At 43.0% G+C, this 72,089-nt stretch overlaps 3 protein-coding genes and 1 long non-coding RNA gene across 4 annotated transcripts in view; 1 reads left to right on the forward strand and 3 right to left on the reverse strand.

Annotated features, from left to right (window-relative positions):
• Nucleotides 1–2,739: 2,739 nt before the first annotated feature.
• Nucleotides 2,740–8,284, reverse strand: LOC129826600 (ubiquitin-conjugating enzyme E2 L3-like). Its single transcript, XM_055887504.1, has 4 exons — nt 8,176–8,284; nt 6,527–6,622; nt 6,139–6,325; nt 2,740–4,720 (listed from the first exon to the last, which is right to left on the reverse strand). The coding sequence occupies exons 1-4, from the start codon at nt 8,200–8,202 to the stop codon at nt 4,566–4,568; spliced, it is 465 nt and encodes a 154-aa protein (XP_055743479.1). The 5' UTR covers nt 8,203–8,284; the 3' UTR covers nt 2,740–4,565.
• A 7,545-nt stretch (nt 8,285–15,829) lies between these two features.
• Nucleotides 15,830–39,785, reverse strand: LOC129826599 (uncharacterized). Its single transcript, XM_055887503.1, has 3 exons — nt 39,726–39,785; nt 26,785–27,070; nt 15,830–16,932 (listed from the first exon to the last, which is right to left on the reverse strand). The coding sequence occupies exons 2-3, from the start codon at nt 27,056–27,058 to the stop codon at nt 15,965–15,967; spliced, it is 1,242 nt and encodes a 413-aa protein (XP_055743478.1). The 5' UTR covers nt 27,059–27,070; nt 39,726–39,785; the 3' UTR covers nt 15,830–15,964.
• Nucleotides 39,786–40,871: 1,086 nt separating this feature from the next.
• Nucleotides 40,872–44,280, forward strand: LOC129825832 (uncharacterized). The gene is made up of 3 exons (XR_008754951.1): nt 40,872–42,330; nt 42,605–42,696; nt 43,266–44,280. It is a non-coding gene; the product is annotated as an uncharacterized LOC129825832 (long non-coding RNA).
• A 10,692-nt stretch (nt 44,281–54,972) lies between these two features.
• The window catches only part of LOC129826601 (DNA topoisomerase 1-like), a 21,222-nt gene continuing 4,105 nt past the window's right edge, over nt 54,973–72,089 (reverse strand). The window contains exons 2-3 of the mRNA XM_055887505.1: nt 66,210–66,495; nt 54,973–56,405 (exon numbers count right to left, since the gene is read on the reverse strand). Coding sequence (XP_055743480.1) covers nt 55,897–56,405; nt 66,210–66,483 — 783 coding nt within the window. The 5' untranslated portion in view covers nt 66,484–66,495 and the 3' untranslated portion in view covers nt 54,973–55,896. The remainder of the gene's footprint in view (nt 56,406–66,209; nt 66,496–72,089) is intronic.

Here is a 72,089-nt window from a genome sequence, read left to right on the forward strand (position 1 = left end):
CTGTATCAATATGTTTTGAGAGGTCTTCAGTGATAGTGAGATGTTATCAGTGAGATTTATTCAGTGAGAGTGAGATGTTATCAGTGAGATGTCTTCAGTGAGATGTTATCAGTGAGATGTTATCAATGAGAGGTTTTCGGTCCCTGTGTCCAAGACCACCAAGGTAACCTGTCTAAATGACTACCGCCCTGTAGCACTCACATCTGTAGCCATGAAGTGCTATGAAAGGCTGGTCATGCCTCACATCAACAACATCATCCCAGACCCTGGACCCACTCCAATTTGCATACCGCCCCAACATATCCACAGATGATGCAATCTCTACTGCACTCCACACTGCTCTTTCCCACCTGGACAAAATTAACACCTATGTGAGAATGCTGTTCATTGACTACAGCTCAGCATTCAACACCATAGTGCCCTCCACACTCATCACTAAACTAAGGACCTTGGGATTGAACACCTCCCTCTGCAACTGGATCCTGGACTTCCTGACAGGCTGCCCCCAGTTGGTAACGGTAGGTAACAATACAGAGAGACCTGGCAGTGTGGTGCCAGGACAACAACCTCTCCCTCAACATCAGTAAGAAAAAGGAGCTGATTGTGGACTACAGGAAACGGAGGGCCGAGCACGCCCCCATCCACATCGACGAGGCTGTAGTGGAGCAGGTCGAGAGCTTTAAGTTCCTCGGTGTCCACATCACTAAGGAATTATCATGGTCCACACACACCAACACAGTCGTAGAGGGCACGACAACACCTCTTCCCCCTCAGGAGACTGAAAAGATTCGGCATGGGCTCCAGATCCTCAAAAAGTTATACAGCCCTAACCATTGAGAGCATCTTGACTGGCTGCATCACCTGTGTAGTATGGCAAACTGCTTGTCATCCGACCGCAAGGCGCCACAGAGGGTTGTGGGTACGGCACAGTACATCACTGGGGCCGAGCTCACTGCCATCTATGACCTCTATACCAGGCCGTGTCAGAGGAAGGCCCTAAAAATGGGCAAATATTCCAGCCACCCAATTCATAGACTTGTTCTCTCTGCTACCGCACTGCAAGAGGTACCGATGCACCAAGTCTGGAACCAACAGGAACCTGAACAGCTTCTGCCCTCAAGCCATAAGACTGCTAAATATACTGAACAGCAATACAAACGCAACATGCAACAATTTCAATGATTTGACTGAGTTACTGTTATATAAAGAACTCAAGTCAATTGAAATAAATTAAGCCCTAATCTACGGCTTTCACATGATTGGTCAGGGGCGCAGCCATGTGTGGACTTGGGAGGGCACGGGCCCACCGAGTTTTTCCCCACAAAAGGTCTTTATTACAGACATATATACTCCTCAGTTCCATCAGCTGGTCTTCGGGTGGCTGGTCTCAGACGATACCGCAGGTGAAGAGGTCTCTGGGCTGGGGTGGGTAGATGTGGTCTGTGGTTGTGAGGCCGTTTGGACGTACTACTAAACTCTCTAAAACAACGTTGGGATGTGGCTTATGGTACAGAAATGAACATGAAATTCTCTGGCAACAGCTCTGGTGGATATTTCTGCAGTCAGCATGCCAATTGCACACTCCCTCAAAACTTGAGACATCTGTGGCATTGTGTGTGTGACAAAACTGCACATTTTAGTGTGGCCTTTTGTCCCCAGCACAAGGTTGACCTGTGTAAGGGTCATGCTGTTCAATAAACTTCTTGATATTCCACACTTGTCAGGTGGATGGATTATCTTGGCAAATGAGAAATGCTCACTAACAGAGATGTTAAGAAATTTGTGCACAAAAGTTGAGAGAAATAATCTATTTGTGCATATGGAAAATGTCTGGTATCTTTTATTTCAGCTCATGAAGCATAGGACCAACACGGTACATGCTGCATTTATATTTTGGTTCAGTATAGATAGTTAAATAGTTAACCAATAGCTACCCTGACTATCTGTATTGACCCTTTTGCATTAATTTATGACTCCTCACATACGTTGCTATTACAGTTTATCTATATTATTGCCTAGGCACTTTATCTGTACATATATGCACATATCTACCTCAATTACCTCGTACCCCTGCACATCAACACAGTAATTGTACCGTGTATATAGCCAAGTTATCGTTAATCATTGTGCATTTATTCCTTTTGCATTTTACACACAATTAAATAAAATGTGACTCGAGTATGGTGCCCTCTAGTGGCAGGTTGTCGCTAGAAGCCAAATTAAAAAGTCTGAACACTAGCCCATCCAGTTTGCCTTGTCAGGCAAGCCACTGATTTTCATGTAGGCTACAACTTTCAGCTGTGTCCATTGTTTCCGGATTTGAAATACAGACCAGCCTATTATGGAAATTTCCGTTAATGTATAGTGGAATCCCTTTCTATGGTGTCACTCTGACCACAGACTTTGTCCCGCCTTCACAACTGCTGAATCCCTACACATTAACTTACCTATTGTTGAATCTTGCCTTTCCCCTTCACGTCTACAGTATATATATATATATATATATCTTACCCAGGGACTGCAGTTGAAAATTATTTAAAACACACACTTTATTAAACAAGAAATGTTGCACCGTCCCTCTAAAACTAACATTTTAAAAAGTGTTCCCATTCCCAACATATTTATTCACCCAGCCTCAGGGACAAGCTCACAGCAGTCATTCACCCAGCCACAGGGACAAGCTCACAGCAGTCCTTCACCCAGCCACAGGGACAAGCTCACAGCAGCCAGACAATGGGACCAAATGGTTAGCCATCTTTATTATGAAACATTGGACTGAATCACACAGCTGTTACAACCTACTGGCAGACAGACCTCTCCCAGCTCAGTGTAAGGTACCTGTTACATAGGACCACTGTCACTGTGAGGTAAAATAAGTCTGTGTTAAACAATGGCACCCTATTCCCTATATAGTGCACTACTATAGACCAGAGCCCTATTCCCTATATAGTGCACTACTATAGACCAGAGCCCTATTCCCTATATAGTGTACTACTGTAGACCAGAACCCTATATAGAGCACTACTTTAGACCAGAGCCCTATATAGTGCACTACTTTAGACCAGAGCCCTATTCCCTATATAGCGCACTGTGTATGAACACAGCACATAAGTGCCCTACAATTTGGCCAGAACCCTATAAAGGGAATAGAGTGTCATTTTGGACTCAACTTCAGTCCCCTGGCGTTGCCCCAATCAGGTCTGACCCTTCACTAAGACCTTGGGGGGGGGCTGTTCTGTTCCAGTGGCTATATCGGCCACTCAGATATACATATATACGTGTGTTAGTCTCTCGTGATGACAAATAAGATTTGGTTCACGGTGACAAGATTATATTTATGTCGAGAGAAAGGCGGTGGGGTTCCGATTTTGAAATGTGTATGTTCTGTTTGACAATACGGGTGGGAGTGACGACGATGAGCTGACTGGAGAGTAGACTTACAGCCAACAGACTGGATAGTAGACATACAGCTAAATGTGAGGAGTCAGAACTACTGTTTTCACTTCCCACTTTGTCTTGAGCAGACTGCAGTGGGTGGGGTATACAGCCGCCTTATAAAACACAGAGGGAGATAAATGCTTTTGGTTCAGGAGGTCTCAGAATACAAATGGAGAAAATATGTCCAATGCAAAGAAGAGCATCCTCATAAAACAGAAAATAATGGAAACTGAAGTATTTTATGAGTACTCTTCCGTTTTCCAATCCTAAAAAGTCATTTTGGACCAACGGGGAGAATAAAACAGAGACAATTATCAACCAGTCAATTACACTTGTAACTGATAACAATATTGGCTTATTAAATCGGTTGCCATTTTGTTTCAGTCTGCTCAGTGGACTGGCTCCAAACTGAGTGGATGGACAACGATGAGGGCTTGTTCCACAGAATACAGTGCAACTACAGAAGCAGAGAAGTCAAAAGGAAAACATTTCAGCACATACTTCCAGGGCCTAGCTAACATTTCATTTTGGGGTGTGACAGACCAGGGTGAGACTAGAGAACAGGAAACAGAAAATAAGAAAAGCAGAACCACAACTTTTCATTCTCTGTCAGAAAAAAACTCCTTCCACAAATTAGTGCTACCACAAGATGCATACGGTACTCAAGCTGTAATTTCTTGTTCTTCCTCTTTTTAAACAAACAGCAAAACTAAAAACACAGGATTTTTTTTTTAATCATTTCCTTCTACTCCCCCCCTCCTTAGTTCACCATCTTTAACATGGAAGTACTCTAACCATTTATGTTTTCCTGTCTTTTTCATGTTAATTTAAGAAAATAGTAGAAAGTTAGTAACGGCCTCCAACTCTCACCAGGAGGAGAAACCTGTCTGATCCAGGGTCCTGCGTAAAGGGTAGGCTGGGGCGAGGCTGCAGCCAGGCGCCGGAGCGAGGCTGCTCCTGGGCTGCTAGGATGACATGTATGTGTGAGGAAAGAATGGACGAGAGGATGTGTGGGGAGATGGGGAAGAGAGAGTGGGGGAAGGTACAGAGAGAAGGGAAAAGAAGACATACATTTGGTTGTGGGGGTGAGGAAGGGAGAGAGAAAGGGCTACACACTGGTCAGGTGATCAGTCCATTGGTCTCTTTTCTCCATGTTTCTTTGTAAACTCTTCTGCGTTCTTAAAGAATTTTTTCCGGTCCTTTGAGTATTCTTCTGCTAAGTCTGCCCTCAGGGGGTGCTCTGGCTGGGGGTCGTTCACCAACGCAATCAGGGACTGAATTACTGCAGAATAGACAGGGAAAACAAACGCATTACTACAAAATCAATTACTACACTGAGAACCTAAAATGACTAGTGCAAGTTTTCTTTTCCTGTCATCTGCTCCAGTGTCAGGGTATTACGGAGGAGGCAGGTTGCTCCAGTGTCAGGGTATTACGGAGGAGGCAGGTTGCTCCAGTGTCAGGGTATTACGGAGGAGGCAGGTTGCTCCAGTGTCAGGGTATTACGGAGGAGGCAGGTTGCTCCAGTGTCAGGGTATTACGGAGGAGGCAGGTTGCTCCAGTGTCAGGGTATTACGGAGGAGGCAGGTTGCTCCAGTGTCAGGGTATTACGGGGGAGGCAGGTTGCTCCAGTGTCAGGGTATTACGGGGGAGGCAGGTTGCTCCAGTGTCAGGGTATTACGGGGGAGGCAGGTTGCTCCAGTGTCAGGGTATTACGGGGGAGGCAGGTTGCTCCAGTGTCAGGGTATTACGGAGGAGGCAGGTTGCTCCAGTGTCAGGGTATTACGGAGGAGGCAGGTTGCTCCAGTGTCAGGGTATTACGGAGGAGGCAGGTTGCTCCAGTGTCAAGGTATTACGGGGGAGGCAGGTTGCTCCAGTGTCAGGGTATTACGGGGGAGGCAGGTTGCTCCAGTGTCAGGGTATTACGGAGGAGGCAGGTTGCTCCAGTGTCAGGGTATTACGGAGGAGGCAGGTTGCTCCAGTGTCAGGGTATTACGGAGGAGGCAGGTTGCTCCAGTGTCAGGGTATTACGGATGAGGCAGGTAGCCTAGTGGTTAGAGGAGGGTGGCCTAGTGGTTAGAGGGGGTAGCCTAGTGGTTAGAGGGGGGCGGCATGTAGCCTAGTGGTTAGAGGGGGGCGGCATGTAGCCTAGTGGTTAGAGGGGGGCGGCATGTAGCCTAGTGGTTAGAGGGGGGCGGCATGTAGCCTAGTGGTTAGAGGGGGGAGGCATGTAGCCTAGTGGTTAGAGGCAGGTAGCCTAGTGGTTAGAGGGGGGAGGCAGGTAGCCTAGTGGTTAGAGGGGGGAGGCAGGTAGCCTAGTGGTTAGAGGGGGGAGGCAGGTAGCCTAGTGGTTAGAGGGGGGCGGCAGGTAGCCTATTGGTTAGAGGGGGGAGGCAGGTAGCCTAGTGGTTAGAGGGGGGCGGCATGTAGCCTAGTGGATAGAGGGGGGCGGCATGTAGCCTAGTGGTTAGAGGGGGAGGCATGTAGCCTAGTGGTTAGAGGCATGTAGCCTAGTGGTTAGAGGCAGGTAGCCTAGTGGTTAGAGGGGTCCCGACTTGACACGTATGCGAAACTCAACTTTCAGGAAAATCCAGCACTGTCATGTGTGTAAAAGTCCAAGCTAATGTTTCAGCGCTCCCACCAGAGGGCTGACCGCACTCCCACCAGAGGGTGAGTATGGGGAGACTGAGGCTCACCCACCTTGGTCCGTTTTGGTGGCTGGCTTCCAGTTCTCTGCGCTGATGACAGGCAGACACACCTGTCCCTTCTCGTCGATGTTGGGGTGGTAGATCTTCGTCTTGAACGTGATCTTGGGGGGCTTGAAGGGGTACTCAGCGGGGAAGATTAATTCAATCCTGAAAGCTCCCTTGTCATAAGGAGCGTTGTCCTATTAGAGAAGTAATGTGTAGAAAATAAACCACAGTTAGTGCGACAATGACCATACCCAAGGAGCAACCCGTGTAACTCTGTAACGACATTCCATACATGTAATAGTTCTATAACTACAACAGGGCTTCTGTGACCTTAATAGCCTTCATGAGAGAATTGTGAAACCATGACGATGATAAGGAATAAAAAAAACACTTACAGGGACAATGAGACCTTGCCAGGTCAGTATGTTGGATTCATCCACTTGAATGTTTCGGAAGTTTTTCATTCCAGACTTGCGAATCTCTTCAAGTTCCTGAAAAGAGAGCGACATACTACATTATGACATGTTAAGCGACCCCTCCAATGAGGAAAAGGAACATGAGTGTAATGTACAATCCTACTCTTAGGAAGGGGTTAGGACAACTTCCAATGACTGTGGCTCCGCATTCACTACAATAAGTCAGATGTCATTCAAGTCATTATGCATAAACAGAGAGCCATCTGCCTGTGAGGCATCAATGTCCGTGAATGAAGCAAATATGGCATCGACATGTCTTGTTGATGTAAACAAACCTAAAAGCCAGAAAGCTTACTAATTCATGTTTTGTCAACACAATTCAGTTTGCGGAGTGTTTATTATTGGTTAGGTCTAGAAAACGTTTCGGTTTCGTTTACTGCTGCAAACCTTCATGATGACCTCATGAGATAACTGCACCATGAGTAAATGTTCTACAATGCCGTCGTGTTGATAAGAGCCATATCTGGCTGACTATCTAACGTTAGTAGTATAGGCCTATAGGCCTACATAAATGGCTAGCTATCCAACGTTACTGTTTGTGACAAACTATAACTATCAAATATAACACTTGACTAAATGTACTTCCACAACCATATGTGCAGTGATAGTTAATGCTATTAGTTAATGCTATTACTAGTTAACCACTTGCGGTTTCGTTTCTAAAACGAAAGCACATAGTTTATAAAGTCGTTAACTACTACATTAGCTGACTAGCGAGATAGCTAGCTAACGTTACAGCAGTTAACGTGACTATAGCTAAATCGCATTGATAAACAGGGCTAACTTGAAACGTTAAGTAAAACCTTTGTGCGACTTGCTAATCCTCTAAACATTGGGACAATGAGATTGGGCACCTGACTCACATTGTAAGTGAAACGCCCTTTCTTGGTTTAGCTAGGTAGCTAACGCTATTTGGGCGATATGGGGAGCTAGCTAGCTAAAGTAGCTAGCCATCAAACAAACCGCTCAGACAGTTGGCGTAGCTAGCTACAGTAGCCTAGTTCAATAATGAAAATTGTTCAGCAATCGCAAGGTTGTGACAATAAGAATTCGATGTGTCAATTTTTCCTTCCGTGCCGGAGATTGGTGTCAGTTCTAAGTATTTGCGAGCAACATTGCATACTGGTTTCCCTGTTGTGATCCTCAATTTGGCTTAAATTTGCCGGTGTTTCCAAACCAGGAGTGTATTAATTACGCTGATTCTGTGACAAACCGTTCCGTCTGACGGTATGTTACAAAACGTTTTGCAACGAAAACGAGTTTATATTGGATAGACTGAGGTAGGTCCCTCTCCGTTTCGTTCTCAAACGGTAAACTGTTTCCGATGTAAGAGGTAATGAATACACCCCATAGTTTGAGCTAGCTAACCTAACTAGCTAACGAAAGCTATCTAGTCAACGAAACAGTGACTTCTCGCTTTTAGCGGGACATTATTTCAACACACAACGTTACGGGACAAATACCCATCATGACCGCAGCTTTGGGCTGAATAATGACTAAGCCCTTAGATAGACCATTCGGCTTAAATGTTGATATATATATGAAAATAGTGCGATCATGAGATTTACCTTGTGCAGTCTCCTGCTCGCCGCCATCTTGAATCTACTGTGGGTACCCAGAATACACTGCGGTGACAGGGCGGCTTGCTTTCGCAGTTCCAAAAAGCGACGCACTGGATGCATTATGCGGATACAAATTGTCCGACTTGCGTTTACATGAACTTTACAACAGCCATGTGATCAGAGGACATGGAGTTTCGACTGCAGTCGACATGCTCCTCACTCGTTGCAATTTGCAGTAATCCTCTACATTGTGGGAAGCATTTGTCAATCATTAGTGTTATTGTTTGACAAACGCGACCAAATACATGACTGAGACAGGAAGAAAATTTGCCGATATTCATGATTCAATTGGATATGTACAAATGAATGTGATATTTCAGGCTCTTGCTGCCCAATTGATAGCAATGTACACACCTATATTTAAGTGTTTGATTTGGGAACTGGAGACATGTTTATTTCGGCAATACAAAAAACAACGTTTCTAAACAATGGCAACACTGCCATGTTGCACCGAGCATTACTGCTGGAAAACCACATCAGTATCCGACTTTTTGCTGTAGCAGATGCACCTCCAGTTTGCAGTCGGTTTCTTCAGCCTTACCAAACAAGCCCACTCTTTTCACTCCGCTTTGATACAACGTGATTTTCAAAGCAGGTTAGGAGAGCATTTTCGCTAATCCTACCCCCTTTCCTAACTTTAGCCTCAGTCGCCTAACCTGCTACGTTAATTATTCTAAACTGCTGCGTAAATTCTCCTATTCTGCTACAAAATGCACTTCGGTAACGAAGTGGCGTAAAAATAGTGTTACCAGTTCCAAAAAGGCAATGGGCCGCCTTCCAAAGTGTGTTTCGTTATGGGGATAAAAATTGTCAGACTTGCGCCTACATGACGACTACCTGAACTTTACAAAAAACGTGATCATATGTCACTAAGTTTTGACTGCACTCAAAGAGAAGAGGTGAAGCGAGAGGAATTGCCTAAAATGCCCAGAATCTGTCTTTTCCAGAAGGTAGCGTATTTTGTTTTGCTCACAAAGCGAGGAATTTTTTGAAATGGAGGTCCATGAGTGTCGAATTTGGTATGGCTTGTTTTAATCGAATAGAAATTTCGTTATGCTTGTTACGAGTGTAACCTAACGTAGCAGGCGTAAAATAAACGCCTGAAACTAGATTCCCTACATCTTTTAAATATATATATTTTTTTATTTCACATGTATTTAACCAGGTAGGCCAGTTGAGAACAAGTTCTCCTTTACAACTGCGACCTGGCCAAGATAAAGCAAAGCAGTGTGACACAAACAACAACACAGAGTTACACATGGATTAAACACACGTACAGTCAATAACACAATAGAAAAAAATCTATATACAGTGTGTGTGCAAATGAGGTAAGATTAGGGAGGTAAGGCAATAAATAGGCCGTAGTGGCGAAGTAACTACAATATAGCAATTAAACACTGGAGTGATAGATGTGCCTAAAATGACTCTACTGGTCTCGAAGAGAAGAAAAATAACAGGCCTCTTCTGCACTGTTCAACCAATCCAGTAAATGTAGAGGAGTTTAAGATTAGGGTTGAATGCGGGAACCCCGGTTACAGAGATTTACGCCCAAAACCCCTCCCTTTTCCCATGATAAATGTCTGTGAGAAACCAGTAAATTATAATAAATCATTTATATGAACAGCATTGCGTGAAATGGAACTGTTTAATTATATTTGATGTTTAAATCTGGCTTCTCTACGGCCTCTGCATGATGAATCATCAACGCTCAGGGTGGGGAGAGACAGCCCATCTCAGTATGGAGCGCAGTCAACAATTAATTCATTTACCCAATAGAGCATATAGCTCAAATCAAAATGTATTGGTCACATACACATGGTCAGCAGATGTTATTGCGAGTGTCGCTAAATGCTTCTGCTTCTAGATCCGACAGTGCAGCAGTATATAACAGATACTATCTAACAATTCCACATCTAAACCTAATATCTAACAAATTCCACAACAAATCCTAATACACACAATCTAGTAAAGGAATGGGATGAGAATATATAAGTATAAAATATATGGATGAGCAGTGACAGCGCGGCTAAGATGCAATAGATAGTAAAGAATAGATAGTAAAGGATACAGTATACATTATACACATATGAGATGAGTAATGCGAGATATGTAAACATTCTTAAAGTGGCATTATTAAAGTGACTAGTGTTCCATTTATTAAGTGGCCAATGATATCAAGTGGAGAAAGTGGAACGTTTTAAGTTCCTCGGTGTACATATCACCGACAAAACTGAAATGGTCCACTCACACAGACAGTGTGGTGAAGAAGGCGCAACAGCGCCTCTTCAATCTCAGGAGGCTGAACAAATGTGGCTTGTCACCGAAAACCCTCACCTAACTTTTACAGGTGCACAATTGAGAGCATCCTGTCGGGCTGTGGGCTGTATCACCGTCTGGTACTGCAACTACACCGCCCACAACCGCAGGGCTCTCCAGAGGGTGGTGCGGTCTGCACAACGCATCACCGGTGGCAAACTACCTGCCCTCCAGGACACCTACAACACCCGGTGTCACAGAAAGGCAAAAAAAGATCATCAAGGACAATAACCACCCGAGCCACTACTTGTTCACCCCGCTATTATCCAGAAGGCGAGGTCAGTATAGGTGCATCAAAGCTGGGACAGAGAGATTGAAAAACAGCTTCCATCTCAAGGACATCAGATTGTTGAACAGCCACCACTAGCAGTGGAGAGGCGGCTGCCTACCTCTCCACTGCTATCCGGTCGATGTGCTCCCTTTGCTGTTTCCTGAAGTCCACGATCATTCCTGAAGTCTAGCAACATCTATGGGATTTTATGTTTTTCTGTCGTGCGTAATGTGAAGTAGCCTATATTTTATGTATTGGATAACAGCACAATCATTTGGTCTTTTCGGGGTTTGGGCTCATAAAATGTAATTAATATATGTCCAATCAGGGTCAGGTAGCACCAGGCTTGCATTTTCGAGCAAAGCTCTAATCAAATCCAGACATAAGCCTATTTATATACTGTAATGAAACAGGCAGGGAGCAGGTCTCGAACCCTCGACCTTCTAGCCTGAGGTCCGGCGCGCTATCGACTGTGCCATAAAAGCATACTCGCGGTAGAGTCGATATCGAGTTTATAAACCCAGGGTCATTACAATACTTTATAACGCTTTTGAATGACACTTCCGGTTTTGTCGGGAAATACCGGATTACTGGTATTTGACAGTTGTGGCTACTTTGCGTGATGTATTGTTGTCTCTACCTTCTTGCCCTTTGTGCTGTTGTCTGTGCCCAATAATGTTTGTACCATGTTGTGTTGCAACCATGCTGTTGTCATGTTGTGTTGCTACCATGCTGTTGTCATGTTGTGTTGCTACCATGCTGTGTTGTTATGTGTTGCTGTTTTGCTATGTTGTTGTCTCTCTTTGTGTAGTGTTGTCCCTCTTGTCGTGATGTGTGTTTTGTCCTATATTTATATATTTTTTAATATTTTTACTTTTAATCCCAGCCCCTGTACCGCAGGAAGCCTTTGGCTTTTAATGCCAGCCCCTGTACGCAGGAAGCCTTCCATCCCTAGAATGAAAAAGTGATTCATTCTAGGGATGGAACATTTGGAAAATACCGGGAAAATATTAAACCTTAGTTAAAATGGGAGTGTCGCCTTGTTAACGCAGAGAGGAAGAGGCAAAGTGAGGTTTTACTCTCGCCAAAATAAACCCAATGCGTTTCTATGGGTTTATTTTGGACCTAAACTTGTTGCCTGCCTTCCCACCTTTGGGACAATGACTCCCATTGTTAGGTTGGAAACATGAGCATCTCGTCATTATATACAGATCTCTGTATGTAATCCAGAAGCAGAAATTGCTCGCTTTCCATTTCCCCTGACAACCAGAACATCCGATTTGGTAGAGACCGTTATGAGTGTACTGATAGGACACGTGACATCCCGGAAACTTTGAGAAAAAATACATTATGTGCTGTATAGGAGTTGTGCCTGCTGTTCACACGCGTATCGACCCTCTCATTGGCTAGAATGGTCCCAGCTGATCTCACCTCCTCCCGCTTGCCTTCCATCTTTGAGTATTTCGATTGTTAGAGAGGTCACATGTCTATCTTGTCAATGGGCTTGTTTGAGTGGTAAGGCCAAAGCAACAGACTGCAGACAAACGTCGAGGAGTGAAGTCGGGAGGAGGTGCATCTGCTACAGACAAAAAGCGGACACTGATGTGGATTTCCAACAGCAAGGTCAGTGCAACATGGCAGTGACTGACATTGTTTATGAAAGGATTTTATTTATTTATTTAATATCGAAATAAACATGTCTCCAACCCCATATCAGGCATTTACAAACTGAAATCATGTGTGTGTATATATCATGTGTGAGCCTCAAATATCACATTAACTTGTACATATCCACTGTACGCATATGAATCGTGGCAAAGTTGCTTTCTGTTTTTAGTCAAGTTTTTTGTCACTTTAGCGTGGATCAAACAATAACACCCTTATGATGGTTGACAATTGAGCCTCCCACTATGCAGGTGATGGCTTCAGGATGAAGCTTTTTTTTGTGTGCTTTAACCATTTGTACATTGTTACAACACTGTATATATTTAATATGACACTTGTAATGTCTTTATTGTTTTGAAACTTCTGTATGTGTAATGTTTACTGTTAATTCGTTTTGTTTGTTTCACTTTTGTGTATTGTCTACCTCACTTGCTTTGACAATGTTAACACATGTTTCCCATGCCAATAAAGCCCCTTGAATTGAATTGAATTGAAGCTGGTGAAGAGCAACTGAAAAAACTTAATTGAAACTTCATGACCTTTAATCAAAGGATTTTTGTAAAGTTCACGCAGTCGACATATAGATGCAAGTGAGATCATTTTAATGCCCCACAATGCAACACACTTTGAAAGGCTGTGACCAACGACTTGACAAATGTATCTACTTGAACGTACCCAATCTTTGCTGTAGTCATCTGCAGTTGCTTTTCACCAACCTCATTCATCATGCAGCCATCGATCTGCGTTGTGGGAGGCTCGATTGTCAACCAATCATTATGGTGTTTTTGTCTGAGTCATGCGAATGTGACCAAAGACCTAATTGAAACAAGAACTAACTTTACAGGATTCGTGTATAAGTGAGGGCATTTGATTAATCTGGCCCAGATGAAAGTTGATTGTATTTGTTTTGGAACCGGGTTTTCTCCCATGCGTGAGCCAGATTCCCTGTTCAAAGCCCATGGCGAAGTCGGCTCAAAACAAAAGCAACGTAATTAAGCACGTAGACTAATTAGTACGATTCTGGGTTTTCACATGCAAAAGTGATTGCTTTTTATAAAAACGCGTTGTCTGCCTTCCCAAAGAAAAATAGTTTGAAAATTCTAAAAATGCATTTTTTATGGAAAATAGATGTTTTCAGAACGATGCATCATGCTGCCTTGTTGACAACATGACCGAGCGGCGCAGATTACTGTTTGATTTGAGAAGGGCGTTCCTCCCTAACGGTTTTTGCCCCTTCGCGTCACGTGTCATAGACTGGTGCCTCGCAGCTCAGTATAATCTACTCCGCCCATTTACAGTGGACAAATGCATGAGGCTCTCTCTAACCAATTGATATTACAATAGTATAACCAACATAACCCCTCAAAAAAAGTGTATAAACGATGCCAACACTGCTGTGTTGCACTGAGCTTTGCTGTTGGAAAACCACATCCATGTACAGCTTTCAGATGTACCTAATACTTTCAGATGCACCTGTCTGCCAGGGGCACACTCCAACACTCAGACATAATTTAAAAACAAAGCATTTGTGTTTAGTGAATCTGCCAGATCAGTTGGTAGGGATGACCAGGGATGTTCTTTTGATAAGTGTGTGAATTGGACCATTTCCTGTCCTGCTAAGCATTCAAAATGTGACGAGTACTTTTGGGTGTCATGGAAAATGTATGGAGTAAAAAGTACATTCTTTTATTTAGGAATGTAATGAAGTAAAAGTCGTCAAAAATTTAAATAGTAAAGTAAAGATACCAAAAAAAACTACTCAAGTAGTACTTGAAAGTATTTTTACTTAAGTACTTTACACCACTGCATGTAGGTAGGGGTAAAAGTAACTAGGCAGTCAGGGTAGATAATAAACAGAGTAGCAGCAGTGTATGTGGAGAGTGTGAAAGTGTGAGTTGGAGTATCAGTGTAGTGAGTGTGTGGGTAGAGTCCAGTCAGTGTATGGGTAGAGTCCATTCAGTGTGTGGGTAGAGTCCAGTGAGTGTGTGGGTAGAGTCCAGTGAGTGTGTGGGTAGAGTCCAGTGAGTGTGTGGGTAGAGTCCAGTCAGTGTGTGGGTAGAGTCCAGTCAGTGTGTGGGTAGAGTCCAGTCAGTGTGTGGGTAGAGTCCAGTCAGTGTGTGGGTAGAGTCCAGTGAGTGTGTGGGTAGAGTCCAGTGAGTGTGTGGGTAGAGTCCAGTCAGCGTGTGGGTAGAGTCCAGTCAGCGTATGGGTAGAGTCTAGTCAGTGTGTGGGTAGAGTCCAGTCAGTGTGTGGGTAGAGTCCAGTCAGTGTGTGGGTAGAGTCCAGTGAGTGTGTGGGTAGAGTCCAGTGAGTGTGTGGGTAGAGTCCAGTGAGTGTGTGGGTAGAGTCCAGTCAGCGTGTGGGTAGAGTCCAGTCAGCGTATGGGTAGAGTCTAGTCAGCGTGTGGGTAGAGTCCAGTCAGCGTGTGGGTAGAGTCCAGTCAGTGTGTGGGTAGAGTCCAGTCAGTGTGTGGGTAGAGTCCAGTCAGTGTGTGGGTAGAGTCCAGTGAGTGTGTGGGTAGAGTCCAGTGAGTGTGTGGGTAGAGTCCAGTCAGTGTGTGGGTAGAGTCCAGTCAGTGTGTGGGTAGAGTCCAGTCAGTGTGTGGGTAGAGTCCAGTCAGTGTGTGGGTAGAGTCCAGTCAGTGTGTGGGTAGAGTCCAGTCAGTGTGTGGGTAGAGTCAAGTCAGTGTGTGGGTAGAGTCCAGTCAGTGTGTGGGTAGAGTCCAGTCAGTGTGTGGGTAGAGTCCAGTCAGTGTGTGGGTAGAGTCCAGTGAGTGTGTATACAGCACCGCAAGAATGTTAGTACAAAAATAAGGTGGCCAATGCAAATAGTCCGGGTAGCCATTTTATTAACTGTTCAGCAGTCTTATGGCTTGGGGCTGTTAAGGAGCCTTTTGGTCCAAGACTTGGCGCTCCGGTACTGCTTGCCATGCGGTAGCAGAGAAAACAGTCTATGGTGGCTGGAGTCTTACACAATTGAGAAGTTTGAGAGCTGTGTGCTTTCTCTGCCCGACATATTATATGCTATATGTGTGCAGCGCGCATGTGATAAATAATCTAAGTAACGAATGAACAGCTTTGGGAATCCATCTGTTTAAAACATTTTTTTTTTTTTTTTTACATAACCTAGATTAAAAATAGCATTATTACAATATATTTTTCACTGGCCCAAGCGGGCGACTGACAGGGTTGATCGACTGGCCTGGAGGGTTTCCAGCGGGCAGCCCTGTTTGTCGAGCTCTGCTGATACCACAGTATTTTCTGGAGTATTTTATGTTTCTGAAGAGCATGAGAAAAAATTTAAACATTACAATTCTTGAAAATATATTTTTCATTTAATTGTCAGGTTGTAAAATTCCAAATATTCTGAGAAAAGCTTAAGAAAATAGTTTACAATCCTCCTTAAATGTAAACTGGTATTTGACAAGTAAATGGACTAAAAGAAAGTATACCATATGGGCCCATCCTCTTGATCTAGAACGGCTCAGTTTTTGGAGGTGCCTTTGGCAGTGCTCTTCTTTGCAGTGCTCTTCACCACTGGTGTCACCTTTGCAGTGGCAGTGCTCTCCTTTGCAGTGCTCTTTGCCACAGTACTCTTCACTGCAGTGCTCTCCTTTGCAGTGCTCTTCGCCACAGTACTCTTCACTGCAGTGCTCTCCTTTGCAGTGCTCTTCACCACTGGTGTCACCTTTGCAGTGGTAGTGTTCTCCTTTGCAGTGTTCTTTGCCACGGTGCTCTCCTTTGCAGTGCTCTTCACCACTGGTGTCTCCTTTGCAGTGCTCTTCGCAGCAGTACTCTTCACTGCAGTGCTCTCCTTTGCAGTGGTAGTGTTCTCCTTTGCAGTGCTCTCCTTTGCAGTGCTCTTCGCTGCAGTACTCTTCACTGCAGTGCTCTCCTTTGCAGTGCTCTTTGCCACAGTGCTCTCCTTTGTAGTGCCCTTCGCCCCAATGCTCTCCTTTGTAGTGCTCTTCACCACTGGTGTCTCCGTTGCAGTACTCTTTGCCACAGTGCTCTTTGCCGCAGTGCTCTCCTTTGCAGTGCTCTCCTTTGCAGTGCTCTCCTTTGCAGTGCTCTCCTTTGCAGTGCTCTTTGCCGCAGTGCTCTCCTTTGCCGCAGTGCTCTCCTTTGCCGCAGTGCTCTCCTTTGCCGCAGTGCTCTCCTTTGCCGCAGTGCTCTCCTTTGCAGTGCTCTCCTTTGCCGCAGTGCTCTCCTTTGCAGTGCTCTCCTTTGCAGTGCTCTCCTTTGCAGTGCTCTCCTTTGCAGTGCTCTTTGCCGCAGTGCTCTCCTTTGCCGCAGTGCTCTCCTTTGCCGCAGTGCTCTCCTTTGCCGCAGTGCTCTCCTTTGCCGCAGTGCTCTCCTTTGCAGTGCTCTCCTTTGCAGTGCTCACCTTTGCAGTGCTCACCTTTGCAGTGCTCTTCGCCGCACTGCTCACCTTTGTTGTGCCGTTTTCCGCTGGCAAGAGAGTTGTACATGAGCAGATTTATGAATATGTCAACAAACAAAATCTGATGTATGATTTTCTGTCAGTTTACTAAAACTTACACCACTGATTCATGTCTACTTTACTTGACTGACTTCATCAGGAAAGAAACTGATGAGAGAAATCCCTGTGGAATGGTACTGCTTGACCTACAGAAGGCCTTTGATACAGCTAACCACTGTCTCCTAATCTCCAAACTGGAGGCACTAGGGTTAAGCATTATCCCTTTAGGCTGGGTAAAGTTCTACCTGTCAGGTAGGGAGCCAGTGGTGGAGGAGATAATAAGCTATCTCTGTACAAACTGATCATTATTTTGGGGTCCAGACCTACACTACCGGTCAAAGTTTTAGAACACCTACTCATTTTAAGGTTTTTTCTTCATTTAAAATATTTTCTACATTGTAGAATAATAGTGAAGACATCAACACTATGAAATAAGACATATGGATTCATGTAGTAACCAAAAAAAGTGTTGAAGAAAATCAAAATATATTTTATATTTGAGATGATTCAAATAGCTACCCTTTTCCGTGATGATAACTTTGCACACTCTTGGCATTATCTCAACCAGCTTCACCTGGAATGCTTTTCCAACAGTCTTGAAGGAGTTCCCACATATGCTGAGCACTTGTTAGCTGCTTTTCCTTAACTCTGTGGTATGACTCATCCCAAACCATCTCAATTTGGTTGAGGTCGGGTGATTGTGGAGGCCAGGTCATCTGATGCAGCACTTCATCACTCTCCTTCTTGGTAAAATAGCCCTTATACAGCCTGGAGGTGTGTTGGGTCATTGTCCTGATGAAAAACAATTGATAGTCCCACTAAGCGCAAACCAGATGGGATGGAGTATCGCTGCAGAATGCTGTGGTAGCCATGCTGGTTAAGTGTCAGACAGTGTCACCATCAAACCACCCCCACACCATAACACTTCCTCCTCCATGCTTTACAATGGGAAATACACATGCAGAGATCATCCGTTCACCCACACAAGTTAACTACACATGGTTGATGATATTACTAGGTTAACTAGCTTGTCCTGCGTTGCATATAATCAATGCGGTTTCTGTTAATTTATCATCGAATCACAGCCTACTTCGCCAAACGGGTGATGTTTTAACAAAAGCGCATTCGTGAAAAAAGCACAATCGTTCCTCGAATGTACCTAACCATAAACATCAATGCCTTTCTTTGAATCAATAGAGAAGTATATATTTTTTAAACCTGCATATTTAGTTAAAAGAAATTCATGTTAGCAGGCAATATTAACTATCGGAAATTACTTCACTTCTCGTGCGTTCATTGCATGCAGAGTCAAGGTATTTGCGTTCATTGCATGCAGAGTCAAGGTATTAACAGTTTGGGTCGCCTGGCTCGTTGGGAACTAATTTGCAAGGATTTTACATATTTATTTATTTCAGCTTTATTTAACCAGGTAGGCAAGTTCTCATTTACAACTGCGACCTGGCCAAGATAAAGCAAAGCAGTTCGACACATACAACAACACAGAGTTACACATTTTCAAGAAGGCACACCTGTTAATTGAAACGCATTCCAGGTGGCTACCTCATGAAGCTGGTTGAGAAAAGAGTGTGCAAAGCTGTCATCCAGGCAAAGGGTGGCTATTTGAAGAATTCCAAAAACAATAAAAAATATATTTAATATAACACTTTTTTTGTTTACTACATGATTCCATATGTGTTATTTCATAGTTTTGATGCCTTTAAAATTATTCTACAATGTAGAAAATAGTACAAATAAAGAAAAACCCTTGAATGAGTAGGTGTTCGAAAACTTTTGACCGGTAGTGTAAATTGTGTAGGTCCTCTGAAATCAGATTGGAGTTAGGGGTTGAGGTGCTGACTACCAAAACCTCTGTTAGCTATCTGAGGCTTAGGTGTCCCAGATTAGACTGGGTTTGGTTTACAGGAGTATTTATGGTTCTGCGCCCAGATATCTAACCGATTACTTTCCCCATGTTAGGGATGCACACAATCACAGCACCAGATCAGGTGTTGCTAATGTGTGCTTATGCAGGTTCAGGAGTAATGCTGGGAAAGGTATTTTCTTGTATACTGGAGCCTCAGAATGGAATGAGTTGCCTCTGCCCATAAAAATGACGATCTCTCTGGGCAGCTTTAAAATTAAAGCAAAAAACAGTTTGATGTCTTCTGGGCTCATTTGGATGTACATTACGCTGTAACTGAAATTGAGATAGATGTTCTTCTTTGTTTTATGTTTTATTATCTCTCTGTCATACTGTGTTCAACTGTGTTGGATCTTGTTCTTCTTCTTTGTTTTATGTTTTATTATCTCTCTGTCATACTGTGTTCAACTGTGTTGGATCTTGTTCTTCTTCTTTGTTTTTATGTTTTATTATCTCTCTGTCATACTGTGTTCAACTGTGTTGGATCTTGTTCTTCTTCTTTGTTTTATGTTTTATTATCTCTCTGTCATACTGTGTTCAACCGTGTTGGATCTTGCCTAGTCATCTTGTTTCAAGAGGACCACAATGGAAATAAGTCCCAGACTTTATTGTGTGTTATCCTCCATGATTTAACAATGGAAATAAGTCCCAGACTTTATTGTGTGTTATCCTCCATGATTTAACAATGGAAATAAGTCCCAGCCTTTATTGTGTGTTATCCTCCATGATTTAACAATGGAAATAAGTCCCAGACTTTATTGTGTGTTATCCTTAATGATTTAGCTCATGTGCATATATGGCTTTTCAAGTTTTGTGTGCTTGTTTTTAAAAATGCTCAAATGAATAAACTAAACTATACTAAGTTACTCCTTTGCAGTGGTCTTGTTCTAATTTTAATTTGAACCTGTAGCAAAAACAACAACATTTCCTGGCAGCCAATCAGTGCCTGTAGAGAATCTACACCCCGTGTAAGAAAATGTGATTAAAATGTGATTTAATTGTCCTTTGTTTGTCAACTATCTACAAAAAAAATACTCTGTAATGTCAAAGTGATTTTTTTTTTTAGATTAAGGAGAAAGAAAACACTAATATTCCTTGATTAGATAAGTATTCACCCTTCTGACTCAATACATGTTAGAATCTGTCACGTTCCTGACCTGTTTTCCTTTGTCTTGTATTTTATTTAGTTGGTCAGGGCGTGAGTTGAGTGGGTTTGTCTATGTGTGAATTTCTATGTTGGGATTTTGTGTTCGGCCGGGTATGATTCTCAATCAGAGGCAGCTGTCAATCGTTGTCCCTGATTGAGAATCATACTAAGGCAGCCGGGGTTTCACGTGTGTTTTGTGGGTGTTTGTTTCCGTGTTAGTGTTTTCACCACACGGTACTGTATAGGTTTCTGCACTTTGTTTATTTGTTTTGTATTTCAGTGTTCAGTGTTCGTTATAATAAATCATCATGAGCACTAACCACTCCGCATATTGGTCCGATCCTTCTCGCCTCTCCTCGTCCGAGGAGGAAGAATATGATAGCCGTTACAGAATCACCTCTGGCAGCGACTACAGCGGTGAGTCTTCTTGGGTAAGTCTCATGAGCTTTGCACACTTGTATTGTGCAATGTTTGCCCATTATTATTTTCAAAATTCTTCAAGCTCTGCCAAGGGGTTGAGGATCATGGCTAGATAGCAATGTTCAAGTCTTGTCATAGATTTTCAAGCAGATTTAAGTCAAAACTTGGCCAATCAGGAACGTTCACTGTCTTCTTGGTAAGCAACTCCAGTGTAGATTTGACTTTGTGCTGTAAGTTATTGTCCTGCTGGAAGGTGAATTCATCTCCCAGCGTCTGGTGGAAAGCAGACTGAAGCAGGTTTTACTATTTTTTTTTTCCTGTGCTCCTTCCATATTTTAGTTATTTAATAGTAAAAAAAATATATATATTTTTTAATTTCACTTTGACATTTATGGAGTATTTTGTGTAGATCAATGACAGAACATTACAATTAAATCTATTTCAATCCCACTTTGTAACGCAACAAAATGTAAAGAAAAGTTCAAGGGGGTGTTGACCTTCTACAGGCACTGTATGTTTAACAATTAGCGACATTACACTTAACTATACTGAACAAAAATATAAAGGTAGCAATTTCAAACATTTTTACTGAGTTACAGTTCATATAAGGAAATCAGTCAATTGAAATAAATTCATTAGACTCTAATCTATGGATTTCACATGACTGGGCAGGGACGCAGCCATGGGTGGGCCTGGGAGGGCGTAGACCCACCAACTTGGGTCTATCAGAATTAGTTAAAGATAGAAATACTCCTCAGTTTCATCAGCTGTCCGGGTGTCTGGTCTCAGACAATCCGTCTGTCAGGTGGATGGATTATCTTGGCAAAGGACAAATACTCACTAACAATGATGTAAACAAATTTGTCAACAACATTTGAGAGAAATAAGCTCTTTGTGCTTATGGAACATTTCTGGGATCTTTTATTTCGGCTCAAAAAACATGGGACCAAAACTGTACATGTTGTGTTTATATTTTTGTTCAGTATATTTCTAAATATCAGGTTTCTCCTCAAAGTTATGATGGTAATTATTTACAATATGTTCACTTGACCGGTATTCTCCTGTAGTCTGGTGCAAAATTATTGGCACCCTTGATAAAGATGATTAAAAAAATATTTTATAAAATAAATAATACAAATACTGAGCTCCAAAAAAATGGAAAATCATATTCTGCTATACTAATACAATTGCTCAGAGAAAGACATTTTGTTTAACAAGTAATAAAACATGTTCTTAAAAAATAGGGGGTTAATATTATTGGCACCCTGTTTTCAATACCTCACCTTGTGAGGATAACGGCACTGAGTATTTTTCAAAAATGTTTTATGAGATTCTAGAACACATTGGGAGGGATATTAGATCATTCCTTCATACAGAATCTTACCAGATGTTTTATGAGATTCTAGAACACATTGGGAGGGATATTAGATCATTCCTTCATACAGAATCTTACCAGATGTTTTATGAGATTCTAGAACACATTGGGAGGGATATTAGATCATTCCTTCATACAGAATCTTACCAGATGTTTTATGAGATTCTAGAACACATTGGGAGGGATATTAGATCATTCCTTCATACAGAATCTTACCAGATCTTTTATGAGATTCTAGAACACATTGGGAGGGATATTAGATCATTCCTTCATACAGAATCTTACCAGATGTTTTATGAGATTCTAGAACACATTGGGAGGGATATTAGACCATTCCTTCATACAGAATCTTACCAGATGTTTTATGAGATTCTAGAAAACATTGGGAGGGACATTAGACCATTCCTTCATACAGAATATTTTCAGATCCTTCATATAGTCTGCGTTTATGGACTGTCCCCTTAAAATTCAAACCAAAGATTTTCAATGATGTTCAAGTCTGGAGACTAACAATTTCTTTATGGATTTTAATGTGTGCTTGGGGTTATTGCCTTGCTAGAAGATCCACATGTGGCCAAAGTTTCAGCTTCCTGGTAGAGGCAACCAGGTTTTTGACAAAAAATGTCCTGGTACTGAGTAAAGTTCATGATGCTGTTGACCTTAATAAGGGGTCCCAGGACAAGTTGAAGCAAAATAGACCCATTACATCAAAGATCTCTGACTCTGTGGTCACTAGAGATCCCATGGCACTTATTGTAAGAGTAGGGGTGTTAACCCCGGTGTCCTGGCTAAATTCCCAATCTTGGCCCTCTTACATCACGGTCACCTAATCATCCCCAGCTTCCAATTGGCTCATTCATCTCCCCTGTAACTATTCCCCAGGCTGTAAATGAGAATATGTTCTCAGTCAACCTACCTGGTAAAATAAGGGTTCAATTCAAATAGAAATGTGGCTTATCCAAAACTGAATTGATTGATGTTTTTACAACTAAGAAATGATATAAAATAGTATTTGTCACTCCTGCTCCCTTCCTCCTGCGCTTGATGTCGCCGGTCCTGCCAACTATGTTACATACACCTGTTCCCCATCGTTACACCTGGCATCATTTTCTCCTCGATTACTCCCCATTTATTTAGCCCTCAGTTGTCATCAGTCATTAGGTGGTATCGTTTTCTCTCACATAACAACCGTGAAAGGCTTACTAATGAGCCCTTAATCAATAATGCAGAGTTTTTAAAAAAGTTAGAAAAATATGCTTAATAAACTAAAGGAAAAATAGTAACACAATAACATAACAATAACAAAGCTATATACAGGGGGTACCGGTACAGAGTCAATGTGCGGGGGTACAGGTTAGTCAAGGTAATTAAGGTAATATGTACATGTAGGTAGAGTTATTAAAGTGACTATGCATAGATAATAAACAGAGAGTAGCAGCAGCGCGTGTGAATGAATGTGTGTGTGTGTTGCGTCAATATGCATGTGTGTGTTGGAGTGTCAGTGTAGTATGTGTGAGTGTGTGGGTAGAGTCCAGTGAGTGTACATCAAGCCTGTGCAAGAGAGGCAGTGCAAAGCAATAAGAATAAAAGATAAGGTTGTCAATGCAAACAGTCCGTGTAGCCATGTGATTCATTGTTCAGCAGTCTTATGGCTTTGGGTTAGAAGCTGTTAAGGAGCCTTTTGGTCCCAGACTTGGTATGCTCAACAAGCAGTTGCCATACCAAGCAGTGATGCAGCCAGTCAAGATGCTCTCAATGGCGCAGCTGTATAACTTAAGGATCTGAGAGCCCATGACAAATCTTTTCAGCCTCCTGATGGGGAATAGACATTGTTGTGCCCTCCTCACAACTGTGTTGATGTGTTTGGAACGTGATAGGTCCTTAATGATGTGGACACCAAGAAACTTGACCCGCTCCACTACAGCCCTTAGAGGGCACTATGGTAATGAACGCTGAGCTGTAGTCAATGAACAGCATCCTCAGGTAGTTGCTCCTTTTGTCCAGGTGGGAAAGGGCAGAGTGGAGTGCAATAGAGATTGCGTTATCTGTGAATCTGTTGGGGCGGTATGCAAATTGGAGTGGGTCCAAGGTTTCTGGGATGATGGGATGATGGTGTTGATGTGAGCCATGACCAGCCTTTCAAAGATTTTTCATGGCTACAGATGTGAGTGCTACAGGGCAGTAGTCATTTAGGCAGGTTACCTTGGCGTTCTTGGGCACAGGGGTTTTGGTAGTCTGCTTGAAACATGTAGGTATTACAGACTGGGTCAGGGATAGTTTGAAAATGTCAGTGAAGATACTTGCCAGCTGGTCAGAGCATGCTCTGAGTACGCATCCTGGTAATCCATCTGGCCACGAAGCCTTGTGAATGTTAAACTCTTTAAAGGTCTTACTCACATCGACTATGGAGAGCGTGAGCACACAGTCGTCGAGAACAGCTGGTGCTCTCGTGCATGGTTCAGTGTTGCTTGCCTCGAACATAGAAGGCATTTAGCTCGCCTGGTAGGCTTGCATCACTGGCCAGCTCGTGGCTGGGTTTCCCTTTGTAATCCGTTAAAGTTTGCAAGCCTTGCCACATCCAAGAGCTGGTTTATTTCCGCTTTGCCTGTTTGATGTATCATCGTAGGGTGAAGCGGAATTTGTTATAAGCGCCGGATTAGTGTCCCTTGAAAGCGGCAGCTCTAGCCTTTAGCTCAGTACGGATATTGCCTGTAATCCATGGCTTCTGGTTGGGAAACATTTTCCAATCTGTGCTAGCGAAACAGTCCTGTAGCTTAGCATCCGCTTCATCGGACCACTTCTGTATTGAGCGAGAAACCGGTACTTCCTGCTGGAGTTTTTGCTTGTAAGCAGTAACCAGGAGGATAGAGTAATGGTCAGATTTGCCAAATGGAGGGCGAGGGAGAGCTTTGTGTGGAGTAAAGGTTATCTAGAGTTTTTTTTCTTTCTAATTGTACATGTGACATGTTGGTAGAAAATAGGCAAAACAGATTTCAGTTGTCCTGCATTGAAGTCCCCGACCACTAGGCGTGCCGCCTCTGGATGATCATTTTCTTGTTTGCTTATGGCCCTATACAGCTCGTTGAGTGTGGTCCTAGTGCCAGCATCGGTTTGTGGTGGTAGATACATAGTATGGTCTAAAGCTTATCATGAGGTACTCTAACTCAGGCAAGCAAAACCTCCACCTTACTGGAGGCTGCTGTTTTGTCTTTCCGATCCACCGAAAAACTAGCTAACTGTATATTATCTATGTCCTTGATCAGCCACGACTCTGTGAAACATAGGACTTTACTCAATCGATATTATTCAATCACTTCAACAGAATCTGGATGAACCGTAAGCATGTAGATTTGAAAAAAAACACTGAAATAAGCTGCAACGCCAAATTCGCTAATTTCGAAGTTATATCAAGGGTTAATTGAATTTCTACATGATAACTCAGAACCTATAAGGAAGGAATAGGAAATCAATCTCAAAGAAGAAATTGATCAGAACTATTGGTCACAGATATGTGAAAATGTTCATATTTTCTCCATCAACCTTAGATATAAATGATTCAAGGTAATTCATAGGACTTACTACATTCCTGCCAGAATATATGTAATGCACCCAGAAATGTCACATCTCTGTGTAACATGCACCCCCCCCCCCACACACACACAATAAAAGGAACCCTATTGCATATGCTGTGGTCCTGTGACAAAATGACACCATTTTGGGGTAATGTCTGTGCCATCATACCATTGTGTTTTATATTCATCCATCTCCACAACTGTCTGTTTGGAAGTGTAAATGTTGGTGATCAATATCATGTCATTTGTAAGCTAGCTTTAATTGCTGCAACATTTTTTTTATTTTTATAGCTGTCAACTGGAAAGCATCATTACTCACCGTCAATAAGGAACTGGAGGGCTGATCTATGTAGTTACATTCCATTAGCTCTGAGTTTTATAAAATTAAGCAAAAAAAAAAGCGTTTGATAAAATCTGGTAAACCTTACATTGACCATCTTGAGGAGTGTGATATTTCCCAAAGGACATAATTGTGTTTGCATTTGAAAGATTAGGAACACCTGCTCTTTCCATGAAAGACTGACCAGGTGAATCCAGGTAAAAGCTATAATCCCTGATTGATGTGACTTGTTCAGTCAACTTCAATCAGTGTAGATGAAGGGGAGGAGACAGGTTAAAGAAGGAGTTTTATGCCTTGAGACAATTGAGACATGGATTGTGTGTGTGTGTGTGTGTGTGTGCCATTCAGAGGGTGAATGGGCAAGACAAAACATTTAAGTGCCTTTGAACAGGGCATGGTAGTGCCAGGCGCACCGTTTTGTGTGTCAAAAACTGCAACGCTGCTGGGTTTTTCACGCTCAACAGCTTTCCGTGTGTATCAACATTGGTCCACCCCCCAAAGAACATCCAGCCAACTTGACACAACTTTGGAGTCAACATAGGACTGCATCCCTGTGGAACGCTTTCGACACCTTGTAGAGTCCATGCCCCAACGAATTGAGGCTGTTTTCTATATATATATACATATATATATATTCATTAAGAAAATGGTTAATTGACCACAAAACGAGTATTTTGAAATTGTCATCTCAGTCTCCAGACTTGAACCTCATTGAAAACATGTGGTTTGAACTGAAGAGGACACGTCCTTAAACGCAGATGAAGAACATCACAGATCTGGAAATATTATCTATGGAGGAACGGTCTAAGATCTCTCCCAATGTGTTCTCCAATCTCATAAAACATTTTAGAAAAAGGCTCTGTGCCATTATCATTGCAAGGTGACGTATTGAAAAGGGTGCCAATAATTTAATGAACTGTACATACACACGTTAAAGATGATGCATGTTTCTATCTATGATCCGGTCCCAGTATAATGTGGCAGTCATGTTCAGCTGTCATTTTCATCATAGGTGTCTGACCTGTAATTTGTAAATTCTGTATTACCTCTTTTGAGAATGTTTGCCTTTGTCTTCAACTTGTCAGCAAGTGTATTCTGGTGCATGTCCTTCAGGATATTAATTGTAACACCCAGAGCCCCATTCTCTCTGTATTTGTTCACCATCAGCTCCACGGTATTCTCCCTGCTTGTGTCGCGATCCAACTCGCTTTTTTTGATGGGCTCATAGCTACGCCTCTGGTGCTTGATCAGGAGCCACTGGAATCTCTTCATTTCGTCACTCGTCAACTCATCCAGAGTCTTAACCAACACCTGCTCCATTGTTGATGATCACTGCCATGGACAAAAGAATCGGACACCTATATCATCAACTCCCTTTTCATCTGCTGTAAAATAATAATGATCACTGCTGTACTAACAGCCCGAGTAAGGGCTTGGTTGAAAGAGTGAAACTTTATCATGTACCATTGACACCATGTGAATTTGGGTAGGTACAGTAGTCCAATGACTGTCAATGCATCTGTCTGTAATAGGGGAAACTCAGGTCTAGAAAGCGCAACAGAAGGTAGGCTACAATAAATCAGGTTTAATACAATACGAGTTGTAACAAGGGAACAACAAGCCACATCGGAACATTTAGCTGAAATGTGTGCCCTCTGCTGGCGGAAATAAACAACGCACAAAGGTGCGGAAGGCTGCCCAAATTAGGCAGCAGGGGTACTCCGACGCGTTGCTCTATTGCGCTCTGGACACCGCATCTAAGCGATGGTTTTCGATGACAGCAGTGCAATGAGGAATACAAATTAAATCAAGCAATTAGTCCGACCGATAAATTGTGAAGACGGCCATGTTGGCGTGGTAGTAGGGTAAGCCTATGCTTCAGGAACAGCCCGGCATTACAACATCAACGTTTCCCTCTAAGTTAGCAGGCTATGTTAATTATAGTCCATGAAATATGAGTTAGACTAGATATCAGTCCTTATACCGTTCCTCTCTTCTAAACTCCTCCGTGGTATTGTGAACAAGTTTGGACCGCAATCTTTTATATATTTATATATAATATTTAATGTTATTCGTGCTGAGATATATATATATATATATATATACGTTTTAATCCATATGCCTAACTGACACATGTTGAAACTTGCACACTTTTGATAAACTTAAAGGGGCAATCTGTAGTTTCTGCGTTCAATGGCGTATTATATGTATATATAAACCCATTGATTCTTGAAGAATATAAATTATAAATGTTTCATGAGCTTAGTTCAACTGTCGTAGCCCATCAGAACCCAAAATATAAGCTTGTTTTACTCCAATGTTTGTAAACATTGTTCATGTAAACAACCACTGTATAGCCTAAAAAAAAATCTTTAAAACTACAATTTTGATATTGTGGATGGTCAGTCCTTGCATCCAAGGATGCCTTGGCAAAGTGGGTGGGGTTATATCCTTCCTGTTTGGCCCTGTCCGGGGGTATCATCGGATGGGGCCACAGTCTCCTGACCCCTCCTGTCTCAGCCTCCAGTATTTATGCTGCATTAGTTTATGTCGGGGGGCAAGGATCAGTTTGTTATATCTGGAGAACTTCTGTCTTATCCGGTGTCCTGTGTGAATTTAAGTATGCTCTCTCTAATTCTCTCTTTCTCTCTTTCTTTCTCTCTCTCGGAGGACCTGAGCCATAGGACCATGCCTCAGGACGACCTGACATGATGACTCCTTGCTGTCCCCAGTCCACCTGGCCGTGCTGCTGCTCCAGTTTCAACTGTTCTGCCTGCGGCTATGGAACCCTGACCTGTTCACCGGACGTGCTACCTGTCCCAGACCTGCTGTTTTCTACTCTCTAGAGACCGCAGGAGCGGTAGAGATACTCGGCTATGAAAAGCCAACAGACATTTACTCCTGAGGTGCTGCACCCTCGACAACTACTGTGATTATTATTATTTGACCATGCTGGTCATTTATGAACATTTGAACATCTTGGCCATGTTCTGTTATAATCTCCACCCGGCACATCCAGAAGAGGACTGGCCACCCCTCATAGCCTGGTTCCTCTCGGGGTTTCTTCCTAGGTTTTGGCCTTTCTAGGGAGTTTTTCCTAGCCACCGTGCTTCTACACCTGCTTTGCTTGCATTTTGGGGTTTTAGGCTGGGTTTTTGTACAGCACTTTGCGATATCAGCTGATGTACAAAGGGCTATATAAATACATTTGATTTGATTTGATCCATAGTTCTGTCTATGAATTTTAGTGTTTACATTTCTCCAGGCCCATCCTATCACGCCCTGACCTAGAGATCCTTTTTATTCTCTATTTTGGTTAGGTCATGGTGTGACTTGGGTGGGAAAATCTATATGTTCTATTTCTTTGTTGGCCGGTTACGGTTCCCAATCAGAGGCAGCTGTCTATCGTTGTCTCTGATTGGGGATCATACTTAGGCAGCCTGTTTTCCACCTGAGTTTGTGGGTGTATAAAATTGAGCACACAGCCATGCAATCTCCATAGACAAACATTGGCAGTAGAATGGTCTTACTGAAGAGCTCAGACTTTCAACGTGGCACCGTTGTAGGATGCCACCTTTCCAACAAGTCAGTTCGTCAAATTTCTGCACTGCTAGAACTACCCCGGTCAACTGTAAGTGCTGTTATTGTGAAGTGGACACAAGCTCACAGAACAGGTCCGCTGAGTGCTGAAGAGCGTAGCACGTAAAAAGCATGTCCTCGGTTGCACATTTTTGTCCAAAAATGATGCTGAAAAATAGAATCCTGACTAGAATCCCAAAAATGTATCATATTTTACTGTTAACCTACAAAGCATTACATGGGCTTGCTCCTACCTATCTCTCCGATTTGGTCCTGCCGTACATAACTAAACGTACGCTACGGTCACAAGACGCAGGCCTCCTTACTGTCCCTAGAATTTCTAAGCAAACAGCTGGAGGCAGGGCTTTCTCCTATAGAACTCCATTTTTGTGGAATGGTCTGCCTAACCATGTGAGAGATGCAGACTCGGTCTTGACCTTTAAGTCTTTACTGAAGACACATCTCTTCAGTAGGTCCTACGATTGAGTGTAGTCTGCCCAGGGGTGCGAATGTGAACGGCAAGGCACTGGAGCGACGAACTGCTTTGCTGTCTCTGCCTGGCCGGCTCCCCTCTCTCCACAGGGATTCTCTGCCTCTGACGGGGGGCTGAGTCACTGGCTTACTAGTGCTCATCAATGCCGTCCCTAGGAGGGTTGAGTCACAGACATGATCTTCCTGCCCGGTTTTGCTCCCCCTTGGGCTCGTGCAGTGGAGGAGATCTTGGTGGGCTATACTCTGCCTTGTCTCAGGGTAGTAAGTTGGTGGTCTGTTGATACCTCTCCAGTGGCGTGGGTGCTGTGCTTTAGCAAAGTGGGTGGGGTTATATCCTGCCTGGTTGGCCCTGTCCGGCGGTATCGTCAGACGGGGCAACATTGTCCTCCGACCCACCCCTGTCTCAGTCTCCAGTATCTATGCTGCAATAGTTTATGTGCTGGGGGGCGAGGGTCAGTCTGTTATATCTGGTGTAATTCTCCTGTCTTATCTGGTGTCCTGTGTGAATGTAAATATGCTCCCTCTAATTCTGTCTCTCTCCCTCTCTCCCTCCACTCCCGGAGGACCTGAGCCCTAGGATCTTGCCTCAGGAATACCTGGCCTGATGACTAGAGCGTAATCCTTCATTGTCTCAAAATCATCCTGGCATCTTGGAAACTAAGCCGAGGTGGTTTTAAAACCACACCAGAGGTAGATAACCAGGAGATGAACCCAAAGTGGCATGGGAGGGGTGGAACCAGCCATGAATAAGCATGTTTAGTGTCAGCTACATTTACTCCTGAGGTACTGACCTGTTGCACCCTCTACAACCACTGTGATTATTATTTGACCCTGCTTGTCATCTACGAACGTTTGAACATCTTGGAAGAAAAATCTGGCCTTAAATGTCCATGTACTCTTATAATCTCCACCCAGCACAGCCAGAAGAGGACTGGCCACCCCTCAGAGCCTGGTTCCTCTCTAGGTTTCTTCCTAGCTTCCTGCCTTTCTAGCATTGCTTGCTGTTTGGAGTTTTATGGTGGGTTTCTGTTTAGCACCTTTGTGACATCTGAGATTTATAAATACATTTGATTGGTTGATTAAGATATTGTTGAGGAATTGCACTTACAAACTATCTTATGAACTTCTTTTTTTTTTTTCTTAAGACGCTTCTTAATTTTCTTGCTTAAGAAGTGTTTTGTGAATCTGGGCCAAGGTCTTGTCTTGGTGTCAGATATATTTCTACTCGGTCTCGACTAGGTCTCGGACCAGTGGAGTAAAAAAAATAAACTCTATATTATCAGCTTCCATTAAGTCAGCACATGAAACTGCTTCGTCCAGGCAAAATATATACACTCATTTGTCCAGGCAAAATACATACACTCATTTGTCCAGGCAAAATACATACACTCATTTGTCCAGGCAAAATACATACACTCATTTGTCCAGGCAAAATACATACACTCATTTGTTGAAACATAAATATCTTAACACCCTTATCTATTATAGACATGTTTGCACAATGGCGAACCTATAGGCCTCCAGTATGTGACAGGTTGGTGATTCTGTAATGGACAGCAATCTTAACACCAGCCAGCGCACTCGTGTAGGAGAGTGCTGTGGTGGAAAGTAAATATTAGTTGAATACTATACTGTTTAATTAGACTTACTATGCTGTGTAACTTAGGAGAATTGCCCCATGTTATATGTTAGTATTTTGCTGATATAGGCTTGTTTTGTGTGGGTACGACTGCAGTAAGTGACTTCCTGTTTTCACAATCTACAGGAACTTAGATGTGTGGAACTATGTAGGAAGGAACAGACACCGGTGGCAACGTCAGCTATGTTAATCTGCACAGACAAGCTAAATGTAGGAGAGTGCACTTTTTGTAAAAAAAAATACAAAGGGGCAATTTATTTTCAGTGGGCTTTGCGTATACTCACTTCTTAATCCCTACTGATGCGTATCAAAGTAGTGGAGCTATAGAACTTATCCCGAGTTGCTGCATCTCAGTGCTAGAGGCGTCACTACAGACACTCTGGTTCGATTCCAGGCTGTATCACAACCGGCATTGATTGGGTGTACTATAGGGCGGCCCACAATTGGCACAGCGTTGTCCGGGTTTGCCCGGTGTAGGCCGTCATTGTAAATAAGAATGTGTTTTTAACTGACTTGCCTAGTTAAATAAATGTTGTTTTAATAAAAAAAATTAAAATGATGTAGTACAATAGAGAAATCATGCACAAAGTAGCCTTTACAATCACAAGGCATGTGAAATATATTGACACACACAGCCTAGTTTCAGTGGAATATCATCTGCAGGCCGCAGGAGTGTGCAGTTCTCAACTGGTTTTGGCATGGAGCAGCTCACAGAAGAATGACATTGGTAGCCGGTATGGAAGGAAAGACCTTTCAACTGATGATATCTACCAGTAAATGCTAACTAAGACAACAATGGGTATGCAAACCAGGTATTGAAAAAGTATAGTCCAAAGTGTTGGTTAGTAGGCTATTTGTGATGCGCAATTGTCATCATGCACTGTTTGCATCAGGGGCGTAGACATGGACGGGCCTGGGTGGACAGAGGCCCACCCACTGGGGAGCCAGAACCTGACAGACCCACCCAATCAGATTGAGGTGTGGACTTATACCAACATTTAAAAAATACAGTATATTAAGAAAAGGTGTGATTTTGAGTGAAAATCAGAAGAATCTATAGGGAAACAGGATTTTCCCCACAGGGAGCCTTTCCTTCGCTGGGAGGGCTGTTTGGGAACGTTTTGACAAAATTAGAGTATACCCACATCTCCAGACACCACTGGATAGGGCTGATGGAAAGACAGCAGTCACACACAGCATGATGTTAAATCACCACTACACTACTGGATAGGGCCGATGGAAAGACAACCATCACACACAGCATGATGTTAAAGGATAAGCAGTCCATAAACTCAGACATAATAGGCCAGTATGTCCCAATCATAAGAATACAAAAATACATCCATTAAGCATTTCACAATCAAAATGTACAACTATAACTTCCCATTTCATGTTTAGCACACAAAGTAACTCATTACCTAAAGTTTAAAGTGGAACTGTCAACGTGTTAACTACTTTGCAGATATGAAACAAACAGACTTTCATAATATCAGTCAAAAATATACAATTCCCAGTTTATTCTACAAAACCAACTTTATAAGAGGTTTTAGAAATGGGTTCTATTTGACTCAGCGTTCCATGACGTACACTAAGGCGTTGTTGTCAGAATACATGGATGCAGTTCAGTGCATGATTCATATAATTCACCAATACATTTCTTGGTGGTCCACAAAATATTGCTATCAGGTTGTAAATCCCAGCTGGCCTGGTACATCGTTTGATGCCTCCATTATGGATGCACTGTTTCAGTTCCAATGACTCAATATTTTGGACAAAAACGGACAAATGTAAATTAAGGGAATATCAAACTAGCAAAGACAATGATCACAAGTCAGTCATAAGGTGGCTAATAGACTTGCGTATCTATTTATGTAGCAAGCTAAAAACACTGAGCCTGACGTTCGCTAGCTAGCTAGCTGCTAGGAGGATGCCAAGCCATTGGATGAGTGGGTGAGTTACTGACTTTTCCCCCTCATATCATTTTTCGGTGGCTACACACAGATAGAGGCAGGTGTCATGTGGTTAGCTAACAAGAACTTGTACGACTGTTATCCAATTAGCAAATTAATTCTGGCTATCTACTCCGATTTCAGAGTACTCTCATCTGTGTGCCAGAGCGCAGAATAAATGATGCATTTACGAAGGGGCAACTCCTCACTAAATAAGACCGGTGTCAGTAAACGTAGGCAAAAAAAGTAATAGTTAGTCAAGAACACTCTAGATAACAAATTAGCAACAACATCCTCTTTAATAAGACCTGCTGCAGCCGCTGCAAACTAGCCTACAACAAAAGCTACCTAGCTAGCTAGACCCTTGGGAAAACTACTGCTCGCTATTGCGCAGTGACCTGTTGGCCTTCAAGAAGGCAGAAGTTTCCATATGTTTTTGTAAAAACGGGCCCACCCATTAAGTCAAAATGTGATTGGTTGATTCCACTGTCACTCCAAAATGTTGTCATAATACAGTTGAATGGCAGATGCCTTCACCTAGCTTCTGATGGCCTAGCCAATGGCTGACTTAGATATAGCTAGCTATCTCCCCAGAGACCAGCAAAGACAAATCCTGGTTGGATCTTTTTTGCTCTTCAGTGTTTACCCGTCATTTTGCAGGGCGCTGGCAGTGCACCTCCTTGCACAAAGGCGGAGGTACCGGTCCTGCTGCTGGGTTGTTGCCCTCCTACGGCCTCCTCCACGTCTCCTGATGTACTGGCCTGTCTCCTGGTAGCGCCTGCATGCTCTGGACACTACGCTGACAGACACAGCAAACCTTTTTGCCACAGTTCGCATTGATGTGCCATCCTGGATGAACTGCACTACCTGAGCCACTTGTGTGGGTTGTAGACTCCGTCTCATGCTACCACTAGAGTGAGAGCACCGCCAGCATTCAAAAGTGACCAAAACATCAGCCAGGAAGCATAGGAACGAGAAGTGGTCTGTAGTCACCACCTGCAGAATCACTCCTGTTTTGGGGGGTGTCTTGCTAATTGCCTATAATTTCCACCTTTTTTCTATTCCATTTGCACAACAGCATGTGAAACTTATTGTCAATCAGTGTTGCTTCCTAAGCGGACAGTTTGATTTCACAGAAGTGTGATTGATTTGGAGTTACATTGTGTTGTTTAAGTGTTCCCTTTATTTTTTTGAGCAGTGTATATTGATGAACCCTGAAGACGGGACAAAGTGCGTGACAAGTTGGCCCAGAGGAAGCCAGCTATTCTCAACCCCTACATTGCCCCATTCTTCCAAGAGCTCACTGGGTTTGAACGAATACCTCTAGCGAGGTAAGTACACACACACATAAACACACAACACCAACTTGATATGTCCCTTGTCCCCTGTCTTTTTACCCACAGAGTAACAGCCCTGGTGCTGATATGTCCCCTGTCTTTTTACCCACAGAGTAACAGCCCTGGTGCTGATATGTCCCCTGTCTTTTTACCCACAGAGTAACAGCCCTGGTGCTGATATGTCCCCTGTCTTTTTACCCACAGAGTAACAGCCCTGGTGCTGATATGTCCCTTGTCCCCTGTCTTTTTACCCACAGAGTAGCAGCCCTGGTGCTGATATGTCCCCTGTCTTTTTACCCACAGAGTAACAGCCCTGGTGCTGATATGTCCCCTGTCTTTTTACCCACAGAGTAACAGCCCTGGTGCTGATATGTCCCCTGTCTTTTTACCCACAGAGTAACAGCCCTGGTGCTGATATGTCCCCTGTCTTTTTACCCACAGAGTAACAGCCCTGGTGCTGATATGTCCCTTGTCCCCTGTCTTTTTACCCACAGAGTAACAGCCCTGGTGCTGATATGTCCCTTGTCCCCTGTCTTTTTACCCACAGAGTAGCAGCCCTGGTGCTGATATGTCCCCTGTCTTTTTACCCACAGAGTAGCAGCCCTGGTGCTGATATGTCCCTTGTCTTTTTACCCACAGAGTAACAGCCCTGGTTCTCTGTCTCTCTATTCTTTCATTTGCATGTCCTAATTAAGGGCGAGATGTGCTGACTTCTCTCTCCTGGATGGTCTCCTGTCCAAACTGTCACGTTGTGTTTTTCACTGCCTCTGAACCCCTTTACCCCAATTAGAGTTGCCCCGGATCATAGATCTAGGATTGTACACAATCTCAATTTTATCTCCAACTCCCTCTCTCTCTTTGTATCTCTCCCCCACACAACACACACAGAAGCACACAATTTAGATTTTAGTGTTGTTATGATGCTCTTATTTGGTTACATAGAGTGCCAGTCAAAAGGTTTTTCTTTATCTTTACTATTTTCTACACAAATCGCAAATTTGGACTCATCAACCCAAAGGACAGATTTCCACCAGTCTAATGTCCACAATACCCCATAATGACAAAGCAAAAACAGGTTTTTAGACATTTTTGCAAATGTATTAAAAATAAAAATCTGAAATATCATATGTACATTAGTAATCAGACCCTTTGTTGAAGCACCTTTGGCAGCGATTACAGGCTTGAGTCTTCTTGGGTATGAAGCTACAAGCTTGGCACACCTGTATTTGGGGAGTTTCTCCCATTCTTCTCTGCAGATCCTCTCAAGCTCTGTCAGGTTGGATGGGGATTGTCGCTGCACAGCTATTTTCAGGTCTCCCCAGAGATCTTCGATCAGGTTCCAAGTCCGGGCTCTGGGCCACTCAAGGACATTCAGAGACTTGTCCCGAAGCCACTCCTGCGTTGTCTTGGCTGTGTACTTAGGGTCGTTGTATTGAGAATTTTCCAGAACATGTGTGGCCATTATACATTTCAGGATTGTCCGCAAGATGAGTGCACTCTCAATGTGGGTTTGGGTCATTAGACACCATTAGACATGCACCTGTCTGGGGAGTGGACATGACTGGTGATTCCTGTAACAAGTGGTACGGCCTAATATGCACTGTTGCTATGGTTACACCTCTTGGGACTTTTCCAGAACATGGATGTTCCTTTCAGAGGATGACATGTCTGTAAAATGTATCTATGGACTGTTGCCATGGTCCTACATGCACGCACCTGACTTAGTTCGAGAACAAGTCTGTATTTTTTAACTTTTGGTGTGGCTCTACAGTTTCCCTAATATGAAACTAAAATGAGTGCAAGGCAATAAGATAATGGTGTCTGAATGCCAGAGGGGAGGAGTCATTAAGAGGAGTTACTATGTGTGACTTTTAAGGAGGAAGAATGTATAAGAAGTCTGTGCCAAGACAGGAAAGTGAGTTGTATTCATGATCCAGCTTGGCTTTTATTATGTCGTAATAAAAGTCTATTTGAACTCACAGGCTCCGGTATTTGTGAAATATTATTGACTGAATATTTCCACAACAGTTTGAAGGTGAACCTTTGCCCTAGTCTGAGGTCCTAAGCGCTCTGGAGCAGGTTTTCATCAAGGATCTCTCTGTATTTTGCTCTATTCATCGGTCCTTCGATCCTGAGTAGTCCCCCAGTCCCTGCCACTGAAAAACATCCCCACAGCATGATGCTGCCACCTGGATTCCTCTAGATGTGATGCTTGGCATTCAGGCCAAAGAGTTCCATCTTGGTTTAATCAGACCAGAGAATCTTGTTTCTCATGGTCTGAGAGTCCTTTACGTACTTTTTGGCAAACTCCAAGCGGGCTGTCATGTGCCTTTTACTGAGGAGTGGCTTCCGTCTGGCAACTCTACCATAAATGCCTGATTGGTGGAGTGCTGCCGAGATGGTTGTACCTCTTGAAGGTTCTCCCATCTTCACAGAGGAACTCTGGAGCTCTGTCAGAGTGACTATTGGGTTCTTGGTCATCTCCCTGACCAATGCCTTTCTCTCCCGATTGCTCAGTTTGGCCGGGCGGCCAGCTCTAAGAAGAGTCTTGGTGGTTCAAAGCTTCTTCCATTAAAGAATGGAGGCCACTGTGTTCTTGGGGACCTTCAATGCTGCAGAAATGTTTTCGTACCCTTCCCCAGATCTGTTCCTCGACACAATCCTGTGTGGGACCTTTATGGACAATTCCCTCGACCTCATGGCTTGGTTTTTCCTCTGACATGCACTGTCAACTGTGGGACCTTATATAGACAGGTGTGTGCCTTTCCAAATCATGTCCAATCAATTGAATTTACTACAGGTGGACTACAATCAAGTTGTAGAAACATCTCAAGAATGATCAATGGAAACATGATGCACCTGAGTTCAATTTCGAGTCTCATAGCAAAGGCTCTGAATAATTATGTAAATAAGGTATTTCTGTTTTTTATCATTTTTAATACATTTCCAAACATTTCTAAAAACCTGTTTTCACTTTATTATTGGGTTATTGTGTGTACATTGAATAAGGCTGTAATGTAACAAAATGTGGAAAGGTTGACCTCAGGTCTCCCTACGGGAAGACCGAGGTAGGGAGAGCAGGGGAATCTCTAACTTTGTACAGTACTAATGCAATTAGTAATGCAATTAGTTGTGCATTTTAGTTTGTGTGTTTCTTGTTTAAAGTGCAATCCTGTAATAATCAGGTTACCGTCTTTATAAGTGTGTTATTCTATTTGTGCCTTTGTGTGATATAGGATTTGTGCAATTTAGTTTTATTTGTGTGTTTTTTGTTAGCAATAGGGTAATAGAGTAATAATTCGATTATCTTTTTATCTGTATTTTTATACTACCATTTGTTTCTATTTGTCTTTGTTACTTATTTTTAAAATTTGAGTGTATTTTTGTATATATACATTTACATTACATTTAAGTCATTTAGCAGACGCTCTTATCCAGAGCGACTTACAAATTGGTGCATTCACCTTATGACATCCATAGTTTTAAATGTATTTAATTGTGTTGTTCCAAATGTCTGAATTAAAATGTTAGTTAGTGCAGAATGGTGCTTTTTTTTCTTTCTTGGGGGGGGGGACCATACAAGCTAGAACCGCCACTGGGACTTGGAAATATATAAATATAGATTAGCCAAATTGTTTAACCTGAGCAAAACCCCCCAAACCAAGGACTAATTAGACTACTATGTTGTTTATCATTGTGTTGTCATGGAGGACTAATTGGGCTCGTTGCTTCGAGTTGAAATGGAAATGCTGCGCTCATGGAATGGCATGCTTTGAGCACAACAGAAAAGTGTTATTTGCACGTGAATAATGAATGCAATACGCTGCGTTTGCTGTAGGCCTATTGTTTCCGTTTTTGTTGGTGACAGTTTGATATCTCGACAATTTGCAGCTCTTTAGTTAAGTCTATAAAAGGTGCGCGAGTTTGAGCATGTGTCCATTAGGCCTGGGGAGTTTTTATTTTTTAATCAGCACGAATTAGATTGAGCAATAAAAGCCCAACTCATGGTCTTCTTAAATGTGACTATTTTTTGACAGCATGGCGCACAATACCACAGCGGAGTTTATAAGCGAGGACTTCATAGGACGGGGTCCGCATAACGCAGGTGCTGCAAGAACGCATGTTTCACTCTATCCACTGGGGCGTATTCATTACGCCGATTCTGTTGCAAAACGTTTTTTAAACCGAAGCAAACGGGACGAAACGGGGAGGGACCTACCTGAATGTGTCCAATAGAAACTCTCTCTTTGCTCTGTTTGCTTCCGTTTGGTTCAAAAACATTGCTTGATAGGCAGCTTAAACCACTTCAGTTCAACCACTATTTGGTTAAAATACACAAATACATTTGTGAACAGAAATCCACAACAACCACAATCCATAAGGTTCAAATAGTTAAATGAGATAGCTGCAGTGTGATTAACATCATTGCGCTACATAGGCCAGATATCAACAATAAATTCTTACTACACCATTGAAGTAATCATAAAGTTTTTCAAAAGAAGTCCTATCTGTAATCTGATTACAATATTGTTGCTGGGAACGTAATGGATTACAGTTACCGTCTTTTCGTAATCAGTTACATGTAAATCCTCAACCGTGTGATGATCCGCTGCCACTACTACAACAGGCTTGCACACAATCTACAGCCTACATACGTTAATATGTTTTACATTTGCCTCAACGTTAGCTGGCTATGTTCATTATAGCCCATAAAATACAAGTTAGATATTAGTCTTCATACCGTTTTTAAAGAGATTCTAAAAAGCGGAGAGACGGTCGTGTAGCCTGGTGCGCGTCAGCAAAGTGCAATGGTCCATGCCAACACAGTCTCACACTCAATTCGTGCATATATGTACATAATGTATTTCAGCACATGCATAACCCAAATGTAATACGTAAAAAAAATGTTGCTTTGTTTTTACTCAATATATAGCCTAACTAATATTACACCACGAAATAAGATCGAGTTAGTCCTTTAATAAGTTTCTTACCTTCAAGAAATTACAACCAGGATGCTGTAGGCTCAACACGTGTTCTTTGCTTTGGTTTTCATATATAATCTGTGTTATATAAAGGCATTGAAAGCAGCCACGCCTATTGTCATGAAATGAAATCAAACTTTATTTATATAGTACATTTCTTACAACAAATGCATTTCAAGGTACTTCACAAATATAATAATAATAAAAGGTGAGAAAGATAAAACACCAAACGGTTCACGAATACAAATTCAGAGATGATCGTCTTGGGAAGTTATGAATAAAAGGGAATCACATTCAGCATCAAATGCTTTGTAAGCACTGCAACCTCAAGCAGCAGGCGTAGAAAAGAATCTTGATCGGAGTTCCCGCTGGTCTGGAGATTACAGCCTAATACAGACTGTTCTACGAAATATATTCCCAAATAAATGTATTCTGAGATATTGTGTTCTCTCGTACGCTGTGTGAACTGACATGCATGATTGTTGAAGACACTCCGATGTTCAGAAGAAGGGAATTAAATGTCTATAATGCCCTCCACCGCGGCGCTCTACTCAAACAGCGGTGTGGCAAAGTAATTCAAAGCCTAAACTTTATTACTCAGGATGTCATTTGCCAGTGATACTATAATATTGTTATTAAAACAAAAGCAGACCCGTAGTATAATAGTTTATCTACTTATCTTGTCAGCTTGTTGTTGTGTGTTCTATGCAAGAAAAATGTAATTCTTGAGGGCATTCAAGTGGCAAGAGCCACAGGAGGGAAATATGTATTCTGATAAGCAGTCAATGCACAACAGTTCTAATGCAATCACGGGTAAACACTTTTTGAAAGTAGTTTTGTCACATGTCATTTATTTTGAAAGACCTTTCTTAAAAAAAGAGGGGGATCCAGTTTTACATTGCTACCATGTTTATTTATCTACTTCTTAAATTGAGCATGTGGCATCGTTTTACAAATGCAGAAAAGTGAGTTATAGATCTGTGATTCTCATTGAAAGCCTAAGAAGTGGTGGATCTGTTCTTTGTGCTCTATTTCTATGCTTCCTGTTCTTAAATTTTACTTTCGGTTTTATTCACCATCGCTCATTGTAATGGCTGGAATGGAATCAATGGAATGGTATCAAACATATAGAAACCACATGTTTGATTCCGTTCCATGAATTCCATTCCAGCCATTACATTGAGCCCGTCCTACTATAGCTCCTCCCACCAGCCTCCACTGACTTGTTTATATCCCTGACAGATATTATGTATGTGTATTTCTCAGGTATTCTTGCCATTATGTTTATGTATATAATATTCCTTACCACTCTTTATGCATATTCTTTCCTGTATGTTTATGCCTATTTACAGTTATTTCCTATTGGACAATGTCATTACTATGTTATTGGTGTTTCATTGTATGTCTATTTCCTTTTCTCCTATAGAAACAACATGTTTGATTCCGTTCCATGAATTCCATTCCAGCCATTACAATGAGCCCGTCCTACTATAGCTCCTCCCACCAGCCTCCACTGACTTGTTTATATCCTGTATGTTTATGCCTATTTACAGTTATTTCCTATTGGACAATGTCATTACTATGTTATTGGTGTTTCATTGTATGTCTATTTCCTTTTGTCCTATAGAAACCACAACTAGGACCACACATACTTATGCTACAATCTATTGTGCTTCTGGCTCAGTTTCAGTTTAAAGTGTTAATGCAGGGATACAGGAGTGATGGAGGTAGATGTGTATAGGGGTAAGGTGACTATATACAAAGTCAGTTCCAGTACCATATTTACAATGTGCAGGGATACTGGAGTGATGGAGGTAGATGTGTGTAGGGGTAAAGGTGACTCGGCCTCAGGATAGATGATAAACAGAGTAGCAGCAGCATATTTGGTAATTGTATGTGAGTGTTTGTGTGTGTAGAGTCAGTATAAATGTGTGTGCATGTTATATGTGTGTGAGCAGATGAAGTGTGTGTGTGTGTTGGAGTGTCAATGTGTGTGAGTATGTAGAGTACTGTGAGTGTGCATAGTGACTAAATGCAAGAGTCAACTCAGATATTCTGTGTAGCCATGTTGTTAGCTATTTAGTTATTTATTTAGCTTATGGCTTGGGTAAAGAAGCCGTTCAGGAGCTTATTGCTGTCAGACTTGTTGTTCTGGTCCCGCTTGCAGTGCGGAAGCAGAGAGAACAGTCTTTGGCTTGGGTGGCTGGAGTCTTTAACAATTGTCTGGTCCTTCCTTTCACACCGCCTGATATAGAGATCCTCGATGGCAGGGAGCCCGGCGCCAGTCTTGTACCGGGCTGTCCGCACCACCTTCTGTAGCGCCATGCGATTGAGGTCGGTGCTGTTGCCATGCCAAGCAGTGATGCAGCCAGTAAAGATGCTCTCAATGGTGCAGCTATATAACTTTTTGAGGATCTGAGGGCCTGTCATGCCAAATAGTGTCCCCCTGCCAAAAAGGGCCCACCCCTGCGTCACAATGATATTCAATAGCTTCCGTTGCTGGGGCTTTTGCCAGAACTTGCAAAATCCTTACCTCAGAATCGCTCTCCAAGGAAGGTGTTTTTGACGGTGATTACCTGCTCACTAGCTACCGCTTCAGGAGACCGAAAAGACTGTAAAGAAAAACTCTTTAACATATATAAAGACAAATATAAGAAAATATTGTTAAATAGGAAGAAATTATTTTAAGCTGTTTTTAGATTGACATTGCTAGCTACTGTACGTATTTACCTCAGCCTGCCTAGACAGCTAGCTAAGTTAGCTAGCCAGACAGTTTTGCTTAGCTAACGTTATCTATCTAGCTAACTGTTATTGTAGCTTTCTGTTTGTATGTAGCTGGCATTTCAATGGCATCCATCGAGGAGATTTTATTTTATCTTTCCAACCAGGTGAAGTACTCTGAAGGCACCACTGATCTCGACAAGGGGCGCAACATTCGTTGCGGGCAGAGAAATTCACAATTCGGGTTAAAGTTAAGCAGGTAACTTCTATTACATAACTGGAAGGATTTAGTTATGTACAACCATTTTTCAAAAACCATTTTCCATCTAGCTAGTTGGTCATCTACATGTTGCTAGCTATACATTTAGTTATATGTCGGTCATATTGAGGCATCTAGCTATAAGTTAACCCTGATCAATCAAACGGATAGGTGTAAGCAATTATGGTAATTCCAACTGTCCCTAGGTGTCTTCGCTAAACAGAGAGATACAGACATACATCCAGAAAGACAGACAGAGACAGGATGAAAGTGAGAGGGAAAGAGAGGTAGGAAGAGAGAGAGACAGAAACAGAGAGAAAGACAGCAGTGCAAATGTACTTAGAGTTGAGTATTTCAACAACTCCTGTCTTCTAACTTGTTAGGTAATCAGATGTACCTACAGGGGAAGGATGACAATCCCATTTCAGAAGAAGCGTAGGTTGATTTTGGCAATCATGCGCTTCACTCCGAAATGCCCAGCCTGCATCTCAGTCAGCACGGCCTCCTTCTCCTCAGTGAAAATCACCATCCTATGTGACTGTTCCCTTTACTCTGCTCCTGTTCTCCAGGACCTAGGGGTTCTGCCCAACACCTAGACATGGATCCACCTGATGTCCTCCATTACCTGTTCTCCAGGACCTAGGGGTTCTGCCCAACACCCAGACATGGATCCACCTGATGTCCTCCATTACCTGTTCTCCAGGACCTAGGGGTTCTGCCCAACACCCAGACGTGGATCCACCTGATGTCCTCCATTACCTGTTCTCCAGGACCTAGGGGTTCTGCCCAACACCCAGACATGGATCCACCTGATGTCCTCCATTACCTGTTCTCCAGGACCTAGGGGTTCTGTCCAACACCTAGACATGGATCCACCTGATGTCCTCCATTACCTGTTCTCCAGGACCTAGGGGTTCTGCCCAACACCCAGACATGGATCCACCTGATGTCCTCCATTACCTGTTCTCCAGGACCTAGGGGTTCTGTCCAACACCTAGACATGGATCCACCTGATGTCCTCCATTACCTGTTCTCCAGGACCTAGGGGTTCTGCCCAACACCCAGACATGGATCCACCTGATGTCCTCCATTACCTGTTCTCCAGGACCTAGGGGTTCTGCCCAACACCTAGACATGGATCCACCTGATGTCCTCCATTACCAACCACCCTCCAACTGTTTATTACATCATCTACAGCTACTGTTATTGTCATGTTGTCATTATCTGCTAAGAAAGAGCAAGAAAACTATCATACTGGGCACATAATATGAGATACACAGATTAACTAAAAGCACTAGCACTGCAAACACTCAGAACAAAGAGAATAGCAGTGCCTGGACTTTGCAGTCTTCCTCTTCAAGTCCCCCTTCTGAGACTGGCTGCCTGTTGAGAACAAGTGACAGCCAGAACCTCCCACCCACACAGCAACCACCTCCTCTGTATTCCACACACCAGAAGTCAGTATTTTAGACTATGATTGCCATGTGAGTACACAACAAATCTGTGAAAATAAATGAATGACACAACTGTACCAAAAAACTACCAAAGTTTAAGTATTAAAATCTTAAATAATGCCAGGTTGGTTTTCACAGCTGTTTCACAAGGTCTTCATTTTTGTAATGTGTAACGTATCCGTATCCTGATGGTATGTATGTGTTCATTGTATCGTAGGACCTACAATAGATACATATATTCAACCACAAGGGGGTGCTAATGAGCTATGAGCGAGAGAACATAAATGAATCATAATAGAGGACTACTAAAATTATATTATTTCAGTGTAGATAAGGGAAGGGCAGGTTAAAATAAAAACATGACAGCCAAACAAGCCAGTGTATGAATCAAACGGATTTGCATATGAATGGAGTGGAAATTAGCTGACTTTGCGATCTGTAAGGTAAATAACTTTAATATGTCAAGCAGATTACAGGTTTTCTTTTCCATTTCCGAAACGTAGCCATGTTTAAGACATGGATTTTATGTTGTAATGTTTTAACAAGGTACCCAAAAGTAATTTGAATTCATGTTTTCATTTGATTAACTAAACAAAACTTGTTTAAACACCGAAATTGTCACGGAAATCAGCCTTGATTGCATAGCGATGATGAAAAGAACGTAATTTAGGCTGTAATGGTCTCCAAAATTCTAATCATTAGGTAATCACACCGTTGGTATAGCAACGGACACTAATAGTTTATCGACTCCCATTGTGACGTAGAGGGGGACACTATTTGGCATGACAGGCCGTGAAAAAGGCACTCCCCGATCTCTGTGATAATATCTGGAGGTAGACAATCAAACCACAAGGAGTATCTTATTTAAAAGAAGCAATTTGAGTGGTCCTGCCCAACTATGTTCCAATGAATACAGACAACACATCATATGAATACAGACAACACACCCTTTCATTTTTTTAAGTGCCATTATCTATCAAATGGGGCGATCATCATTTGCACTATCATTGGTTAGGAACTCTTTTTTAAGAGAGCCCTGGTGTTCTGTCAGGTAGGTGACCTTCAAGATTGCTTGCTGGTGAGCTTTTTTTCTGCTGCTTTCATAAAAAAAAAAAAAAAAGTATCATTTATTTTTCATTTTTATGTGACCTTTATTTAGCTAGGCAAGTCAGTTAAGAAGAAATTCTTATTTACAACGACAGCCTACACCGGCCAAAGCCATATGACACTGTGCCAATTGTGCGCCGCCCTATGGGACTCCCAATCACAGGCCAGTTGTGATACAGCCTGTATTTGAACCAGGGTGTCTGTAGTGACTCCTCAAGCACTGAGATGCAGTGCCTTAGACCGCTGTGCCACTTGACTCAGCCCTTGTTGAAAGAGGTTCTCTCTGCTGACACTGTTCCGGAACTCTCTGTCTGTACCGACTCTGACTGATGCAGCGCAACACGCCACTGAAATTAAAACTATCCTGCTTACAACCTCGCAAAAGCCAGACACAGCAGTGCGTTGTCATAGCTGGAAAATGCACTACTCACCCACTAGTGATGGGGAGATATTCCCCACCTCCTGTGCGATATACCTTCTGGCACTGAGAGTAATTTCTCCCGTAATTACATCTCTGGTGAGTGAGTGCTCATTCTAGCCATTGAATCCCGGAAATGTCTCAAAATTCTTGTAATCCCTTTATGACTTTCTTATCATTTTACCATGATATCACTTGCACGTTGAGTCCATCTTGCACTTCGGTTCTACATTTTAAAAAAGTCTGTCATTATAAATCTGCCTTTCAATAAACACTATCTTGTGTGTGATGACGCCATACATTATCTCTCACAAATAACTGTCATGAGCCCCAAGGTTAGCGACGGGATACATTTTCAGACAAGATGGGACACGATGCCTGTACCTGTCGGGGGTAGAGTTAATAGTGAAACACACAGCTTTACTTAGCCTGGTAAACCAGACTGACCACTCCGCTCACGGTTTATTGCGCATAATTTGTCAGTTTGGCTTCTGTGCTTGAAACCATGTGGAGACTAGTAGCGTTGCCAAATGAAATTAGTTTAACACACTTGTGGCAATTTCCCTTGGGCATTCTAGCAAACTTGGGTGCATCTGGTGGGAGAAGACTTGTGTCGATTTTTTTTCAATGTAGACAATGGTCTTTCCACCACTTCAGGCCGATCGCAGGATTCTCCCAGAGTAGCCATCGGATACCGGGTCCTCCTTTTTGAAAAACAAAAGAACATCAAAATACAGGGTCCGGGGCACTACAACGCCACCTTAAGTTATGCCCCTGCTTATATGCACCTGGTATTTGAAACTAAGAAAACTCAGGCCGTGATATACAAAGCTGTTTGCGCCTTTTTCTGGCATAGACAATGTGCATTTTGCCAGAGGAACGTGTGGTATGCACTAAAGAGTAAATAAGCAGTTTGACGATGGAAAGCGCAGTTTGCCAGCTTCTCTCCTTTAGACATTTGTTTTAAGGGATTGCACAAAAATTGCACCAAAAAATTGATTGCACAAAAATAGGTGTAGATATTATAAATGTTTTTTATTTTTATTTTTTTATTTTTACATATTCCGCTGAATTCACTAAACTGATAAATTGCCACGGCCAGTTTTGTAGGAATATATTTCCTGCCTCTAAAGAGCACAATCTTTACACTGATTGTGGAATTAGCTGCACACATACTCCCACCACTTGGCAGCGCCAACTGACCACCTGTTGGGGTTATCAACTACAAAGTAGTATCACATTATGTAAATCTGACTGCTGGACCCCACTAGCCTCCATTAAAGTGATACCATATGCTGAATAACTTGAATATGAATGTTTTTAACACATTTATAGGAGGGAAAGATGTTTTACATAGAGTGAACTCTGCCTTTACCAAACACACCTCAATGCTATGCAATTCTTACCTGATGACTTGTAGAACCAACCGCTTGAGACCAAGGTTATTCTGGGGTACCTCTCTAACAGGCTTGATATCTAAAAGAGATTGAGGTTATTCTGGGGTACCTCTCTAACAGGCTTGATATCTAAAAGAGATTGAGGTTATTCTGGGGTACTTCTCTAACAGGCTTGATATCTAAAAGAGATTGAGGTTATTCTGGGGTACTTCTCTAACAGGCTTGATATCTAAAAGAGATTGAGGTTATTCTGGGATACCTCTCTAACAGGCTTGATATCTAAAAGAGATTGAGGTTATTCTGGGATACCTCTCTAACAGGCTTGATATCTAAAAGAGATTGAGGTTATTCTGGGGTACCTCTCTAACAGGCTTGATATCTAAAAGCAAAGCATTTACAATCAAGCATGTTTTTCACAAGCTAGGTTCCTCAATTAAACTTAATTGAATTAAATTTGTTGTGGAGAACAATGAAACACGGTGCACTTACCTTACATCTGCACGAGAACTGTCATCACAGACTGTGATTGATCTGTTGCCTAACCCTGCCTGCATTACAGCAAGCTCATCTAATGTTTTGGTGGTCTTCTCAGTCTTTCAAGACAGAAAATGTACTACCACTGTTGATTGTGTAGTTTTGGGAGAGGAAATGCATTGTTTGACTCTGGCAACTCCACCCGACTCCCGCCTGAAGATGGAAGGGAAAGACCTGGAGAAAAAAAATCTATAAATATTGCTACATGATCAACTGATTACATGAAATCAATCCCTAATGCAAAAAGGGTAAGACATCAAGTAAAACACTGGTCATTAGAAAACCCAACAGTAATTCTAGTTTGACTGTGTAGATGGATGCTGTGACTTCAGGGCTGTTCTGAATGCTAAGAGGCAAAACATTGGCATGTTGCTCTGCAAATGATCCGGAAGCAAATCAAATCATTTCAAAACATGCATGTAATTATGACATAACTACACTAGCTAAATGCCCTGGCATATAGATTTGTTTTACCTTGACCATCTCTTGATCGACACCGTGCTGGAGTGGTGGTGGTTGTGTGGTGGTACAGTGTTAAGGAACGTTTTGTTTACGTTTTGGGAGATGGCATTCAGCAGTGCCCTGGTCATGACCTCGATATAATTTCCAGGTCCAGCTTGCCTGTTGATAAAGTTAATTAGATAACTCATTTACTTCACTTATAATGCATTAATAGGCAGGCGCTATTTGACGTCCCTGCCACAAACAGTGCCCTTCCCTCATGGCGTTTTTCTACCATACATGAATAATAATTAACTTTACTGAACATATGTTTTAGTTTGGTTTGATAACATTTGCATACTAAACGTAACATTTTTGACTGTCAGTGTTAGCTATATCTATAGTTAACAAGATTCACAAGTCTTGAACCTAAAATGGCTAGCCAGCTTCATGGACTAACATAGAAAACCCTATGTGTGGGTTTCCCCCCCAAAAAAATGCTGTACGTGGACCATCCAGCCAGTATCTGCCACTTGAATTCCCGGGTAACTGGCTACTGTAGCTGAAGTTGCCAATTAAACACAGAAGACTTCAGAAAAGGCTAAATTAGTAACACTTAAATAGTTAATCACAAATTGTCTAACCAAAACATTATTGGTAGTATGGACGTTATGTATTAAAAAGATTAGTCTTCCAGTTCCTACCAAAATGAATTTAATATTTACTTTTACATTCAGTTCATTTTTTAAAGTCTTTTCAGTTATGTCACCCGTTTCTTTACATTCATAAGTCCTGTCATGTATACAGTACTATCATGATGTGGGAGACAGCTAGCCTCCTATGAACCCACATCATCTTATTAACTGCTTCAACTCCCTCATACAACAACACTTACTTGACCTTGGTGTCCTGCTGGATAAAATCCCCAGGTACCAATAAGTACCGGTGTAAAGGATATTCTGCTTGTTCCGCTCTGTTTCCACTGAACACACTGCCGAACAAACATGCCGATCATCGGCATTCAGTGTGTTCCTTCTGCTCATGGGCATGCAATCAGTAACTTGACATAAATTATTTGTTTTATTTCCCACTTTACCTCTTGAACAAGTGGCATATATGCAGAAAGATCCGGATCACTGCAAGAGTCTCATCGCAAGTAAGGTTGTTCTTTAGGCTTAACAATCTCAACATCTTTATGAACCATACACCTTGCTGGTGAAAAGAAAGAGGTAAGCAGTAAACTGTGTATCGAAGCCTTTCCTGGTTGAGGGAACACAAAGCTGCGTGTGCAGCAGTTCAGTTGAATACAAGTAGACATCTTCACCTCTACTCTGAAATCTCATCGCTCTCTATGGTTTTTACATGTTAAACTAGTTGCTCAACAAGACAGTGCAGATGAGGCCTGCTCACAGCGAGGAGGAGAGATCAGGCATCTGAATCGAGATCACCTTGAAGTTTGTGTGGCCTTTGATGGGTCAGATCCCCTAAAGCAGTCTGTAATTTTAATTGTATTTTATTTCACCTTTATTTAACCAGGTAGGCTAGTTGAGAACAAGTTCTCATTTACAACTGCGACCTGGCCAAGATAAAGCATAGCAGTATGAACAGACAACAACACGGAGTTACACATGGAGTAAACAATAAACAAGTCAATAACACAGTAGGAAAAAAACAAAATGAGTCGATATACATTGTGTGCAAAAGGCATGAGGTAGGCAATAAATAGGCCATAGGAGCGAATAATTACAATTTAGCAGATTAACACTGGAGTGATAAATCATCAGATGATCATGAGCAAGTAGAGATACAGGTGTGCAAAAGAGCAGGAAAGTAAATAAATAAAAACAGTATGGGGATGAGGTAGGTAAATTGGGTGGGCTGTTTACAGATGGACTATGTACAGCTGCAGCGATCGGTTAGCTGCTCAGATAGCAGATGTTTAAAGTTGGTGAGGGAAATAAAAGTCTCCAACTTCAGCGATTTTTGCAATTCGTTCCAGTCACAGGCAGCAGAGAACTGGAAGGAAAGGCGGCCAAATGAGGTGTTGGCTTTTGGGATGATCAGTGAGAAATACCTGCTGGAGCGCGTGCTACGGTGGGTGTTGTTATCGTGACCAGTGAACTGAGATAAGGCAGAGCTTTACCTAGCATGGACTTATAGATGACCTGGAGCCAGTGGGTCTGGCGACGAATATGTAGCGAGGGCCAGCCGACTAGAGCATACAGGTCGCAGTGGTGGTTGGTATAAGGTGTTTTAAAACGGATGGCACTATGATAAACTGCATCTAGTTTGCTGAGTAGAGTATTGGAAGCTATTTTGTAGATGACATCGCCGAAGTCGAGGATCGGTAGGATAGTCAGTTTTACTAGGGTGAGTTTTGCGGCGTGAGTGAAGGAGGCTTTGTTGCGGAATAGAAAGCCGATTCTTGATGTGATTTTGGATTGGAGATGTTTAATATGAGTCTGGAAGGAGAGTTTACAGTCTAGCCAGACACCTAGGTATTTATAGATGTCCACATATTCTAGGTCGGAACCGTCCAGGGTGGTGATGCTAGTCGGGCTGGCGGGTGCAGGCAGCGAACGGTTGAAAAGCATGCATTTGGTTTTACTAGCGTTTAAGAGCAGTTGGAGGCCATGGAAGGAGTGATGTATGGCATTGAAGCTCGTTTGGAGGTTAGACAGCACAGTGTCCAATGAAGGGCCAGAGTGTCCAATGAAGGGCCACGTTCGCTAAGTCAAACGACACCGCTGGTTCTGCTCACACTGCCCAACCCTGTGCTTTGACCTCTTTCTCCCCTCTCTCTCCAGATGAAATCTCGCGTCTTGTGACGGCCGGCCGCCCAACAACCTGCCCGCTTGACCCTATCCCCTCCTCTCTTCTCCAGACCATTTCCGGAGACCTTCTACCTTACCTCACCTCGCTCATCAACTCATCCTTGACCGCTGGCTACGTCCCTTCCGTCTTCAAGAGAGCGAGAGTTGCACCCCTTCTGAAAAAACCTACACTCGATCCCTCCGATGTCAACAACTACAGACCAGTATCCCTTCTTTCTTTTCTCTCCAAAACTCTTGAACGTGCCGTCCTTGGCCAGCTCTCCTGCTATCTCTCTCAGAATGACCTTCTTGATCCAAATCAGTCAGGTTTCAAGACTAGTCACTCAACTGAGACTGCTCTTCTCTGTATCACGGAGGCGCTCCGCACTGCTAAAGCTAACTCTCTCTCCTCTGCTCTCATCCTTCTAGACCTATCGGCTGCCTTCGATACTGTGAACCATCAGATCCTCCTCTCCACCCTCTCCGAGTTGGGCATCTCCGGCGCGGCCCACGCTTGGATTGCGTCCTACCTGACAGGTCGCTCCTACCAGGTGGCGTGGCGAGAATCTGTCTCCTCACCACGCGCTCTCACCACTGGTGTCCCCCAGGGCTCTGTTCTAGGCCCTCTCCTATTCTCGCTATACACCAAGTCACTTGGCTCTGTCATAACCTCACATGGTCTCTCCTATCATTGCTATGCAGACGACACACAATTAATCTTCTCCTTTCCCCCTTCTGATGACCAGGTGGCGAATCGCATCTCTGCATGTCTGGCAGACATATCAGTGTGGATGACGGATCACCACCTCAAGCTGAACCTCGGCAAGACGGAGCTGCTCTTCCTCCCGGGGAAGGACTGTCCGTTCCATGATCTCGCCATCACGGTTGACAACTCCATTGTGTCCTCCTCCCAGAGCGCTAAGAACCTTGGCGTGATCCTGGACAACACCCTGTCGTTCTCCACCAACATCAAGGCGGTGGCCCGTTCCTGTAGGTTCATGCTCTACAACATCCGCAGAGTACGACCCTGCCTCACACAGGAAGCGGCGCAGGTCCTAATCCAGGCACTTGTCATCTCCCGTCTGGATTACTGCAACTCGCTGCTGGCTGGGCTCCCTGCCTGTGCCATTAAACCCCTACAACTCATCCAGAACGCCGCAGCCCGTCTGGTGTTCAACCTTCCCAAGTTCTCTCACGTCACCCCGCTCCTCCGCTCTCTCCACTGGCTTCCAGTTGAAGCTCGCATCCGCTACAAGACCATGGTGCTTGCCTACGGAGCTGTGAGGGGAACGGCACCTCAGTACCTTCAGGCTCTGATCAGGCCCTACACCCAAACAAGGGCACTGCGTTCATCCACCTCTGGCCTGCTCGCCTCCCTACCACTGAGGAAGTACAGTTCCCGCTCAGCCCAGTCAAAACTGTTCGCTGCTCTGGCACCCCAATGGTGGAACAAACTCCCTCACGACGCCAGGACAGCGGAGTCAATCACCCCATTCCGGAGACACCTGAAACCCCACCTCTTCAAGGAATACCTAGGATAAAGCAATCCTTCTGCCCCCCCCCCCCCCCCCCCCTTAAAAGATCTGATGCACTATTGTAAAGTGGCTGTTCCACTGGATGTCATAAGGTGAATGCACCAATTTGTAAGTCGCTCTGGATAAGAGCGTCTGCTAAATGACTTAAATGTAATGTAATGTAAAGGTATACAGAATGGTGTCGTCTGCGTAGAGGTGGATCAGGGAATCGCCCGCAGCAAGAGCAACATCATTGATATATACAGAGAAAAGAGTCGGCCCGAGAATTGAACCCTGTGGTAATCAGACGGTCATCCACACCATATTGGACACTAGTGGAGCTCCCTCAACAAGATGGCTTTATGCATGTCGGTGAAAATAGTATTGTTTATGATGAAACAGTCAGGCTGAGGACCCAGTGAACTGCATTGTATCTGACTGGGTTTCCACAATACAATAATCCCTGTTAGAGGGAGGCATGTCAGCCTCTGTCTGAAAGGTGTATGCATTCAGAAAGAATTCAGGCCCCTTTACCTTTTCCACATGTTGTTACTTTACAGCCTTATTCTAAAATCTACACACAATACTCCACAATGACAAACAAAAACAGGTTTTTAGATTTTTTTGCAAATTCATTAAAAATAAAAAACAGAAATACCTTATTTACATAAGCATTCAGACCATTTGCTATGAGACTCAACATTTTGCTCAGGTTTACCTTGTTTCCATTGATCATCCTTGAGATGTTTCTACACTTTTTTAGAATCCGCCTGTGGTCAATTCAATTGATTGGACATGATTTGAAAATGGCACAAACCTGTCTATATAAGGATCCACAGCTGACAGTGCATGTCAGAGCAAAAACCAATCCATGAGGTCGAAGGAATTGTCCGTAGAGCTCTGAGGCAGGATTGTGTCGAGGTACAGATGTGGGGAAGGGAACCAAAAAATGTCCGCAGCATTGAAGGTTCCCAAGAACACAGTGGACTCCATCATTTTTAAATGGAAGAAGTTTGGAACCACCAAGACTCTTCCTAGAGCTGGCTGCCCGGCCAAACTGACCAATCGGGGGAGAAGGGCCTTGGTCAGGGAGGTGATCAAGAACACGATGGTCTCTTTGACAGAGCTCCAGAGTTCCTCTGTGGAGATGGGAGAACCTTCCAGAAGGACAACCATCTCTGCAGCACTCCACCAATCAGGCCTTTATGGTAGAGTGGCCAGACCAAAGCCACTCCTCATTAAAAGGCACATGACACCCTGCTTGGAGTTTTCCAAAAGGACTCTCAGACCATGAGAAACAAGATTCTCTGGTCTGATGAAACCAACATTGAACTCTTTGGCCTGAATGCCAAGCGTCACGTCTGGAGGAAACCTGGCACCATCCCTACAGTGAAGCGTGGTGGCAGTATCATGCTGTGGGGATGTTTTTCAGCGGCAGGGACAGGTAGAATAGTCAGGATAGAGGGAAAGATGAACGGAGTAAAGTACACAGAGATCCTCCAGAGCTCTCAGGACCTCAGACTGGGGTGAAGGTTCCAACAGGACAATGTCTCTAAGCACACAGCCAAGACAACGCAGGAGTGGCTTCGGGACAAGTCTCTGAATGTCCTTGAGTGGCCCAGCCAGAGCCCGGACTTGAATCCGATCTAACATATCTGGAGAGACCTGTTATTATGGTCTATTGTGTGTAAATTGATGAAAAAAACTATTTAATACATTTTAGAATAAGGCTGTAATGTAACAAAATGTCAAGGGAAAAAGTCTGAATACTTTCCAAATGCACTGTAGCTGCCATATCTGTAGAATATCAAAAAGTGTCAGCATACTCCTTAGACAGCAGATCATTAATATCAGTATGCATGTCATACATACTGCAATAGGAACTAAATCCAAGAGAATAGAACAGTCTTATCCATTTGTTTATTGAAATCCATGTGTGTATTAAAAAACGATCTAAATTGTCCAAAGTTCTTTAGCCTGTCACTTTAATAATTCAATGTTTAATTAAATTAAATAAAAATAGGCATTCAACTTGTAGCCGTTACAATTTAGGCTATCATTCAGGGTGATGGTGTCTGGCAGAATCGTTTTAGAACTCTGTGTTTTATAGCTGGTTATAGCCAAGACTTAATCAGCATTTAGTTTTGTCTCATTTATTGATATGGATATAGTCTCTTGAGGGATGGGGTTGTGCAAAGCAAATGGCTATAACAAGCCTCCATACAGAGTGGAGTTTGCAAATGCAACGGTCAAAAGGCCTAGTATAAGACCTACAGTCTGTGCTCCTAAATACTGGAACAAGTGTGATTCATTAGGTTACATGATCACCACAGTAGCCCCACTCAGATATAAAAATAAATTATGAAATTATATGGCCATTAAATAGCACAACAGCATGGCATATTTAGATAGTGGAATAGGCCTAGCCTAAATCATATTTACTTTCTGTTTTGCAGCTCAGACGGTTTTTCTAGACAAGGGTCTTCTGTGTCTTTATAGTGGTATTCTCACAAGTCATTTGCTGAATGCCTAAGCCTATACTAAGCCCAAGCTTAGTGGTATAACGTCGTTATCGAATGCCGTTTTAAAACAAGCTTTAGACTTTTATTTTGGAAACGAAACCCGGAAGCTGCAGAGCACCTCTAACGTCTGGGCTAGAGATGCTTGATTGACTAGCTACGTTCGGTCCATGTCCTTTGCAGATGACACATTCCTGACAAAAGCTTGTATGTATAAAACATATCTGTAACCGAGTAAAGGGAGATGTAAAGTAAGAATTGAACGTGTAAATATTAATTCAAAGTCGTAACATTTGTACGTTTACAGATCTAATTTAACGGTTACGTTTCATGTTTCACGCATGACTTTTCTTACGATCCTAACAATTTCCGTATGGATTTTCTTACGATCCTAACGATACCTACGTTCAACCTTTGGCAGCTATCTGGCTCCATACGGTACGACTTGCAGTGTGGTAGCAGAGAAAACAGTCAATGATTTGGGTAGCTGGAGCCTTTGACAATTTTGTTGTTTGAGAGCTGCGCGCTCTCTCTCTGCTCGACAGATTATAGTCTATGTGTGCAGCACATGTGAAAAATAATCGATGTATGAACAAACAGCTTCGGGAATCCATCTGTTTTTTTAAATCAATTATATAACCTAGATCAAAAATAGCATTATTACAATATACTTTTCACTGGCCCAAGCGGGCGACTGACGGGGATGATCGACTGGTCTGGAGGGTTTCCAGCGGGCAGCCCTGTTTATCGAGCCTTGCTGACATCGGTTAGTATTTTTTTATTGCGTATTTTATGTTCTGAAGAGCATATGAGAAAATGTCTAACTACCAATTCTTGAAAATTATAATTTTTATTTCCTTGTCATGGTTGTAAAATGCCAAAAATTCAGAGAAAAGCTTAAGAAAATACAGTATGTAAAAGAAAAGTGAAATCCTATGAAATATCATTGTTAATTGTAAACCGGTCTAAAAGAAAGTATGCCATATGGGCCCATTCTATTGATCTACAACAGCTTAGGTCTCTTCGCCTCACTGCTCCCCTTTGCAGGTCTCTTCAACGTAGCGGCAGTGGTCTTCTTTGCAGTGCTCTTTGCCGCAGTGCTCTCCTTTGCAGTGCTCTTCGCCACAGTGGCAGTGGTCTTCTTTGCAGTGCTCTTTGCCGCAGTGTTCTCCTTTGCAGTGCTCTTCACCGCAGTGCTCTTCGCCGCAGTGCCCTTTGCCGCTGGTATCTCCTTGGCAGGTCTCTTCAGCACAATGCCAGTGCTCTCCTTTGCAGTGCTCTTTGCCGCAGTGCTCTCCTTTGCAGTGCTCTTTGCCGCAGTGCTCTCCTTTGCAGTGCTCTCCTTTGCAGTGCTCTCCTTTGCAGTGCTCTTTGCCGCAGTGCTCTCCTTTGCAGTGCTCTTTGCCGCAGTGCTCTCCTTTGCAGTGCTCTCCTTTGCAGTGCTCTCCTTTGCAGTGCTCTTCACAGCAATGCTCTTCACAGCAATGCTCTTCTTTGCAGTGCTCCTATCCGCTGTCGAGAGATGTACATGAGCAGATTTATGAATATGTCAACAAACAAAGTCTAATGTATGATTTTCTGTCAGTTTAGAAAAACTTACACCACTGATTAATGTCTACTTTACTTGACTGACTTCATCAGGAAAGAGATTGATGAGGGAAATCCCTGTGGAATGGTACTGCTTGACCTACAGAAGGCCTTTAATACAGCTAACCACTGTCTCCTAATCTCCAAACTGGAGGCACTAGGGTTAAGCAGTATCCCTCTAGGCTGGGTAAAGTTCTACTTGTCAGGTAGGGAGCAAGTGGTAGAGGTTAATTGTTCACTGTCTCAGGAAAGACCAATGAGTTGTGGCGTTCCGCAGGGGAGTGTGCTTGGGACTCTACTGTTTTTACTGTATATAAACAATATGAAAGATGCTTATTCGTTCCCTCTTTTCCTTTATGCGGATGACTCTACACTTCTGGTGTCTCATAAAAGTAAAACTATGTTGGAGAGCATACTTACCACAGAGCTTACTAACATTAGCAAATGGCTTGGAGATAATAAGCTATATCTGCAATTATTTTTGGGTCCAGACTTAAATTGTGTAGGTCGTCTGAAAGCAGAGTGCATTTAGGGGGTGAGGTGCTGACTACTAAAACCTCTGTTAGCTACCTGGGATGTATCCTTGATGAAATCTTGGGAGGTGTGAGAATGTCCACTAAAGTGCTAGGGAAGGTTAATGACTGGACTATGTTTTTGGCTAGAAAGTCCAAGCTGCTTGATAAGGACTGCTAGCCACCGCCCTCATTCAATGCTATTTTGACTACGATAGTACTTCCTGGTTTGGGGGCTTATTTAAGCTTCTGAAGGGGAAGCTCCAGATAGCCCAGAATAAGCTGATCAGGGTAGTATTGAAGGGGAGTCCACGTACCCACATAGAGCTGCTTTCAGAAACTCAACTGGCTGCCTGTTGAGGCTAGGGTGTTCCAGGTCTGGTTTACACGAGTATTTATGGTTCTGTGCCCAGATATCTAACCAATTACTTTCCCCATGTTAGGGATGCACACAATCACAGCACCAGATCAGGTGTAATGCTGGGAAAGGTACTGTCTTGTATACTGGAGCCTCAGAGTGGAATGAGTTGCCTCTGCCCATAAAAACAACGTCCTCTCTGGGCAGCTTTAAAAATAGAGTAAAAACACTGTTTGATGTCTTCTGTGTTTATTTGAATGTACCTTACGATGTAACTGCAATGATGAGAGAGATATTCTTCTTCTTTGTTTTAATGTTTTATTATCTCTCTGTCATACTGTGTTCAACCGTGTTGGATCTTGCCTAGTCATCTTGTTTCAAGAGGACCACAATGGAAATAAGTCCCAGACTTTATTGTGTGTTTTCCTCCATAATTTAACAATGGAAATAAGTCACAGACTGTATTGTGCGTTATCCTCGATCATGTGCATATATGGCTTTTCAAGTTTTATGTGTGGTAGTTTAGTTGATTCATTTGACCATTAAAAAAAACAAAGTCACTCCTTTGCAGTGGTCTTGTTATCATTTAAAATTAAACCTGTAACAAAAACAACAATATTTCCTGGCAGCCATACAGTGCCTATAGAGAATCTACACCCCCGTGTAAGAAAATGGGATTAAAATGGATTTAATTGTCATATCTTGTCAACTATCTACAAAAAATACTCTGTAATGTCAAAGTGGAAAAAAATATAAAAATATAATTATTTTTAGATTAAGGAGGAAGAAAACACTAATATACCTGGATTAGATAAGTATTCACCCTCCTGAGTCAATACATGTTAGAATCACCTCTGGCAGCGACTACAGCGGTGAGTCTTCTTGGGTAAGTCTCATGTGCTTTGCACACTTGTATTGTGCAATATTTGGCCATTATTCTTTAAAAAAAGGTTAAGGGGTTGAGGATCATGGCTAGACCGAAATGTTCAAGTCTGGTCATAGATTTTCAAACAGATTGAAGTCAAAACTTGACCACTCAGGAACATTCACTGTCTTCTTGGTAAGCAACTCCAGTGCAGATTTGGCTTCATGTTATAGGTTATTGTCCTGCTGGAAGGGGAATTCAGCATCTCCCAATGTCTGGTGTAAAGCAGACTGAAGCAGGTTTTACTCTAGGATTTTGCCTGTGCTTAGCTCCATCTAATTTCTTTTCATCCTGAAAAACTCCTCAGTCTTTGCCGATTTTAAGCATAACCATGCCATGATGCAGCCCCCACCACCATGCGTTAACAATATGGAGGCAGTTACTCAGTGATGTGTTGTTGGATTTGCCCCAAAAACATAAGGCTTTGCATTTAAGGCCAAAAAGTGTATTCCTTTGCCATGTTTTTTTTGCAGTATTACTTTAGAGCCTTCTTGACACATTTGGATGTTGAAATATTTTTATTCTATATATTTGTATTCTTCTCTTCACTCTGTCATTTAGGTCATTATTGTGGAGTCACTACAATATTGTTGATCCCATCCTCAGTTGTCTCCCATCACATTGAACTCTAACTGTTTTCAAATCACCAATGGCCTCATGGTGACATCCATAAGCAGTTTACTTCCTGTTCTGTAGCCCAGTTCAGAAGGAGTAATGCATATTTAATGTGTCTGGGTGGTTTAATAAATCATCCACATCATAATTATGAACTTGACCATACTTAAAGATATATTCAATGTCAGACTTGTTATTGTTATCTACCAAATCACTGTTCTTCTTTATGAGGCTTTCAAATAGCTCCCTGGTCTTTGTAGTTTAATCTGTGCTCGAAATTCAATACTTAACTGAGGGAGCTTACAGATATTATATTTATGGAGGACAGAGGAAGGGGAAGTCATTAAAAAAAGAATTCAACCCCTATTCACACAGCGATATAACATATGTGATTTGTTAAGCCAAATTTGACTGGGTTACAGTTCATAAGGAAATCAGTCAATTGAAATGAATACATTTGGCCCTAATCTATGGAAGACGATCCGACAGCTGAAGAAGCCGGATGTGGAGGTCCTAGGCTTGAGTGGTTACACATGGTCTGAGGTTGTTAGGCCGGTTGAACGTACTGCCAAATTGTCTAAAACGGTATTGGTGGAGGCTTATGGTAGAGAAATGAACAATAAATTATCTGGCAACAGCTCTGGTGACATTCCTGCAGTCAGCATGCCAATTGCACGCTACCTCAAAACTTGAGACGTCTGTGACATTGTGTTGTGTGACATTTTAAAGTGACCTTTTACTGTCCTCAGCACAAGGTGCACCTGTGTAACAATCATGCCGTTTAATCTGCTTCTTGATATGCCACACCTGTCAGGTGGATGGATTATCTTGGCAATTATCTGATGTTGATCTTAGGCTTGTGTGCGGCTGCTCGGCCATGGAAACCCATTTCATGAAGCAGTTATTGTGCTGACGATGCTTCCAGAGGCAGTTTGGAACTCGGTAGAGTGTTGCAACTGACAAAAGGTGATTTTTACGCAATACGCGCTTCAGCACTCGGCGGTCCCGTTCTGTGAGCTTGTTGTGTGGCCTTCCACTTCGCGGCTGAGCCGTTGTTGCTCCTACACGTTTCCACTTAACAATAAAAACACTTACAGTTGACCGGGGAAGCTCTACCAGGGCAGTAATTTGTGGGAAAATTGGCAATCTATGACGGTGACACGTTGAAAGTCACTGAGCTCTTCAGTAAGGCCATTCTACTCCCAATGTTTGTCTATGGAGATTGCATGGCTGTGTGATATATTTTATACGCCTGTCAGCAACGGGTGTGGCTGAAATAGCCGATTCCACTAATTTGAAGGGGTGTCCAGATACTTTTGTATATATATACACACTACCTGTCAAAAGTTTTAGAACACCTACTCATTCAAGGGTTTTTCTTTATTTTTTACTATTTTCTACATTGTAGAATAATAGTGAAGATATCAAAACTATTAACTAACACATATGAAATGTAGTAACCAAAAAAGTGTTTAACAAATCTAAATATATTTTATATTTGAGATTCTTCAAATAGCCACCCTTTGCCTTGATGACAGCTTTGCACACGCTAGGCATTCTCTCAACCAGCTTCATGAGGTAGTCACCTGGAATGCATCTCAATTAATTAGGTGTGCCTTCTTAAAAGTTAATTTGTGGAATTTGTTCCCTTCTTAATGTGTTTGAGCCAATAAGTTGTGTTGTGACAAGGAAGGGGGGTATACAGAAGATAGCCCTATTTGTTAAAAGACAAATTCCATATTATGGCAAGAACAGCTCAAATAAGCAATGAGAAATGAAAGTCTATTATTACTTTTAGACATGAAGGTCAGTCAATACGGAACATTTCAAGAACTTTTAAAGTTCCTTCAAGTGCAGTCGCAAAACCCATCAAGCGCTATGATGAAACTGGCTCTCATGAGGAGCACCACTGGAATGAAAGACCCAGAGTTACCTCTGCTGCAGAGGATAAGTTCATTAGAGTTACCAGCATCAGACATTGCAGCCCAAATAAATGCTTCACAGAGTTCAGAGGAGACTGTGAATCACTGTGTGAATCAGACCTTCATGGTCGAATTGCTGCAAAGAAACCACTACTAAAGGACACAGATAATAAGAAGAGACTTGCTTGGGCCAAGAAACACAAGCAATGGACATTAGACCGGTGGAAATTTGTCCTTTGGTCTGGAGTCTAAAGTTGAGATTTTTGGTTCCAACCGCTGTGTCTTTGTGAGACGCGGTGTGGGTGAACGGTTGATCTCCGCAAGTGTGGTTCCCACCGTAAAGCATGGAGAAGGTGTTATGGTCCGGGGGTGCTTTGCTGGTGACACTGTCAGTGATTTATTTAGAATTCAAGGCACACTTAACCACTACCACAGCATTCTGGAGTGAAACTCCATCCCATCTGGTTTGCGCTTAGTGGGACTATCATTTGTTTTACAACAGGACAATGACCCAACACACCTCCAGGCTGTGTAAGGACTATTTGAACACAAAGGAGAGTGATGGAGTGGTGCATCAGATAACCTGGCCTCAACAATCCCCCAACCTCAACCAAATTCAGATGGTTTGGGATGAGTCGGACCTCAGAGTGAAGGAAAAGCAGCCAACAAGTGCTCAGCATATGTGGGAACCCCTTCAAGACTGTTGGAAAAGCATTCCAGGTGAAGCTGGTTGAGAGAATGCCAAGAGTGTGCAAAGCTGTCATCAATTGTTCCGGAGTTCCAAATTAAGCAGCAGCAGCAGCTGAAAAGATGAGCTCCTACAAATATTGAAATTTAAATGTTTTTTTAGAGTAAAGTACATCGGAAAAAAAATCAAAAGAAAACTGCAAACTGAATAGGAGACCAAACAAGCAGCAAACAAAGAAGAAAGGCTTTTGAAAAAGTAACAATTTTTTCATAAAATTATACCGTTTTCTTAGCTAGCTAAGTTGTTTACCTGTTGCTAGGCAGTTGCTAGGGACATTCCTGGAAGAAGCTAGCTAGCTAACAAGGAGTGTCTAGTTGGCAGAAGAGAAGAAGGGACAAAGAAGGGACAAAGTGGGACAAAATAAGGACAGAAGAAAAGGGAAAGGGGGGAAAGGGGACATTAAGGTGAAGCAGTCCTCTAAAGACACAAAAGACAATAATACAAGAAACAACACTTCTATTGCCTCTCCCTCTACGATACGCACTTCCGGGTTGGAGCAAGTAGTTGCATTCCGCTTTGCTCCACAGGTAGTATTACATTTCATTTCATTACAGTACAACAGTTTGATTTGTTTGATCTTAGCTGGCTACATAGCCGTCTTTGTATCCAAGATAATTGTGTAGTCTAGAGTAATTGTCGAGGTTACCTAGCCAGCTACACTTTCAAACAAAGTCAACAACGCAGCCACTGCTAGCTAGCCTATTTCACCAGCCAGCAGTACTATATCATTTTAGTCAATAAGATTTTTTGCAACGTAAGCTTAACTTTCTGAACATTCGAGACGTGTAGTCCACTTGTCATTCCAATCTCCTTTGCATTAGCGTAGCCTCTTCTGTAGCCTGTCAACTATGTGTCTGTCTATCCCTGTTCTCTCCTCTCTGCACAGACCATACAAACGCTTCACACCGCATGGCCGCTGCTACTCTAACCTGGTGGTCCCAGCGCGCACGACCCACGTGGAGTTCCAGGTCTCAGGCAGCCTCTGGAACTGCCGATCTGCGGCCAACAAGGCAGAGTTCATCTCAGCCTATGCTTCCCTCCAGTCCCTCGACTTCTTGGCACTGACGGAAACATGGATTACCACTGATAACACTGCTACTCCTACTGCTCTCTCCTCGTCTGCCCACGTGTTCTCGCACACCCCGAGAGCTTCTGGTCAGCGGGGTGGTGGCACTGGGATCCTCATCTCTCCCAAGTGGACATTCTCTCTTTCTCCCCTGACCCATCTGTCTATCGCCTCCTTTGAATTCCATGCTGTCACAGTTACCAGCCCTTTCAAGCTTAACATCCTTATCATTTATCGCCCTCCAGGTTCCCTTGGAGAGTTCATCAATGAGCTTGACGCCCTGATAAGTTCCTTTCCTGAGGATGGCTCACCTCTCACAGTTCTGGGTGACTTTAACCTCCCCACGTCTACCTTTGACTCATTCCTCTCTGCCTCCTTCTTTCCACTCCTCTCCTCTTTTGACCTCACCCTCTCACCTTCCCCCCCTACTCACAAGGCAGGCAATACGCTTGACCTCATCTTTACTAGATGCTGTTCTTCCACTAATCTCATTGCAACTCCCCTCCAAGTCTCCGACCACTACCTTGTATCCTTTTCCCTCTTGCTCTCATCCAACACTTCCCACACTGCCCCTACTCGGATGGTATCGCGCCGTCCCAACCTTCGCTCTCTCTCCCCCGCTACTCTCTCCTCTTCCATCCTATCATCTCTTCCCTCTGCTCAAACCTTCTCCAACCTATCTCCTGATTCTGCCTCCTCAACCCTCCTCTCCTCCCTTTCTGCATCCTTTGACTCTCTATGTCCCCTATCTTCCAGGCCGGCTCGGTCCTCCCCTCCTGCTCCGTGGCTCGACGACTCATTGCGAGCTCACAGAACAGGGCTCCGGGCAGCCGAGCGGAAATGAGGGAAAACTCGCCTCCCTGCGGACCTGGCATCCTTTCACTCTCTCCTCTCTACATTCTCCTCTTCTGTCTCTGCTGCTAAAGCCAATTTCTACCACTCTAAATTCCAAGCATCTGCCTCTAACCCTAGGAAGCTCTTTGCCACCTTCTCCTCCCTCCTGAATCCTCCTCCCCCCTCCTCCCTCTCTGCTGATGACTTCGTCAACCATTTTGAAAAGAAGGTCGACGACATCCGATCCTCGTTTGCTAAGTCAAACGACACCGCTGGTTCTGCTCACACTGCCCTACCCTGTGCTTTGACCTCTTTCTCCCCTCTCTCTCCAGATGAAATCTCGCGTCTTGTGACGGCCGGCCGCCCAACAACCTGCCCGCTTGATCCTATCCCCTCCTCTCTTCTCCAGACCATTTCCGGAGACCTTCTCCCTTACCTCACCTCGCTCATCAACTCATCCTTGACCGCTGGCTACGTCCCTTCCGTCTTCAAGAGAGCGAGAGTTGCACCCCTTCTGAAAAAACCTACACTCGATCCCTCCGATGTCAACAACTACAGACCAGTATCCCTTCTTTCTTTTCTCTCCAAAACTCTTGAACGTGCCGTTCTTGGACAGCTCTCCTGCTATCTCTCTCAGAATGACCTTCTTGATCCAAATCAGTCAGGTTTCAAGACTAGTCATTCAACTGAGACTGCTCTTCTCTGTGTCACGGAGGCGCTCCGCACTGCTAAAGCTAACTCTCTCCTCTGCTCTCATCCTTCTAGACCTATCGGCTGCCTTTGATACTGTGAACCATCAGATCCTCCTCTCCACCCTCTCCGAGCTGGGCATCTCCGGCGCGGCCCACGCTTGGATTGCGTCCTACCTGACAGGTCGCTCCTACCAGGTGGCGTGGCGAGAATCTGTCTCCGCACCACGTGCTCTCACCACTGGTGTCCCCCAGGGCTCTGTTCTAGGCCCTCTCCTATTCTCGCTATACACCAAGTCACTTGGCTCTGTCATATCCTCACATGGTCTCTCCTATCATTGCTATGCAGACGACACACAATTAATCTTCTCCTTTCCCCCCTCTGATAACCAGGTGGTGAATCGCATCTCTGCATGTCTGGCAGACATATCAGTGTGGATGACGGATCACCACCTCAAGCTGAACCTCGGCAAGACGGAGCTGCTCTTCCTCCCGGGGAAGGACTGCCCGTTCCATGATCTCGCCATCACGGTTGACAACTCCATTGTGTCCTCCTCCCAGAGTGCTAAGAACCTTGGCGTGATCCTGGACAACACCCTGTCGTTCTCAACTAACATCAAGGCGGTGACCCGTTCCTGTAGGTTCATGCTCTACAACATTCGCAGAGTACGACCCTGCCTCACGCAGGAAGCGGCGCAGGTCCTAATCCAGGCACTTGTCATCTCCCGTCTGGATTACTGCAACTCGCTGTTGGCTGGGCTCCCTGCCTGTGCCATTAAACCCCTACAACTCATCCAGAACGCCGCAGCCCGTCTGGTGTTCAACTTTCCCAAGTTCTCTCACGTCACCCCGCTCCTCCGCTCTCTCCACTGGCTTCTAGTTGAAGCTCGCATCCGCTACAAGACCATGGTGCTTGCCTACGGAGCTATGAGGGGAACGGCACCTCCGTACCTTCAGGCTCTGATCAGGCCCTACACCCAAACAAGGGCACTGCGTTCATCCACCTCTGGCCTGCTCGCCTCCCTACCTCTGAGGAAGTACAGTTCCCGCTCAGCCCAGTCAAAACTGTTCGCTGCTCTGGCACCCCAATGGTGGAACAAACTCCCTCACGACGCCAGGTCAGCGGAGTCAATCACCACCTTCCGGAGACACCTGAAACCCCACCTCTTTAAGGAATACCTAGGATAGGATAAAGTAATCCTTCTAACCCCCCCCCCCCCCCTTAAAAGAGTTAGATGCACTATTGTAAAGTGGTTGTTCCACTGGATATCATAAGGTGAATGCACCAATTTGTAAGTCGCTCTGGATAAGAGCGTCTGCTAAATGACTTAAATGTAATGTAAATGTAATGCAAAGGGTGGCTACTTTGAAGAATCTCACCTCAAATATATTTTGATTTGTTTAACACTTTTTTCGTTACCATATGATTCCATAAGATGTTTCATAGTTTTGTCTTCACTACTATTCTACAATGTAGAAATTAGGAATAATAAAGAAAAACCCTTGAATGAGTAGGCGTTCTAAAACTTTTGACCGGTAGTGTGTGTGTGTGTGTTTTGATGTCTTCACTATCATTCTACAATGTAGAAAATAGTTTTAAAAAACTGGAATGAGTTGCTGTGACCAAACTTTTGACTGGTACTATATATATTTTAAGAAAATGGTTAATTGACCACAAAACTAGTATTTTGAAATTGTCATCTCAGTCTCCAGACTTGAACCTCATTGAAAACATGTGGTTTGAACTGAAGAGGACACGTCCTTAAACGCAGATGAAGAACATCACAGATCTGGAAATATTATCTATGGAGGAACGGTCTAAGATCTCTCATGATGTGTTCTCCAATCTCATAAAACATTTTAGAAAAAGGCTCTGTGCCATTATCCTTGCAAGGTGACGTATTGAACAGGGTGCCAATAATTTAATGAACTGTACATACACACGTTAAAGATGATGCATGTTTCTATCTATGATCCGGTCCCAGTATAATGTGGCAGTCATGTTCAGCTATCATTTCCATCATAGGTGTCTGACCTGTAATTTGTAAATTCTATTTTACCTCCTTTGAGAATGTTTGCCTTTGTCTTCAACTTGTCAGCAAGTGTATTCTGGTGCATGTCCTTCAGGATATTAATTGTAACACCCAGAGCCCCATTCTCTCTGTATTTGTTCACCATCAGCTCCACGGTATTCTCCCTGCTTGTGTCGCGATCCAACTCGCTTTTACTGATGGGCTCATAGCCACGCCTCTGGTGCTTTATCAGGAGCCACTGGAATCTCTTCATTTCGTCACTCGTCAACTCATCCAGAGTCTTAACCAACACCTGCTCCATCGTTGATGATCACTGCCATGGACAAAAGAATCAGACACCTATATCATCAACTACCTTTTCATCTGTAGTATAATAATGATCACTGCTGTACTAACTCAGCCTGAGTAAGGGCTGGAGTAAAAGAGTGAAACTTTATCATGTACCATTGACACCATGTGAATTTGGGAGGTAGGTACAGTAGTCCAATGACTGTCAATGCATCTGCCTGTAATAGGGGAAACTCAGGTCCAGAAAGCGCAACAGAAGGTAGGCTACAATAAATCAGGTTTAATACAATACGAGTTGTAACAAGAGAACAACAAGCCACATCGAAACATTTAGCTGAAATGTATTTGTATTTATTATGGATTCATTAGTTCCTGCCAAGGAAGCAGCTACTCTGCCTGGGGTTTATTATGGATCCCCATTAGTTCCTGCCAAGGCAGCAGCTACTCTTCCTGGGGTTTATTATGGATCCCCATTAGTTCCTGCCAAGGCAGCAGCTACTCTTCCTGGGGTTTATTATGGATCCATTAGTTCCTGCCAAGGCAGCAGCTACTCTGCCTGGGGTTTATTATGGATCCCCATTAGTTCCTGCCAAGGCAGCAGCTACTCTTCCTGGGGTTTATTATGGATCCATTAGTTCCTGCCAAGGCAGCAGCTACTCTTCCTGGGGTTTATTATGGATCCATTAGTTCCTGCCAAGGCAGCAGCTACTCTGCCTGGGGTTTATTATGGATCCCCATTAGTTCCTGCCAAGGCAGCAGCTACTCTTCCTGGGGTTTATTATGGATCCATTAGTTCCTGCCAAGGCAGCACCTACTCTGCCTGGGGTTTATTATGGATCCCCATTAGGTCCTGCCAAGGCAACAACTAGTCTTCCTGGGGTCCAGCAAAATGAAGGCAATTCTACATTTTAAAAAACTTTACAATATATTCACAACAGATTTCAGATATTAAGTGTGTGCCCTCTGCTGGCGGAAATCAACAACGCACAGAGGGCCGGAAGGCTGCCCAAATTAGGCAGCAGGGGTACTCCGACGCGTTGCTCTATTGCGCTCTGGACACCGCATCTAAGCAATGGTTTTTGATGAAAGCAGTGCATTTGGGAAATCAAGCAATTAGTCTGACCGAGAAGTTGTGAAGAAGGCCATGTTGGCGTGGTACGGATCAAAGCATATGGAACAAAAGTTTGAGGGAGTTCCTCTCTTCTAAACTCCTCCGTGGTATTGTGCTCCATCATGTCAACAACTACTTTAATTTAAGAAGACCACGAGTGGGGCTTTTATTGCTCAATCTAATTTGTGCTAATAAAAAATGAAATAAAAAATCCATATGCCTAACTGACACATGTTGAAACTTGCACACTTTGATAAACTTAAAGGGGCAATCTGTAGTTTCTGCGTTCAATGGCGTATTATATGTATATATAAACGCATTGATTCTTGAAGAATATTAATTATAAATGTTTCATGAGCTTAGTTCAACTGTCGTAACCCATCAGAACCCAAAATATAAGCTTGTTTTACTCCAATGTTTGTAGACATTGTAAATGTAAACACCCGTTGTATAGCCTCAAAAAACATGGTTAAAACTACAATTTTGAAATGGTGGATGGTCAGTCCTTGCATCTATAGTTCTCTCACATCACTGTGGAGGAGTTTTGGCCCACTCTTGCATGCAGAACTGCTTTACTCAAGAGACATGTGTGGGTGTTCAAGCATTCACTGCTCATTTCAAGTTCTGCCACAACATCTCAATTGGAATTTGGTCTGTACTTTGATTAGGCCACTCCTTGCTTTTTAGCCATTTTCATGTAGACTTGATTAGCTGCTGCCAAGCCATTCTTCCTGGGTCCAAACACATTAACCTCTACAGTATCAAATTATCAGTTTCAGGCACCAACCTCATGCTGTGAAAGAATTGGAAAAAATTGTCTATCAACAATGACAATCCACCGGGATCTGACAACTTGGATGGAAAATTACTGAGGATAATAACCGGATGATATTGCCACTCCTTTTTGCCATATCTTTAAATGTAAGCCTACTAGAAAGTGTGTGCCCTCAGGCCTGGAGGGAAGCTAAAAGTAAGGGAAAAAAGCCTAAGAAGCACAGCGTTTACACAAATGACTGATGATTGGCTGAGAGAAATTGCTGATAAAAAGATTTTGGGTGCTGTTTTGCTACACGTCTGTGAGGCTTTTGACATTATCGATCATAGTCTGCTGATGGAAAAACATGTGTTATGGCTTTACACCCCCTTCTATATTGTGGATAAAGAGTTACCTGTCAAACAGAACACATACAGTTGAAGTCGGAAGTTTACATACACTTAGATTGGAGTCATTAAAACTAGTTTTTCAACCACTCCACACATTTCTTGTTAATCAACAAACTATAGTTTTGGCAAGTCGGTTAGGACATCTACTTTGTGCATGACATAAGTCATTTTTCCAACAATTGTTTACAGACAGATTATTTCACTTATAATCCACTGTATCACAATTGCATTTCTAGACCAAAATTCCAGAAAATTATGTCATGGCTTTAGAAGCTTTTGATAGGCTAATTGACATCATTTGAGTCAATTGGAGGTGTACCTGTGGATGTATTTCAAGGCCTATCTTCAAACTCAGTGCCTCTTTTGCTTGACATCATGGGAAAATCAAAAGAAATCAGACAAAAATTATAGACCTCCACAAGTTTGGTTCATCCTTGGGAGCAATTTCCAAACACCTGAAGGTACCACGTTCATCTGTACAGTCAATAGTACGCAAGTATAAACACCATAGGACCACGCAGCTGTCATACCGCTCAGGAAGGAGATGCGTTCTGTCTCCTAGAGATGAACGTACATTGGTGCGAAAAGTGCAAATCAATCCCAGAACAACAGCAAAGGACCTTGTGAAGATGCTGGAGGAAACAGGTACAAAAGTATCTATATCGACACAAACCTGAAAGGCCGCTCAGCAAGGAAGAAGCCATTGCTCCAAAACCGCCATAAAAAAGCCAGACTACAGATTGCAACTGCACATGGGGACAAAGATCGTACTTTTTGGAAAAATGTCCTCTGGTATGATGAAACAAAAATAGAACTGTTTGGCCATAATGACCATCATTATGTTTGGGAGAAAAAGTGAGAGGCTTGCAAGCCAAAGAACACCATCCCAACTGTGAAGCACAGGGGTGGCAGCATCATGTTGGAGGGGTGCTTTGCTGCAGGAGGGACTGGTGCACTTCACAAAATAGATGGCATCATGAGGACAGAAAATTATGTGGATATATTGAAGCAACATCTCAAGACATCAGTCAGGATTCTAAAGCTTGGCCGCAAATGGGTCTTCCAAATGGACAATGACCCCAAGCATACTTCCAAAGTTGTGGCAAAATGGCTTAAGGATAACAAAGTGAAGGTATTGGAGTGGCCATCACAAAGCCCTGACCTCAATTCTATAGAAAATGTGTGGGCAGAACTGAAAAAGTGTGTGCGAGCAAGGAGGCCTACAAACTTGACTCAGTTACACCAGCTCTGTCAGGAGGAATGGGCCAAAATTCACCCAACTTATTGTGGGAAGCTTGTGGAAGGCTACCCGAAACGTTTGACCCAAGTTAAACAATTTAAAGGCAATGCTATCAAATACTAATTGAGTGTATGTAAACTTCTGACCCACTGGGAATGTGATGAAAGTAATAGAAGCTGAAATGAATAATTCTCTCTACTATTATTCTGACATTTTACATTCTTAAAATAAAGTGTTGACCCTAACTGACCTAAGACAGGGCATTTTTACTCTGATTAAATGTCAGGAATTGTGAAAATCCGAGTTTAAATGTATTTGGCTAAGGTGTATGTAAACTTCCGACTTCAATTGTAGGGTGTTCTTTAATGGAAGCCTCTCCAACATAATCCAGGTAGAATCAGGAATTCCCCCAGTGCAGCTGTCTAGGCCACTTACTTTTTTTTCAATCTTTACTAATGAATTGCTACAAGCTTTGAGTAAAGCCAGTGTGTCTGTGTATACAGATGAGTCAACACGATAGACTTCAGCTACAATAGTGAGTGAAATCACTGCAACACTTAACAACGAGCTGCAGTTAGTTTTAGAATGGTTGGCAAGGAATAAGTTGGTCCTCAATATAAAAAAAAACTAAAAGCATTGAACAAATCATTCATTAAACCCTAAACCTCAACTAAATATTGCAATAAATAATGTGGAAATTGAGCACGTTGAGGTGACTATACTGCTTGGAGTAACCCTGGATTGTAAACTGTCATGGTCAAAACATACTGATACAACAATAGCTAAGATGGGGAGAAGTCTGTCCAGAATAAAGCGCTGCTCTGCCTTTTTAACCACACTGTCAACAGGCCCTAGTTTTGTTGCACCTGGCAACTCTGCGGTCCAACTCATCCCAAACCATCTCAATTGGGTTGAGGTCAGGTGATTGTGGAGGCCAGCTCATCTGATGCAGCACTCCATAACTCTCCTTCTTGGTCAAATAGCCCTTAGACAGCCTGGAGGTGTGTTGGGTCATTGGCCTGTTAAAAAACAAATGATAGTCCCACTAAGCGCAAACCAGATGAGATGGCGTGTCGCTGCAGAATGCTGTGGTAGCCATGCTGGTTAAGCGTGCCTTGAATTCTAAATAAATAACCAGCAAAGCACCCCCACACCATCACACCTCCTCCTCCATGCCTCAAGGTGGGAACCACACATGCGGAGATCATCCGTTCACATACTCTGCGTCTCACGAAGACACGGCAGTTGGAACCAAAAATCTGAAATTTGGACTCATCAGACCAAAGGGCAGATTTCCACCGGTCTAATGTCCATTGCTCGTGTTTCTTGGCCCGAGCAAATCTCTTCTTATTATTGGTGTCCTTTAGTATTTGTTTCTTTGCAGCAATTCGACCATGAAGGCCTGATTCACACAGTCTCTTCTGAACAGTTGATGTTGAGATGTGTCTGTTACTTGAACTCTGTGAAGCATTTATTTGGGCTGAAATTTCTGAGGCTGGTAACCTCTAATGAACTTATCCTCTGTAGCAGAGTTAACTCTGGGTCTTCCTTTCCTGTGGCGGTCCTCACGAGAGCCAGTTTAATCATAGTGCTTGCAACTGCACTTGAAGAAACTTTGAAAGTTCAAACATTTTCCAGATTGACTGACCTTCACGTCTTAAAGTAATGATGGACTGTTGTTTCTCTTTGCTTATTTGAGTTGTTCTTGCCTTAATATGGACTTGGTCTTTTACCAAATAGGGCTATCTTCTGCATACCACCACTACCTTGTCACAACACAACTGATTGGCTCAAACACATTAAGATGGAATGAAATTCCACAAATTAACAAGGCACACCTGTTAATTGAAATGCATTCCAGGTGACTACCTCATGAAGCTGGGTGGCAGGTAGCCTAGCGGTTAAAGCGTTGGACTTGTAACACAAAGGTTGCAAGATCGAATCCCCGAGCTGACAAATTAAAGATTTGTTGTTCTGCCCCTGAACAAAGCAGTTAACCCACTGTTCCTAGGCCGTCATTGAAAATAAGAAATTATTGTTAACTGACTTGCCTAGTTAAATAAATAGAAAAAGCTGGTTGAGAGAATGCCAAGTGTGTGCAAAG

The sequence above is a fragment of the Salvelinus fontinalis genome, chromosome 28 (assembly GCF_029448725.1).
Source record: "Salvelinus fontinalis isolate EN_2023a chromosome 28, ASM2944872v1, whole genome shotgun sequence".
NCBI lineage: Eukaryota > Metazoa > Chordata > Actinopteri > Salmoniformes > Salmonidae > Salvelinus > Salvelinus fontinalis.

Bases quoted from the DNA above. Each gene is read 5' to 3' on its own strand.
- LOC129826599 (XM_055887503.1), bottom strand. From the start codon at position 27,058: ATGGAGCAGGTGTTGGTTAAGACTCTGGATGAGTTGACGAGTGACGAA. The intron at 16,933-26,784 runs GTAATACAGAAT...CTCTCTTGCCAG, and splicing joins GGCAAACATTCTCAAAAGAG to CGGAAAACGGCACAACAAAG.
- LOC129826600 (XM_055887504.1), bottom strand. From the start codon at position 8,202: ATGGCGGCGAGCAGGAGACTGCACAAG. The intron at 6,623-8,175 runs GTAAATCTCATG...CTCTCTTTTCAG, and splicing joins CGAGCAGGAGACTGCACAAG to GAACTTGAAGAGATTCGCAA. The intron at 6,326-6,526 runs GTAAGTGTTTTT...CTTCTCTAATAG, and splicing joins GGCAAGGTCTCATTGTCCCT to GACAACGCTCCTTATGACAA.